We start from the raw sequence: 72,089 nt of genomic DNA on the forward strand, positions 1-72,089 counted from the left end.
TATTCTGGATACCACAGTACTGTACTGCCCATGAAAACACAAGGTATTCTGGATAACGCAGTACTGTACTGCCCATGAAAACACAAGGTATTCTGGACAACACAGTACTGTACTGCCCATGAAAAACACACTCTATTCTGGATAACACAGTACTGTACTGCCCAAGAAAAACACACTGCATTCTGGATAACACAGTACTGTACTGCCCATGAAAAACACACTGTATTCTGGATAACACAGTACTGTACTGCCCATGAAAAACACACTGTATACTAGATAACACAGTACTGTACTGCCCATGAAAAACACACTGTATTCCGGATAACACATTACTTTACTGCCCATGAAAAACACACTGTATTCTGGATAACACAGTACTGTACTGCCCATGCAAACACAAGGTATTCTGGATAACACAGTACTGTACTGCCCATGAAAAACACACTGTATTCTGGATAACACAGTACTGTACTGCCCATGAAAAACATGCTGTATACTAGATAACACACTACAGTACTGCCCATGAAAAACACACTGTATTCTGGATACCACAGTACTGTACTGCCCATGAAAACACAAGGTATTCTGGATAACGCAGTACTGTACTGCCCATGAAAACACAAGGTATTCTGGACAACACAGTACTGTACTGCCCATGAAAAGCACACTGTATACTAGATAACACAGTACTGTACTGCCCATGAAAAACACACTGTATACTAGATAACACAGTACTCTGTACTGCCCATGAAAAACACACTGTATACTAGATAACACAGTACTGTACTGCCCATGAAAACACAAGGTATTCTGGATAACACAGTACTGTACTGCCCATGAAAAACACACTATATTCTGGATAACACAGTACTGTACTGCCCATGAAAAACACACTGTATTCTGGATAACACAGTACTGTACTGCCCAAGAAAAACACACTGTATACTAGATAACACAGTACAGTACTGCCCATGAAAAACACACTGTATACTAGATAACACAGTACTGTACTGCCCATGAAAAACATACTGTATTCTGGATAACACAGTACTGTACTGCCCAAGAAAAACACAACTGTATACTAGATAACACACTACAGTACTGCCCATGAAAAACATACTGTATTCTGGATAACACAGTACTGTACTGCCCATGAAAAACACACAGTATTCTGGATAACACAGAACTGTACTGCCCAAGTAAAACAAACTGTATTCTGGATAACACAGTACTGTACTGCCCATGAAAAACACACTGTATTCTGGATAACAGAGAACTGTACTGCCCATGAAAAACACAAATGTATTCTGGATAACACAGTACAGTACTGCCCATGAAAAACATACTGTATTCTGGATAACAGTACTGTACTGCCCATGAAACCACAAGGTATTCTGGATAACACAGTACTGTACTGCCCATGAAAAACACACTGTATACTAGATAATACAGTACTCTGTACTGCCCATGAAAAACACACTGTATACTAGATAACACAGTACTCTGTACTGCCCATGAAAAACACACTGTATACTAGATAACACAGTACTGTACTGCCCATGAAAACACAAGGTATTCTGGATAACACAGTACTGTACTGCCCATGAAAAACACACTATATTCTGGATAACACAGTACTGTACTGCCCATGAAAAACACACTGTATTCTGGATAACACAGTACTGTACTGCCCAAGAAAAACACACTGTATACTAGATAACACAGTACAGTACTGCCCATGAAAAACACACTGTATACTAGATAACACAGTACTGTACTGCCCATGAAAAACATACTGTATTCTGGATAACACAGTACTGTACTGCCCAAGAAAAACACAACTGTATACTAGATAACACACTACAGTACTGCCCATGAAAAACATACTGTATTCTGGATAACACAGTACTGTACTGCCCATGAAAAACACACAGTATTCTGGATAACACAGAACTGTACTGCCCAAGTAAAACAAACTGTATTCTGGATAACACAGTACTGTACTGCCCAAGAAAAACACACTGTATTCTGGATAACACAGTACTGTACTGCCCATAGAAAACACACTGTATACTAGATAACAGTACTGTACTGCCTATGAAAAACACACTGTATTCTGGATAACACAGTACTGTACTGCCCATGAAAACACAAGGTATTCTGGATAACACAGTACTGTACTGCCCAGGAAAAACACACTGTATACTAGATAACACAGTACTGTACTGCCCATGAAAACACAAGGTATTCTGGATAACACAGTACTGTACTGCCCATGAAAAACACACTGTATACTAGATAACACAGTACTGTACTGCCCATGAAAACACAAGGTATTCTGGATAACACAGTACTGTACTGCCCATGAAAAACACACTGTATTCTGGATAACACAGTACTGTACTGCCCATGAAATACACAACTGTATTCTGGATAACACAGTACTGTACTGCCCATGAAAAACACAACTGTATTCTGGATAACACAGTACTGTCCTGCCCAAGGAAAACACACTGTATACTAGATAACACACTACAGTACTGCCCATGAAAAACATACTGTATTCTGGATAACACAGTACTGTACTGCCCATGAAAAACATACTGTATTCTGGATAACACAGTACTGTACTGCCCATGAAAAACACACTGTATTCTGGATAACACAGTACTGTACTGCCCATGAAAAACATGCTGTATTCTGGATAACACAGTACTGTACTGCCCATGAAAAACATGCTGTATTCTGGATAACACAGTACTGTACTGCCCATGAAAAACATGCTGTATACTAGATAACACACTACAGTACTGCCCATGAAAAACATACTGTATTCTGGATAACACAGTACTGTACTGCCCATGAAAAACATGCTGTATACTAGATAACACACTACAGTACTGCCCATGAAAAACACACTGTATTCTGGATACCACAGTACTGTACTGCCCATGAAAACACAAGGTATTCTGGATAACGCAGTACTGTACTGCCCATGAAAACACAAGGTATTCTGGACAACACAGTACTGTACTGCCCATGAAAAACACACTCTATTCTGGATAACACAGTACTGTACTGCCCAAGAAAAACACACTGCATTCTGGATAACACAGTACTGTACTGCCCATGAAAAACACACTGTATTCTGGATAACACAGTACTGTACTGCCCATGAAAAACACACTGTATACTAGATAACACAGTACTGTACTGCCCATGAAAAACACACTGTATTCCGGATAACACATTACTTTACTGCCCATGAAAAACACACTGTATTCTGGATAACACAGTACTGTACTGCCCATGCAAACACAAGGTATTCTGGATAACACAGTACTGTACTGCCCATGAAAAACACACTGTATTCTGGATAACACAGTACTGTACTGCCCATGAAAAACATGCTGTATACTAGATAACACACTACAGTACTGCCCATGAAAAACACACTGTATTCTGGATACCACAGTACTGTACTGCCCATGAAAACACAAGGTATTCTGGATAACGCAGTACTGTACTGCCCATGAAAACACAAGGTATTCTGGACAACACAGTACTGTACTGCCCATGAAAAACACACTCTATTCTGGATAACACAGTACTGTACTGCCCAAGAAAAACACACTGCATTCTGGATAACACAGTACTGTACTGCCCATGAAAAACACACTGTATTCTGGATAACACAGTACTGTACTGCCCATGAAAAACACACTGTATACTAGATAACACAGTACTGTACTGCCCATGAAAAACACACTGTATTCCGGATAACACATTACTTTACTGCCCATGAAAAACACACTGTATTCTGGATAACACAGTACTGTACTGCCCATGCAAACACAAGGTATTCTGGATAACACAGTACTGTACTGCCCATGAAAAACACACTGTATTCTGGATAACACAGTACTGTACTGCCCATGAAAAACACAACTGTATTCTGGATAACACAGTACTGTACTGCCCATGAAAAACACAACTGTATTCTGGATAACACAGTACTGTCCTGCCCAAGGAAAACACACTGTATACTAGATAACACACTACAGTACTGCCCATGAAAAACATACTGTATTCTGGATAACACAGTACTGTACTGCCCATGAAAAACACACTGGATTACTGTCCTGCCCAAGGAAAACCCACTGTATACTAGATAACACACTACAGTACTGCCCATGAAAAACACACTGTATTCTGGATAACACAGTACTGTAATGCCCATGAAAAACACACTGTATTCTGGATAACACAGTACTCTACTGCCCATGAAGAACACAACTGTATTCTGGATAACACAGTACTGTCCTGCCCAAGGAAAACACACTGTATACTAGATAACACACTACAGTACTGCCCATGAAAAACATACTGTATTCTGGATAACACAGTACTGTACTGCCCATGAAAAACACACTGGATTACTGTCCTGCCCAAGGAAAACCCACTGTATACTAGATAACACACTACAGTACTGCCCATGAAAAACACACTGTATTCTGGATAACACAGTACTGTACTGCCCATGAAAAACACACTGTATACTAGATAACACACTACAGTACTGCCCATGAAAACATAATGTATTCTGGATTACACAGTACTGTACTGCCCATGAAAAACACAACTGTATTCTGGATAACACAGTACTGTACTGCCCATGAAAAACACAACTGTATTCTGGATAACACAGTACTGTACTGCCCATGAAAAACATGCTGTATTCTGGATAACACAGTACTGTACTGCCCAAGAAAAACAAACTGTATTCTGGATAACACAGTACTGTACTGCCCAAGAAAAACACACTGTATTCTGGATAACACAGTACTGTACTGCCCATAGAAAACACACTGTATACTAGATAACAGTACTGTACTGCCTATGAAAAACACACTGTATTCTGGATAACACAGTACTGTACTGCCCATGAAAAACACACTGTATTCTGGATACCACAGTACTGTACTGCCCATGAAAACACAAGGTATTCTGGATAACACAGTACTGTACTGCCCATGAAAACACAAGGTATTCTGGACAACACAGTACTGTACTGCCCATGAAAAACACACTGCATTCTGGATAACACAGTACTGTACTGCCCATGAAAAACACACTGTATTCTGGATAACACAGTACTGTACTGCCCATGAAAAACACACTGTATACTAGATAACACAGTACTGTACTGCCCATGAAAAACACACTGTATTCCGGATAACACATTACTTTACTGCCCATGAAAAACACACTGTATTCTGGATAACACAGTACTGTACTGCCCATGCAAACACAAGGTATTCTGGATAACACAGTACTGTACTGCCCATGAAAAACACACTGTATTCTGGATAACACAGTACTGTACTGCCCATGAAAAACACAACTGTATTCTGGATAACACAGTACTGTCCTGCCCAAGGAAAACACACTGTATACTAGATAACACACTACAGTACTGCCCATGAAAAACATACTGTATTCTGGATAACACAGTACTGTACTGCCCATGAAAAACACACTGGATTACTGTCCTGCCCAAGGAAAACCCACTGTATACTAGATAACACACTACAGTACTGCCCATGAAAAACACACTGTATTCTGGATAACACAGTACTGTACTGCCCAAGAAAAACACACTGTATTCTGGATAACACAGTACTGTACTGCCCATAGAAAACACACTGTATACTAGATAACAGTACTGTACTGCCTATGAAAAACACACTGTATTCTGGATAACACAGTACTGTACTGCCCATGAAAAACACACTGTATTCTGGATACCACAGTACTGTACTGCCCATGAAAACACAAGGTATTCTGGATAACACAGTACTGTACTGCCCATGAAAACACAAGGTATTCTGGACAACACAGTACTGTACTGCCCATGAAAAACACACTGCATTCTGGATAACACAGTACTGTACTGCCCATGAAAAACACACTGTATTCTGGATAACACAGTACTGTACTGCCCATGAAAAACACACTGTATACTAGATAACACAGTACTGTACTGCCCATGAAAAACACACTGTATTCCGGATAACACATTACTTTACTGCCCATGAAAAACACACTGTATTCTGGATAACACAGTACTGTACTGCCCATGCAAACACAAGGTATTCTGGATAACACAGTACTGTACTGCCCATGAAAAACACACTGTATTCTGGATAACACAGTACTGTACTGCCCATGAAAAACACAACTGTATTCTGGATAACACAGTACTGTCCTGCCCAAGGAAAACACACTGTATACTAGATAACACACTACAGTACTGCCCATGAAAAACATACTGTATTCTGGATAACACAGTACTGTACTGCCCATGAAAAACACACTGGATTACTGTCCTGCCCAAGGAAAACCCACTGTATACTAGATAACACACTACAGTACTGCCCATGAAAAACACACTGTATTCTGGATAACACAGTACTGTACTGCCCAAGAAAAACACACTGTATTCTGGATAACACAGTACTGTACTGCCCATAGAAAACACACTGTATACTAGATAACAGTACTGTACTGCCTATGAAAAACACACTGTATTCTGGATAACACAGTACTGTACTGCCCATGAAAAACACACTGTATTCTGGATACCACAGTACTGTACTGCCCATGAAAACACAAGGTATTCTGGATAACACAGTACTGTACTGCCCATGAAAACACAAGGTATTCTGGATAACACAGTACTGTACTGCCCATGAAAACACAAGGTATTCTGGATAACACAGTACTGTACTGCCCATGAAAACACAAGGTATTCTGGATAACACAGTACTGTACTGCCCATGAAAACACAAGGTATTCTGGATAACACAGTACTGTACCGCCCATGTTTTTCTCATAACTTAGTATGTTTGTGGAGACAAACTGTGATTGCCGTTTGTTGTCGTCGCTTAGTCAAATGTTGCAGTTAAAAATCTTGTACAAAAATACATATCTGGTGCATAATATTTTCACAAAAGTGGATCACAGTAATAAAATTTGATGTGAAAACATGATTTCTCTGTCTGTTGCGTTTTGAGATGGAATACGTTTTAATATTGTGTCGTAGAGTGATTGTTGCCTTCTAATCCCAGTACAGGCAATACATAATACACAATACCAAGAAATACAATATCTCACACATTTACTGGAAATGGCACTACAGTAAAACATGCACACAATAACAGAATTTGACAAATTACTCAATATCAGGGTTAGTATAAACAAAAAGGTATTTAATACAATTTTTTTTTTATTTACACCGAAAAAAAAGAAGGATATACTATTCTATAAAGTTCATGGAATTTTTCTAAGACAAGAACACTCTACAAGAAAGCTTTTCTCAAGCATCCTCATCACATCTCGCCTCCCTCAGGCGGGGGATATGGAAATAAGGCAAAAATATTCTCTCATATTAAAGGGGACAAACAACATTAAAAACATCATTCCTACACGCCTACAAAACACTGTCCCTCAAAACACTGAACATTGAGAAATATATCTGTATATAATCCGTCATAAATGAACTGTAACAGCACTAATGTCCTAAATCTCGGGGTGTCACCATCTTCCCTCCTTCGTAGTCCAGCACCGGTAGCCTCTCAAGGGTTTAAAACATCCAGGAGATCATTGTCCTCAGTCTCAGGGAGTAGAACACAGCTCCAGGTCTTCTGCTGCCAGGTGACCGTTTCCATGCAGGGACATTATGTAACCAGGATATGCATGGTGATGTAATACCAAGGGGGAGGAGTCAGAGGGTTCTTCCTCCAGCGTGTTTATTGACCCAATGAAGATGGATAGAGGAGGACATCACGGGAAACAAAGGGAAGGTTCCAGAAGAGAACAGGAAACACAACACAGCGTAGTAAGGACCCAAAGAGTGAGGGACATGACATTAATGAGAGAGAGGAAAGAGTGAGAGATATGAAATGAATGAGATAGAGAGGGGAAAGAGTGAGAGATATGAAATGAATAAGATAGAGAGGGGAAAGAGTGAGAGATATGAAATTAATGAGCTAGAGAGGGGAAAGAGTGAGAGATATGAAATTAATGAGATAGAGAGAGGAAAGAGTGAGAGATATGAAATTAATGAGATAGAGAGGGGAAAGAGTGAGAGATATGAAATTAATGAGATAGAGAGAGGAAAGAGTGAGAGATATGAAAATAATGAGAGAGAGAGGAAAGAGTGAGAGATATGAAATTAGTGAGATATAGAGAGAGGAAAGAGTGAGAGATATGAAATTAGTGAGATAGAGAGGGGAAAGAGTGAGAGATATGAAATTAATGAGATAGAGAGAGGGAAAAGTGAGGGACATGAAATTAATGAGAGAGAGAGAGGAAAGAGTGAGGGACAGGAAATTAATGAGAGAGAGAGAGGAAATAGTGAGGGACATGAACTTAATGAGTGAGAGGAAAGAGTGAGGGACATGAAATTAATGAGAGAGAGAGAGGAAAAAGTGAGAGATATGAAAATAATGAGGGAGAGGAAAGAGTGAGGGACATGAAATTAATGATAGAGAGGAAAGAGTGAGGGACATGAAATTAATGAGAGAGAGAGAGGAAAGAGTGAGGGACATGAAATTAATGAGAGAGAGAGAGGAAAGAGTGAGGGACATGAAATTAATGAGAGAGAGAGAGGAAAAAGTGAGGGACATGAAAATAATGAGAGAGAGAGAGGAAAGAGTGAGGGACATGAAAATAATGAGAGAGAGAGAGGAAAGAGTGAGGAACATGGAAATAATGATAGAGAGGAAAGAGTGAGGGACATGAAAATAATGGGAGAGAGGAAAGAGAGAGAGAGATATGAAAATAATGATAGAGAGGAAAGAGAGAGATATGAAAATAATGATAGAGAGAGGAAAGAGTGAGGGACATGAAAATAATGATAGAGAGAGGAAAGAGTGAGAGACATGAAAATAATGACAGAGAGAGGAAAGAGTGAGAGACATGAAAATAACGAGAGTGAGGAAAGAGTGAGAGACATGAAAATAACGAGAGTGAGGAAAGAGTGAGAGATATGAAAATAACGAGAGTGATGAAAGAGTGAGAGATATGAAAATAACGAGAGTGAGGAAAGAGTGAGAGATATGAAAATAATGATAGAGAGAGGAAAGAGTGAGAGACATGAAAATAATGAGGGGATAGATATAAATATGGGGGGGAGAGAGAGAGAGAGAGAGGAAAGAGTGAGTCAAGTAATTACATTTTCATTCAATTCTCCCAAATTCAATATCCAAACAACTTCAAATGTAGAAAGCCAAATAAAAAGCTGAGCAGACTGGAGGGCTATCTTAGTAAGTGACTGAGAAGCCTCACCTATATATATATATAACACAGAATGGGGACCAGCCAGTCTAAGCAGACAGCAGAAACCCTGTCACTGTAGAGGGAAGACAAGAAACACAAAGTGTTGTTACAGTCTGAAGGGACAGGTGTCTGTTCATTATCATTAGTAACCAACATTAGATAAGGAGTAGCCTAGGCTACTACGCCAGTGTAGAGTAAAATAATTCATTACTAGGCTACTACGCGGGTGAAGAGCAAAATAATTAATTACTAGGCTACTACGCGGGTGAAGAGCAAAATAATTAATTAATAGGCTACTACGCCAGTGTAGAGTAAAATAATTCATTACTAGGCTACTACCCGAGTGAAGAGCAAAATAATTAATTACTAGGCTACTACACGAGTGAAGGGAAAAATAATTAATTACTAGGCTACGTAACATCCTAGAAAAATGTTCTGATCAGTTTGGTGGACAAAGCTCCACCGTGAAGGAAGTTTCTGATGAGCGTCATCAACGTCGTTGAACCGAGACCAGGCATTGTGGAATGTAGCTCCAACTACATCGATTCACCAAATACACCCCCAAAAAATGTCATTTATGAAACGCACACCTTGTACCTGTTTGGCCCCTGTAGTTGGGTGCCTTTCCTTGTTTCCTGAAATCCATACTTTTGCAATAAACGTTAATCAAATACAACTTCATTATGAAAAGGGGAGACTTTCACAAGCATCACGGTGTTCTCGAATTTGCTCTACGTCCCCCACAAGTGTTACGGGACTCATATGAAGGTAACCCATACAAATGAATGGTAGTATGGACATATATATAGATATTAAACCTTCATCTGAAGGTAACCCATACAAATTAATGGAAGTATGGAGGTAGTTTAGTGTCAACTAAAATAAGGGGTTAAATATGTAAAAAAAGAAAGAAAAAGAAATCCTGATCTTTCTTATACCTCCTAGATATATGTCAGACACTTCAACCCCCCCCCCCCACCCCATGAAAATGGAAGTCGATTTTGACTACATATTTTTGACTTATTCCACATTTTGTTATTTTACAGCTTGATTTCAAAATGGAATAAATCGTTTTTTTCCCCCTCTCACTCATCTACACACAATGTTTGCAAATGTATTGAAGATGAAATACAGATCTATCAAATTTATAAAAAATATTACATTTACATTACATTTACATTTAAGTCATTTAGCAGACGCTCTTATCCAGAGCGACTTACAAATTGGTGAATTCACCTTCTGACATCCAGTGGAACAGCCACTTACAATAGTGCATCTAAATCATTAAGGGGGGGTGAGAAGGATTACTTATCCTATCCTAGGTATTCCTTGAAGAGGTGGGGTTTCAGGTGTCTCCGGAAGGTGGTGATTGACTCCCGAGTGGCGATTTCAACTGTGAGTCTGTCTGGGAATGTCTCGAAGACCTGGATTGTAAAATATTTTCCCATGGTTCTTTCAAAAATTCTTCAAGCACTGTCAAATTTCTTGTTGATCATTGCTAGAAAGTCATTTTTCAAGTCTTGCCGTAGATTTTAAAGACGATTTAAGTCAAAACTGTAACTAGGCCACTCAGGAACATTTAGTGTTTGTCTTGGTAAGAAACTCCAGTGTAGATTCAGTGGTGTAAAGTACTTAAGTAAAAATACTTTAAAGTACTACTTCAGTCATTTTTTGGGGGGTATCTATACTTTACTATTTATATTTTTGACAACTTTTACTTCCATATCTTACTAAAGAAAATTATGTACTCCTTACATTTTCTCCTGACACCCAAAAGTACTTATAATATTTTGAATGCTTAGCAGGACAGGAAAATAGTCAAATTCACACACTTATCAAGAGAATATCTCTGTTCATCTCTGCTGACTCATTAAACACACATGCTTTGTTTGTAAATGATGTCTGAGTGTTGGAGTGTTCCCCTGTCTATCTGTAATGATGTCTGAGTTTTGGAGTGTTCCCCTGTCTATCTGTAATGATGTCTGAGTGTTGGAGTGTTCCCCTGGCTATCTGTAAATGATGTCTGAGTGTTGGAGTGTTCCCCTGGACATCTGGATATCAATAAATAAATAAAAACATAAGATAATGATGCCTAGTTTGCCTAATATAAGAAATTAATGCCTAATATAAGAAATTTGAAATGATTTGTACTTTTACATTTGATAATTAAGTATATTTTATATTTTAGCAATTACATTCAAGGGGTGTGAATACTTTCTGAAGGCACTATTATCACCGTCTCTGAAATGTGATGTGTTTGACGTCACAACGTCCTTGCTATCGAGACACATGAGTAGGATTTTTTTTTAAATACATTTTTTATTTATTTCACCTTTATTTATCCAGGTAAGCTAGTTGTGTCTCATTTACGACTGTGAACTTGGTCAAGATAAAGCAAAGCAGTGTGACACAAACAAACAACAACACAAGTTACACATGGAAATAAACAAGCGTACAGTCAATAACAATAACAGAATATGTTACACAAGGCATTATGGGTGTTGTAGTATATTGTGCTTTTCTCACCATCCTTGGTGTCCTCTGGTAGCAGAGCGTCCTGTCGGTTGCCCAGTACAAAGGCCAGAGTGGCAAGAATGGCAGCATCCAGGACCCCCAACAAGGCCAGGACAAAGGCCCAGTGGACAGAGCAGTTTCCGGAGGAGAAACTGGTTACCCCATCACCACACAGGTCCCGCATGTCCGCACAATCCCACGAGTCAGGGAACAGCACGCAGGCGAGAGCCAGGCAGAACCCTTAGAGGACGAAAACACAGTGTAGTCAGGATCCAGGCTATAGCCAGGTAGAACCCCTAGAGGACAAAAACACATGTGTAGTCAGGATCCAGGCTATAACCAGGCAGAACCCTTAGAGGACGAAAACACAGTGTAGTCAGGATCCAGGCTATAGCCAGGTAGAACCCTTAGAGGACGAAAACACAGTGTAGTCAGGATCCAGGCCATAGCCAGGTAGAACCCCTAGAGGACGAAAAACACATGTGTAGTCAGGATCCAGGCTATAGCCAGGTAGAACCCTTAGAGGACAGAAGCACAGTGTAGTCAGGATCCAGGCTATAGCCAGGGAGAAACATGCACAGAAATAAAACTTTATTATCCATTTCCACAAAGAAAATATGTATTTAAAATTATCATGTAATAAATACACATCAGAATACAACACTGGGTGGTCAAAATCAGGATTTGTTCAGCTATTTAAAGGGCCAATCTCAAGGTCAATCTCAAGGTCAATCTCAAGGCCAATCTCAAGGCCGATCTCAAGGCCAATCTCAAGGCCAATCTCAAAGCCAATCTCAAAGCCGATCTCAAGGCCAATCTCAAGGTCAAACTCTTTATAGAGATATAATGTGTACCTGCAGTAAGCTGCAGCCAAGCGCATATCTTGTAGACGGTGGCGGCGTTGCAGAATCTGAAGAGGGAGAGGCAGCCGACACTGCTCCAGACCATGGTCAGGGACATGCAAACCAGCACAGCAGGGGACTGGAAGGCTGGGAGAGGGGTCAGAGTGCTCAGTGAGCCACGACACTCTGGAACCGGCCAATCAGACTCCACACACACCTACAAACACAGTGGCATTACATCAGGGTTGGGTGGGTGTGGAGGGGGGGGTCCATGCCGTTTTCAGTAAAAATACGTGCTACTGTAACACTTTACTTAAAGTAGGCTTTATTACCTGTTAAAAGCAGACGTATGAGTCTTAAAGGGATAGCGCAACATTTATAGTTAAAAGTAGACGTTTGAGTCTTAAAGGGATAGCGCGACATTTACAGTTAAAAGCAGACGTTTGAGTCTTAAAGGGATAGCGCGACATTTACAGTTAAAAGCAGACGTTTGAGTCTTAAAGGGATAGCGCGACATTTACAGTTAAAAGCAGACGTAAGAGTCTTAAAGGGATAGCGCGACATTTACAGTTAAAAGCAGACGTATGAGTCTTAAAGGGATAGCGCGACATTTACAGTTAAAAGCAGACGTTTGAGTCTTAAAGGGATAGCGCGACATTTACAGTTAAAAGCAGACGTAAGAGTCTTAAAGGGATAGCGCAACATTTATAGTTAAAAGCAGACAATTTGTAAGTCGCTCTGGATAAGAGCGTCTGCCAAATGACTTAAATGTAAATGTAAATGTAAAGACATATGAGTCTTAAAGGGATAGCACGATATTTACAGTTAAACACAGATGTATGAGTCTTAAAGGGATAGCGCCACATTTTGGCAATGAAGCCCTTTTTCTACCTACCCTGAGTCAGATGAAAATCAAATCAAATCAAATCAAATTTTTATTTGTCACATACACATGGTTGGCAGATGTTAATGCGAATGTAGCGAAATGCTTGTGCTTCCAGTTCCGACAATGCAGTAATAACCAACAAGTAATCTAACTGACAATTCCAAAACTAATTTCTTATACACAATGTAAGGGGATAAAGAATATGTACATAAAGATATATGAATGAGTGATGGTGCAGAGCAGCATAGGCAAGATACAGTAGATGGTATCGAGTACAGTATATACATATGAGATGAGTATGTAAACAAAGTGGCATAGTTAAAGTGGCTAGTGATACATGTCTTACATAAGGATGCAGTAGATGATAGAGTACAGTATATACGTGAACATATGAGATGAATAATGTAGGGTATGTAAACATTATATTAGGTAGCATTGTTTAAAGTGGCTAGTGATATATTTTACATCATTTCCCATCAATTCCCATTATTAAAGTGGCTGGAGTTGAGTCAGTGTGTTGGCAGCAGCCACTCAATGTTAGTGGTTGCTGTTTAACAGTCTGATGGCCTTGAGATAGAAGCTGTTTTTCAGTCTCTCGGTCCCAGCTTTGATGCACCTGTACTGACCTCGCCTTCTGGATGATAATGGGGTGAACAGGCAGTGGCTCGGGTGGGTGTTGTCCTTGATGATCTTTATGGCCTTCCTGTAACATCGGGTGGTGTAGGTGTCCTGGAGGGCAGGTAGTTTGCCCCCGGATGGATACCATGCCAGCAGTTTGAAGGAAGTTGAAGGTTGTCTCCGCAGCCATTGCTAACTAGCGTTAGTGTAATGACTGGGAGTCTACAGGAACTTTCCCTTTAATGTCTTATTATAAAGGTTTTTAATACTGTATGTCTCTATGTAAGACACTATCAACTGATGTTGTTTTGTCAGGACCATAGTAAATTTAAACTCACTTCCTCAGTTGAGGACTTAAAACCTTTTTAAATAAGACACACCTACCTCGAACAGTCCCAGGGTACCAGTCTTTGGCACGGGGCCCCCTCCCTGGTAGTGAACCTCTCTGGTGCCCACCCAAGAGGGCTGTATTAGAATGACAACCTCGATGATGGCGAAGCAGAGGGTACACACAGCCCAGAGAACGCCCACCGCCCGGGCGCTACGGATAAACTCTGTCTGGTAGAGACGAGCTACCTCAGCGGTGTGGGGGGTCATCGCCATAAGTACTGAGGGGGTGAACGGGAAAAGGGGGAGTGGTCAGGGAGGAGAAACAATATCAACAACAGTAATAACAACAACAACAATAGCAACAACAACAATAGCAACAACAGTAATAACAACAATAGCAACAACGGTAATAACAACAACAACAATATCAACAACAGTGATAACAACAATAGCAACAACAACAACAATATCAACAACAGTAATAACAACAACAACAATAGCAACAACAACAATATCAACAACAGTAATAACAACAACAACAATAGCAACAACAACAATAGCAACAACAACAATATCAACAACAGTAATAACAACAACAACAATAGCAACAGCAGTAATAACAACAACAACAATAGCAACAACAACAATAGCAACAACAGTAATAACAACAACAACAATAGCAACAACAACAATAGCAACAACAGTAATAACAACAATAGCAACAACGGTAATAACAACAACAACAATATCAACAACAGTGATAACAACAATAGCAACAACAACAACAATATCAACAACAGTAATAACAACAACAACAATAGCAACAACAACAATATCAACAACAGTAATAACAACAACAACAATAGCAACAACAACAATAGCAACAACAACAATATCAACAACAGTAATAACAACAACAACAATAGCAACAGCAGTAATAACAACAACAACAATAGCAACAACAACAATAGCAACAACAGTAATAACAACAACAACAATAGCAACAACAACAATATCAACAACAGTAATAACAACAACAACAATATCAACCACAGTAATAACAACAACAACAATATCAACAACAGTGATAACAACAATAGCAACAACAACAATATAAACAACAGTAATAACAACAACAACAATAGCAACACCGGTAATAACAACAACAACAACATCAACAACAGTAATATCAACAACAACAATAGCAACAACGGTAATAACAACAATAACAACAACAACAATATCAACAACAATAACAACAACAGTAATAACAACAACAACAATAGCAACAACAACAATATCAACAACAGTAATAATAACAACAACAATAACAACAACAACAATATCAACAACATGGCAGGGAAAGGCGAGATTCGTGACAGTCCTGCTGAAAGGTGAATTAATCTCCCAGTGTCTGGTGGGAAGCAGACTGAACCAGGTTTTCCCTCTAGGATTTTGCCTGTGTTTGACTCCATTCCATTTCATTATTATCCTGAAAAACTCCCCAGTCCTTAATGATTACAAGAATACCCATAACATTATGCAGCCACCACAACGCTTGAAAATAAAGAGAGTGTGTCACGAGTCCGACTGAGGGTGGTTCCCTTTCCCGGGCGGGTGGCGCTCGGCGGTCGTCGTCACCGGCCTATTAGCTGCCACTGATTGTCTTTCCTCCTCCTCCTTGTATGTTTAGTGGTAGCACCTGTTTATGTTTAATTAGTTTGTCTTTATTAGACAGCCTGTCACAACTTCTGCCGAAGTCGTTGCCTCTCCTTGTTCGGGCGGTGCTCGGCGTTCGACGTCATCGGTCTTCTAGCCATCATTGATCCTTTTTTCATTTTCCTTTGGTTTTGTCTTGTCTTCCCACACACCTGTTTTCAATCCCATTCATTACCTGTTGTGTATTTAACCCTCTGTTTCCCCTCATGTCTTTGTCAGAGATTGTTTTATTGTCAGTATAGTGTGATTGTTGTATAGGTGCGCGTCGGGTCCTCGTACCCATGTTTGGTTTGTTTGTACATTTAGTGTTATGGAGCAGACTCTTGGAACTTTATTAAAAGACTCCATTTTACACTCAGTTTGACTCTCCTGCGCCTGACTTCCCTGCCACCTATTACACCTATGCATGACACAGCCGGCCCGGCTGGTTGTTGTGCGGGATTATTTCAGTGTAACCTTCGGCTCTGTTGTAGAGGTACGTGTTAGTGCCTGGTCGTGATTTTTTCCGTTGTACATTTTGATTCCCTGTGTTTGGGAACGTAATTATTGTGGGCACCCTGTGGTGCGTTGGTGCTATTAAAGACGCACAGCATTGAACTCTCTGTCTCCTGCATTTGACTCCACACCCACGACACCCGGAGCGTTTCAGTGTGGTACTAAGTAAAGTGTTGTAATTGATTTGCCCCAAACATAATACTTTGTATTCAGGACAAAAAGTGATTTGCTTTTCCACATTTGTTGCAGTATTACTTTAGTGCCTTGTTGCAAACAGGATGCATGTTTTGGAATATGTTTATTTTGCACAGGCTTCCTTCTTTTGTCATGTAGATTAGTATTGTGGATTAACTATAACGTTGTTGATCCATCCTCAGTTTTCTCCTATCACAGCCATTCAACAAAAACATCTCTGAAGCTGGAGACTCTTACCTCCCTCACTAGCTTTAAGCACCAGCTGTCAGAGCAGCTCACAGCTCACTGCACCTGTAAATAGCTCATCTGTAAATAGCCCATCCAATCTACCTCATCCCCATACTGAATTTATTTATTTATCTTGCTCCTTTGCACCACAGTATCTCTACTTGCACATCATCTTCTGCACATCTATCCCTCCAGTGTTTAATTGCTATATTGTAATTACTTCTCCACTATGGCCTATGTATTGCCTTACCTCTCTTATCCTACCTCATTTGCACATGCTGTATATAGAATGTTCTACTGTATTATTGTATGTTTGTTTGTTTATTACATGTGTAACTCTGCTTAGCTTTTTCTTGTCCAGGTCGCAGTTGTAAATGAGAACTTGTTCTCAACTAGCCTACATGGTTAAATAAAGGTGTTCTCAACTGGCCTACCTGGTTAAATAAAGGTGTTCTCAACTGGCCTACCTGGTTAAATAAAGGTGTTCTCAACTAGCCTACCTGGTTAAATAAAGGTGTTCTCAACTAGCCTACCTGGTTAAATAAAGGTGTTCTCAACTAGCCTTACCTGGTAAAATAAAGGTGTTCTCAACTAGCCTTACCTGGTTAAATAAAGGTGTTCTCAACTAGCCTGGTTAAATAAAGGTGTTCTCAACTAGTCTACCTGGTTAAATAAAGGTGTTCTCAACTAGCCTGCCTGGTTAAATAAAGGTGTTCTCAACTAGCCTACCTGGTTTAATAAAGGTGTTCTCAACTAGCCTACCTGTTTAAATAAAGGTGTTCTCAACTAGCCTACCTGGTTAAATAAAGGTATTCTCAACTAGCCTACCTGGTTAAATAAAGGTGTTCTCAACTAGCCTGGTTAAATAAAGGTGTTCTCAACTAGCCTACCTGGTTAAATAAAGGTGTTCTCAACTAGCCTACCTGGTTTAATAAAGGTGTTCTCAACTAGCCTACCTGTTTAAATAAAGGTGTTCTCAACTAGCCTACCTGGTTAAATAAAGGTATTCTCAACTAGCCTACCTGGTTAAATAAAGGTGTTCTCAACTAGCCTGGATAAATAAAGGTGTTCTCAACTAGCCTACCTGGTTAAATAAAGGTGTTCTCAACTAGCCTACCTGGTTAAATAAAGGTGTTCTCAACTAGCCTACCTGGTTAAATAAAGGTGTTCTCAACTAGCCTACCTGGTTAAATAAAGAAATTAAAAAAAACTCCATAACAGTTTTAAAGTCAACATTGGTCTCATGGTGAAATCCCTGAGCAGTTTCCTTCCTCTCTGGCAAATGAGTTAGGAAGGACACCTGTATCTTTATAGTGACTGGTTGTGTTGATATCCCATCCAAAGTGTAATTAATAATTTCACCATGCTCAACGGGGATATTCAATGTCTGTTTTTGTTTTTACCCATCTACCAATAGGTGCCCTTCTTAGCGAGACATTGGAAAACCTCCCTGGTCTTTGTGGTTGAATTTGTGTTTGAAATTCACTGCTTCGACTGAGGGATCCTACAGATAATTGTATGTGTGGGGGTACAGAGATGAGGTAGTCATTTAAAAATCATGTTAAACACTATTATTACACACAGAGTGAATGAGACTTATTATGTGACTTGTTAAGCACATTTTTACTCCTGAACTTATTTAGACTTATTTCCTTTAGTATGTTCCTCCTAACCCTACCACCCTTCCTCGAATTAGAGTAAACTAATGGACACTTAGGCTTCTACTTCCTGTTTGTGCATTCTGAAAGAATTCAGATCCTCCTGGTTTTAACCATATTTTGTTATGTTACATCCTTACTCTAAAACGGATTACAAAAACTGTTTCTAAATCAATCGACACACAATACCCCATAAATGACAAAGCACATTTTTTAAATATATATTTTTAATGGTTGTAAAAATGTACTCAAAATAAAATAACTTTAACATCACATTTATAGTACATACTATATACATTTTAACAGACAATGTATTTCCAATATTTATCTTTTGTTTGTTTTTAATCCCATCCTTCAGCTCCCCTCAACCCCTCCCATCTATCTCTGACCACCATCCAGTCCCATCCTTCAGCTCCCCTCAACCCCTCCCATCTGTCTCTGATCACCATCCAGTCCCATCCTTCAGCTCCCCTCAACCCCTCCCATCTGTCTCTGATCACCATCCAGTCCCATCCTTCAGCTCCCCTCAACCCCTCCCATCTGTCTCTGATCACCATCCAGTCCCATCCTTCAGCTCCCCTCAACCCCTCCCATCTATCTCTGACCAACATCCAGTCCCATCCTTCAGCTCCCCTCAACCCCTCCCATCTATCTCTGACCACCATCCAGTCCCATCCTTCAGCTCCCCTCAACCCCTCCCATCTGTCTCTGATCACCATCCAGTCCCATCCTTCAGCTCCCCTCAACCCCTCCCATCTGTCTCTGATCACCATCCAGTCCCATCCTTCAGCTCCCCTCAACCCCTCCCATCTGTCTCTGACCACCATCCAGTCCCATCCTTCAGCTCCCCTCAACCCCCCCATCTGTCTCTGACCACCATCCAGTCCCATTCTTCAGCTCCCCTCAACCCCTCCCATCTATCTCTGACCACCATCCAGTCCCATCCTTCAGCTCCCCTCAACCCCTCCCATCTGTCTCTGACCACCATCCAGTCCCATCATTCAGCTCCCCTCAACCCCTCCCATCTATCTCTGACCACCATCCAGTCCCATCCTTCAGCTCCCCTCAACCCCTCCCATCTATCTCTGACCACCATCCAGTCCCATCCTTCAGCTCCCCTCAACCCCTCCCATCTATCTCTGACCACCATCCAGTCCCATCCTTCAGCTCCCCTCAACCCCTCCCATCTATCTCTGACCACCATCCAGTCCCATTCTTCAGCTCCCCTCAACCCCTCCCATCTATCTCTGACCACCATCCAGTCCCATCCTTCAGCTCCCCTCAACCCCTCCCATCTATCTCTGACCACCATCCAGTCCCATCCTTCAGCTCCCCTCAACCCCTCCCATCTATCTCTGACCAACATCCAGTCCCATCCTTCAGCTCCCCTCAACCCCTCCCATCTATCTCTGACCACCATCCAGTGCCATCCTTCAGCTACCCTCAACCCCTCCCATCTATCTCTGACCACCATCCAGTGCCATCCTTCAGCTCCCCTCAACCCCTCCCATCTATCTCTGACCACCATCCAGTCCCATCCTTCAGCTACCCTCAACCCCTCCCATCTATCTCTGACCACCATCCAGCTCCCCTCAACCCCTCCCATCTGTCTCTTAACACCATCCAGTCCCATCCTTCAGCTCCCCTCAACCCCTCCCATCTATCTCTGACCACCATCCAGTCCCATCCTTCAGCTCCCCTCAACCCCTCCCATCTGTCTCAGATCACCATCCAGTCCCATCCTTCAGCTCCCCTCAACCCCTCCCATCTATCTCTGACCACCATCCAGCTCCCCTCAACCCCTCCCATCTATCTCTGACCACCATCCAGTCCCATCCTTCAGCTCCCCTCAACCTCTCCCATCTATCTCTGACCACCATCCAGCTCCCCTCAACCCCTCCCATCTATCTCTGACCACCATCCAGCTCCCCTCAACCCCTCCCATCTATCTCTGACCACCATCCAGTCCCATCCTTCAGCTCCCCTCAACCCCTCCCATCTATCTCTGACCACCATCCAGTCCCATTCTTCAGCTACCCTCAACCCCTCCCATCTGTCTCTGACCATCATCCAGTCCCATCCTTCAGCTCCCCTCAACCCCTCCCATCTATCTCTGACCACCATCCAGTCCCATCCTTCAGCTCCCCTCAACCCCTCCCATCTATCTCTGACCACCATCCAGTCCCATCCTTCAGCTACCCTCAACCCCTCCCATCTATCTCTGACCACCATCCAGCTCCCCTCAACCCCTCCCATCTATCTCTGACCACCATCCAGTCCCATCCTTCAGCTACCCTCAACCCCTCCCATCTGTCTCTGAACACCATCCAGTCCATTCCTTCAGCTCCCCTCAACCTCTCCCATCTATCTCTGACCACCATCCAGTCCCATCCTTCAGCTACCCTTAACCCCTCCCATCTGTCTCTGACCACCATCCAGTCCCATCCTTCAGCTCCCCTCAACCCCTCCCATCTATCTCTGAACACCATCCAGTCCCATCCTTCAGCTCCCCTCAACCCCTCCCATCTGTCTCTGACCACCATCCAGTCCCATCCTTCAGCTCCCCTCAACCCCTCCCATCTATCTCTGACCACCATCCAGTCCCATCCTTAAGCTACCCTCAACCCCTCCCATCTATCTCTTAACACCATCCAGTCCCATCCTTCAGCTCCCCTCAACCCCTCCCATCTATCTCTTAACACCATCCAGTCCCATCCTTCAGCTACCCTCAACCCCCCCATCTGTCTCTGACAACCATCCAGTCCCATCCTTCAGCTCCCCTCAACCCCTCCCATCTCTCTCTTAACACCCTCCAGTCCCATCCTTCAGCTACACTCAAACCCTCCCATCTATCTCTTAACACCATCCAGTCCCATCCTTCAGCTCCCCTCAACCCCTTCCATCTATCTCTGACCACCATCCAGTCCCATTCTTCAGCTACCCTCAACCCCCCCCATCTGTCTCTGACCACCATCCAGTCCCATCCTTCAGCTCCCCTCAACCCCTCCCATCTATCTCTGACCACCATCCAGTCCCATCCTTCAGCTACCCTCAACCCCTCCCATCTATCTCTGACCACCATCCAGTCCCATCCTTCAGCTCCCCTCAACCCCTCCCATCTATCTCTGACCACCATCCAGTCCCATCCTTCAGCTACCCTCAACCCCTCCCATCTATCTCTGACCACCATCCATTCCCATCCTTCAGCTCCCCTCAACCCCTCCCATCTATCTCTGACCACCATCCAGTCCCAGCTCCCCTCAACCCCTCCCATCTATCTCTGACCACCATCCAGTCCCATCCTTCAGCTCCCCTCAACCCCTCCCATCTATCTCTGACCACCATCCAGTCCCATCCTTCAGCTACCCTCAACCCCTCACATCTATCTCTGACCACCATCCAGTCCCATCCTTCAGCTACCCTCAACCCCTCCCATCTATCTCTGACCACCATCCATTCCCATCCTTCAGCTCCCCTCAACCCCTCCCATCTATCTCAGATCACCATCCAGTCCCATCCTTCAGCTCCCCTCAACCCCTCCCATCTGTCTCTGACCACCATCCAGTCCCATCCTTCAGCTACCCTCAACCCCTCCCATCTATCTCTGACCACCATCCAGCTCCCCTCAACCCCTCCCATCTATCTCTGACCACCATCCAGTCCCATCCTTCAGCTACCCTCAACCTCTCCCATCTATCTCTGACCACCATCCAGTCCCATCCTTCAGCTACCCTCAACCCCTCCCATCTATCTCTGACCACCATCCATTCCCATCCTTCAGCTCCCCTCAACCCCTCCCATCTGTCTCTGACCACCATCCATTCCCATCCTTCAGCTCCCCTCAACCTCTCCCATCTATCTCAGATCACCATCCATTCCCATCCTTCAGCTCCCCTCAACCCCTCCCATCTATCTCTGACCACCATCCAGCTCCCCTCAACCCCTCCCATCTATCTCTGACCACCATCCAGCTCCCCTCAACCCCTCCCATCTATCTCAGATCACCATCCAGTCCCATCCTTCAGCTCCCCTCAACCCCTCCCATCTATCTCTGACCACCATCCAGTCCCATCCTTCAGCTATCCTCAACCCCTCCCATCTATCTCTGACCACCATTCAGTCCCATCCTTCAGCTCCCCTCAAACCCTTCCATCTATCTCTGACCACCATCCATTCCCATCCTTCAGCTCCCCTCAACCCCTCCCATCTATCTCTGACCACCATCCAGCTCCCCTCAACCCCTCCCATCTATCTCAGATCACCATCCAGTCCCATCCTTCAGCTCCCCTCAACCCCTCCCATCTATCTCTGACCACCATCCAGTCCCATCCTTCAGCTATCCTCAACCCCTCCCATCTATCTCTGACCACCATTCAGTCCCATCCTTCAGCTCCCCTCAACCCCTCCCATCTATCTCTTAACACCATCCAGTCCCAACTCTATTCAACCCCTCCCATCTATCTCTTAACACCATCCAGTCCCAGCTCTATTCAACCCCTCCCATCTCTTAACATCCCTATTGGACTTCTATTTGCCATATACTTTTCAACTGTGCTGGGATGTTTCACAAAAGTTCCGAACCTTTCTATACTCATAGTTTCTACAGGTTGTAAATGAATGATAAACATTTTTGCTGCAATTATTATTATATTATTGATCGATTTGACTATGACTTTTCACATCACCAAGCAGTGCTATTTGCTGAGTTTTCCCCAGGTAAATGTTGCCATAGCAAAGGAGTTGAATACTTATTGACAAGACATTTCAGTTTTTAATTCATTTGTAAACATTTCGAAAAACATCATTCCAATTTCACATTATGGGGTATTGTGTGAAGGAGGCCAGTGACAAAACAATTCTAAATCGAAACAATTTTAAATTCAAGATCAAACAACAAAATGTGGAAAAAATCCAAGGGTCTGAATACTTTCTGAAGGTTCTGTATGTATCTGATATATATATGACATAATGTACAGAGAGAGACAGACAGACAGTACAGAGGCACACAGAAACACACAGACAGACAGACAGACAGACAGACAGTACATAGACACACAGAGACACAGAGACACAGACACACAGAGAAACAGAGACACACAGACACAGAGAAACAGAGACACAGAGACACAGAGAAACACACAAAGACACAGAGACACACAGAGACACACAGTACAGACAGACAGACAGTACAGAGACACACAGAGACACAGAGACACAGAGACACAGAGACACACAGTACAGACAGACAGTACAGAGACACACAGAGACACAGAGACACACAGTACAGACAGACAGACAGACAGACAGACAGACAGACAGTACATAGACACACAGAGACACAGAGACACAGACACACAGAGAAACAGAGACACACAGACACAGAGAAACAGAGACACAGAGACACAGAGAAACACACAAAGACACAGAGACACACAGTACAGACAGACAGACAGTACAGAGACACACAGAGACACACAGAGACACAGAGACACAGACACACAGAGACACAGAGACACAGAGACACACAGTACAGACAGACAGTACAGAGACACACAGAGACACAGAGACACACAGTACAGACAGACAGACAGACAGACAGACAGACAGACAGACAGACAGACAGACAGACAGACAGACAGACAGACAGACAGACAGTACATAGACACACAGAGACACAGAGACACAGACACACAGAGAAACAGAGACACAGAGACACAGAGAAACACACAAAGACACAGAGACACACAGAGACACACAGTACAGACAGACAGACAGTACAGAGACACACAGAGACACACAGAGACACAGAGACACAGACACACAGAGACACAGAGACACAGAGACACACAGTACAGAGACACACAGAGACACAGAGACACAGAGACACACAGTACAGACAGACAGACAGACAGACAGACAGACAGACAGACAGACAGACAGACAGACAGACAGTAAATAGACACACAGAGACACAGAGACAGACACACTGAGAAACAGAGACACAGAGATACAGAGAAACACACAGAGACACAGAGACACACAGTACAGACAGACAGACAGTACAGAGACACACAGAGACACAGAGACACAGAGACACAGACACACAGTACAGACAGACAGACAGACAGACAGTACAGAGACACACAGAGACACTGAGACACACAGTACAGACAGACAGACAGACAGACAGACAGACAGACAGTACATAGACACACAGAGACACAGAGACACAGAGACACAGAGACACAGAGAAACAGAGACACAGAGACACAGAGAAACACACAGAGACAGACAGACAGACAGACAGAGACACAGAGACACACAGAGACAGACAGACAGACAGACAGACAGACAGACAGACAGACAGACAGACAGACAGACAGACAGACAGACAGTACAGAGACACACAGAGACACAGAGACACAGACACACAGAGAAACAGAGACACAGAGAAACACACAGAGACAGACAGACAGACAGACAGACAGACAGACAGACAGACAGACAGACAGACAGACACAGAGACACACAGAGACAGACAGACAGACAGACAGACAGACAGACAGACAGACAGACAGACAGACAGACCAGAGACACACACACACAGTACAGAGACACAAAGACAGACAGACAGTACAGAGACAGACAGTACAGAGACAGACAGTACAGAGACAGACAGACAGACATACAGACAGACAGACAGACAGACAGACAGACAGACAGACATGAATCATACAGACAGACAGATGGACCACAGCGGTGTATGAAGGGTTTCTACACAAAGATACAATGCATAATCTCATGTTCAAAAAATTACCTCTATCTAACGGAAAGAAAATATTAAAAGCATCTATCAATGGTTTGAAAAAAGCTATGCAACGCAAACAATGTCACAGCATGCAAACATATGTAAGAATCTATAGATGGTTCACCTTTCCGCTGCTAGCAGCAGACTGCTGTGGTTCCGTCCCCTTAATGTAGATCGACCAACCAGAAATCAGACCAGATTTAGATTACGAATGCCGAGAGGATCTGGTCCCGAACGAACGAGGGAGTGATGGAGAAATAGACCATTTGAAAAGCGAGACTCTCTGTTTCTCTCCGTGGAATGATGGAGGCTGGATGAACAACATCATGCACAGGCCCAAACCATCAGCATCACGGAGAGATTATCTCCGTCACAAACGGAAAGAGGAGAGCAGGGAGGGGAGGGGGGTTAGACACAGACTGGAAAGGAGGGAGAGCTAGAGAGGCTGAGAGAGGCAGGACAGGATGGAAGGTTGGGAAGGGGGGGGGGGGTGGGTAAAAGTGAGTGGGAGGGAGAGGCATTGAGAGTGTGTCATAGTGGTTCTGTTGGGGGATGGGTTTCCTCTATTACAGAATGCTGCAGCAATGAGCACTGAAACAGAATGACCACAGAGAGACAGAGGAGAGGCAGAGAGACAGACAGAGGAGGCAGACAGAGGAGACAGTCAGAGGAGAGACATAGAGACAGACAGAGGAGGCAGACAGAGGAGAGAGACAGAGGAGAGAGACAGAGGAGAGGCAGAGAGACAGACAGAGGAGGCAGACAGAGGATACAGTCAGAGGAGAGACAGATAGACAGACAGAGGAGGCAGACAGAGGAGAGAGACAGAGGAGAGAGACAGAGGAGAGAGACAGAGGAGAGGCAGAGCGACAGACAGAGGAGGCAGACAGAGGAGACAGTCAGAGGAGAGTCAGAGAGACAGACAGAAGAGGCAGACAGAGGAGAGACAGATAGACAGACAGAGGAGGCAGACAGAGGAGACAGTCAGAGGAGAGACAGATAGACAGACAGAGGAGGCAGACAGAGGAGAGAGACATAGCAGAGAGACATAGGAGAGAGACAGAGGAGAGAGGCAGAGGAGAGAGGCAGAGGAGAGAGGCAGAGGGAGCTAGAAGTAGAAAATGTGATTTTTCCCTGTCTTCTTAGATACAGAACCAGGAGAAAGGAAGGGAGACATTAGATTTGAAAAAAAAGATGAGCGATTTATGTGTGTAAATCACTGTGTTGAGAGTATACAACACTCCTTAATTTCTTCATTATTCTGTCCATCTTTTGGCTGAAGAGCGAGAGTGGTTAACTGTCCTGTGATGGATCATCGATCACACACTGTGATGACACACACGCACTGCTGTGACCTTGGATGAGCCGGCCCTGAGGACAGAATTCTGATTAGGATTCAGGTCTGTCCCTGGTTACCACACAGGGAGAAGTAGCACAGACTGTCTCCTCTTTACCTTGATATATGTTGTCAAAAATGACAACTTCGTCAACCTTGAACCAGCACTGTGAGTGGGTGTGTGATGTGTGTGTGTGGGGGGGGGGGAGGAGAGATGAGATGGTGGGAGAAGGAAGCAGAGATGAGATGGAGGGAGGAGGAAGCAGAGATGAGATGGAGGGAGGAAAGATGAGATGGAGGGAGGGAGGAGCGATGAGATGGTGGGAGGGAGGAGAGATGAGATGGAGGGAGGGAGGAGAGATGAGATGGAGGGAGGGAGGAGAGATGAGATTGAGGAGAGATGAGAAGGAGGGAGGGAGGAGAGATGAGAAGGAGGGAGGGAGGAGAGATGAGATGGAGGGAGGGAGGGAGGAGCGATGAGATGGAGGGAGGGGAGATGAGATGGAGGGAGGGAGGAGTGATGAGATGGAGGGAGGGAGGAGAGATGAGATGGAGGGAGGGAGGAGAGATGAGATGGAGGAGAGATGAGAAGGAGGGAGGGAGGGAGGAGAGATGAGATGGAGGGAGGGAGGAGAGATAAGATGGAGGAGAGATGAGATGGAGGAGAGATGAGAAGGAGGGAGGGAGGAGAGATGAGATGGAGGGAGGGAGGAGAGATGAGATGGAGGAGAGATGAGAAGGAGGGAGGGAGGAGAGATGAGATGGAGGGAGGAGAGATGAGATGGAGGAGAGATGAGAAGGAGGGAGGGAGGAGAGATGAGATGGAGGGAGGGAGGAGGAGAGATAAGATGGAGGGAGGAGTGATGAGATGGAGGGAGGAGAGATGAGATGGAGGGAGGGAGGAGCGATGAGATAGAGGGAGGGAGGAGAGATTAGATGGAGGGAGGGAGGAGAGATGAGATAGAGGGAGAAGGAAGCATAGATGAGATGGAGGGAGAAGGAAGGAAAGGGTACCGAGTCAGTTGTACAGCTGAATGCATGCAACCAAATTGTGTACTCCACAATTAACTCAACCCTTCTGAATCAGAGAGGTGGATGCAGGATTAGCCTGATTGCTGGAGGGCACAGAGTTACATAACCACATTGAGATCTAAGGAGGGAGATGCATCAATGGTCAGTTTGTGTCACGAGGGAGGAGAGTAACTACAATGTTCCCAGCTTTCCTCCTCTAATACTCTCCACCTCCTCTAATACTCTCCGCCTCCTCTAATACTCTCCATCTCCTCTAATAATACTCTCCATCTCCTCTAATAATACTCTCCATCTCCTCTAATACTCTCCGCCTCCTCTAATACTCTCCACCTCCACTAACAATACTCTCCATCTCCTCCGACCATACTCTCCATCTCGTCCGACAATACTCTCCAACTCCTCCGACAATACTTTCCACCACCTCCGACAATACTCTCCACCTCCTCCGACAATACTCTCCACCTCCTCCGACAATACTCTCCACCTCCTCCGACAATACTCCCCGCCTCCTCCGACAATACTCCCCGCCTCCTCTAATAATATGCTCCACCTCCTCTAATAATACTCTCCATCGTTCCTCTAACAATACTGTCCATCTCCTTTAAAGAAGCAATAATACTAGCCTTCTTTAGACTAGTTGAGTATCTGGAGTATCAGCATTTGTGGGTTCAATTACAGGCTCAGAATGGCCAGAAACAATGAACTTTCTTCTGAAACTCGTCAGTCTATTCTTGTTCTGAGAAATGAAGGCTATTCCATGCGAGAAATTGGCAACTAAAGATCTTGTACAACGCTGTGCACTACACCCTTCACAGAACAGCACAACCTGGCTCTAACCAGAACAGAAAGAGGCCAAGTACATTAGAGTGTCTAGTTTGAGAAACAGATGCCTCAACTGGCAAATTCATTAAACAGTACCCGCAAAACTCCAGTCTCAACGTCAACAGCGAAGAAGCGACTCTGGGATGCTGCCCTTCTAGGCAAAGTTCCTCTGTCCAGTGTCTGTGTTCTTTTGCCCATCTTAATATTTTCTTTTTATTGGCCAGTATGAGATATGACCTTTTCTTAGCAACTCTGCCTAGAAGGCCAACATCCTGCAGTCACCTCTTCACTGTTGATGTTGAGACTGGTGTTTTGCAGGTACTATTTAATGAAGCTGCCAGTTGAGGACTTGTGAGGCGTCTGTTTCTCAAACTAGACACTCTAATGTACTTGTCCTCTTGCTCAGTGGTGCACCGAGGCCTCCCACTCCTCGTAATTCTGGTTAGAGCCAGTTTGCGCTGTTCTGTGAATCCGGCCGGTCAAACCCTCCCCTAACCTGAATGACGCCGGGCCAAACCCTTCCCTCTCCTGGACGACACTGGGCCAAACCCTTCCCTAACCTGGATGACACTGGGCCAAACCCTCCCCTAACCTGGACGACACTGGGCCAAACCCTCCCCTAACCTGGACGACACTGGGCCAAACCCTCCCCTAACCTGGACGACGCTGGGCCAAATCCTCCCCTAACCTGGACAACTCTGGGCCAAACCCTCCCCTAACCCGGACGATGCTGGGACATTTGTGCGCCGCCTCATGGGTCTTCTAGTCGCGGCCGTATGTGACACAGCCTTGGATTGAACCCGAGTCTGTAGTGACACCTCACTGCGCCACTCGGGAGGCCCCACCATGTTTCACTTTAATATCCGTTGTTGTAAATTGGAAATCAAATTATATACTTCTGGATTGCACGCCCACCATAAAAATATGAAATAGAACATTGTTCAGGCTCGACTTAGATTCAGGTGAATACTTTTGGAACGCTGAGTCATTGACTGCCTGGCTGAACCAGATGGGTTTCTTTTGACAATGAAGCAGTGGACTACAGACATATCGTCCCAGATTTTCTTTGATATCGTTTTGAACCTAGAAGAACTATAGACGGGAAAAGGCGAGAAGGAGTCCCCCGAGATTGGCTAAAATAATGTCTAGTTGGTCCGAAAAGTATGGCAAGTTACCTTGTGAGTGTCTTTTAATAACTGCCTAGTTGGTTAGCTAGTTAGCGGCGTTTTACACAGCCGCTAAACTGCAATTGTCAGAAACCATCATTATCTAGCTAGCTAGCTAATGGCATTTTTTTTAAATCAACTTTATCAATCAGATGGATAGCTAACGTTATTCATGTTCAACTTTCATCTAAAACCGCCTGATCTAGCTAGCTAGCTAATTGCATTTTTTTTAAATCAACTTTATCAATCAGATGGATAGCTAACGTTATTCACGTTCAACTTTCATCTAAAACCGCCTGATCTAGCTAGCTAGTTAATTGCATTTTTTTTAAATCAACTTTATCAATCAGATGGATAGCTAACGTTATTCATGTTCAACTTTCATCTAAAACCGCCTGATCAAGCTAGCTAGCTAATTACATTTTTTTTAAATAAACTTTATCAATCAGATGGATAGCTAACGTTATTCATGTTGCGACGTTGCCTGGGCGCCCATCTGCGGCCTGCTAGCCATTTTTTTTTATTTTTATTTTTTTTTATTTTTTTTACCTTTATTTAACCAGGCAAGTCAGTTAAGAACAGGCTACCCTGCCGCCCCATTAGCTGTCTTATCGGCTGCTATCTGAATAGATAATCGGACAATTTATTTATTTATTTTTATTGTTATTGTTATTTTTTTCTTCTTCTGGGCCTCTAGCAATATCTATTGTTTTCCATTTTTGTTGTTGTTGTGTGATTTGGATTGGTCCCCTCTATCACAAGGAACCCCACTAATCTACTGACGGAGCGCAAGAGGTGGCTAATAACAGACTTGCTATCGATGGCCTGGCTGGCTGTCTGGATCGCCGTGACCCCCAACCAACCTCTCCACTCTCCGGACCCTTTTGATCACTCGACTAAACATGCCTCTCCTTAATGTCAATATGCCTTGTCCATTGCTGTTCTGGTTAGTGCTTATTGGCTTATTTCACTGTAGAGCCTCTAGTCCTGCTCACCATACTTTATCCAACCTATTAGTTCCACCACCCACACATGCAATGACATCTCCTGGTTTCAATGATGTTTCTAGAGACAATATCTCTCTCTTCATCACTCAATACCTAGGTTTACCTCCACTGTATTCACATCCTACCATACCTTTGTCTGTACATTATACCTTGATGCTATTTTATCGCACCCAGAAACCTTCTTTTACTCTCTGTTCCAGACGTTCTAGACGACCAATTCTTATTGCTTTCAGCCGCACCCTTATTCTACTCCTCCTCTGTTCCTCTGGCGATGTAGAGGTGAATCCAGGCCCTACAGTGCCTTGCTCCACTCCTATTCCCCAGGCGCTCTCTTTTGACGACTTCTGTAACCGTAATAGCCTTGGTTTCATGCATGTTAACATTAGAAGCCTCCTCCCTAAGTTTGTTCTATTCACTGCTTTAGCACACTCTGCCAACCCGGATGTTCTAGCTGTGTCTGAATCTTGGCTTAGGAAGACTACCAAAAATTCTGAAATTTTAATTCCAAACTATAAACTTTTCAGACAAGATAGAACTGCCAAAGATAGCCTGCAGAGTTCTGTCCTACTATCCAGGTCTGTACCCAAACAATTTGAACTTCTACTTTTAAAAATCCACCTCTCTAAAAACAAGTCTCTCACCGTTGCAGTCTGCTATAGACCACCCTCTGCCCCCAGTTGTGCTCTGGACACCATATGTGAACTGATTGCCCCCCATTTATCTTCAGAACTCGTGCTGCTAGGCGACCTAAACTGGAACATGCTTAACACCCCAGCCATCCTACAATCTAAACTTGATGCCCTCAATCTCACACAAATTATCAATGAACCTACCAGGTACCTCCCCAAAGCCTTAAACACGGGCACCCTCATAGATATCATCCTAACCAACTTGCCCTCTAAATACATCTCTGCTGTCTTCAACCAAGATCTCAGCGATCACTGCCTCATTGCCTGCATCCGTAATGGGTCAGCGGTCAAACGACCCCCACTCATCACTGTAAAACGCTCCCTGAAACACTTCAGCGAGCAGGCCTTTCTAATCGACCTGGCCGGGGTATCCTGGAAGGATATTGATCTCATCCCGTCAGTAGAGGATGCCTGGATATTTAAAAAAAATGCCTTCCTAACCATCTTAAATAAACATGCCCCATTCAAGAAATTTAGAACCAGGAACAGATATAGCCCTTGGTTCTCCCCAGACCTGACTGCCCTTAACCAACACAAAAACATCCTATGGCGTTCTGCATTAGCATCGAACAGCCCCCGTGATATGCAGCTGTTCAGGGAAGCTAGAAACCATTATACACAGGCAGTTAGAAAAGCCAAGGCTTGCTTTTTCAAGCAGAAATTTGCTTCCTGCAACACTAACTCAAAAACGTTCTGGGACACTGTAAAGTCCATGGAGAATAAGAACACCTCCTCCCAGCTGCCCACTGCACTGAAGATAGGAAACACTGTCACCACTGATAAATCCACCATAATTGAGAATTTCAATAAGCATTTTTCTACGGCTGGCCATGCTTTCCACCTGGCTACTCCTACCCCGGTCAACAGCACTGCACCCCCCACAGCAACTCGCCCAAGCCTTCCCCATTTCTCCTTCTCCCAAATCCGTTCAGCTGATGTTCTGAAAGAGCTGCAAAATCTGGACCCCTACAAATCAGCCGGGCTAGACAATCTGGACCCTTTCTTTCTAAAATTATCTGCCGAAATTGTTGCCACCCCTATTACTAGCCTGTTCAACCTCTCTTTCGTGTCGTCTGAGATCCCCAAGGATTGGAAGGCAGCTGCGGTCATCCCCCTCTTCAAAGGGGGGGGGACACTCTTGACCCAAACTGCTACAGACCTATATCTATCCTACCATGACTTTCTAGGGTCTTCGAAAGCCAAGTCAACAATCAGATTACCGACCATTTCGAATCTCACCGTACCTTCTCTGCTGTGCAATCTGGTTTCAGAGCTGGTCATGGGTGGACCTCAGCCACACTCAAGGTCCTAAACGATATCTTAACCGCCATCGATAAGAAACATTACTGTGCAGCCGTCTTCATTGATCTGGCCAAGGCTTTCGACTCTGTCAATCACCACATCCTCATCGGCAGACTCGACAGCCTTGGTTTCTCAAATGATTGCCTCGCCTGGTTCACCAACTACTTCTCTGATAGAGTTCAGTGTGTCAAATCGGAGGGTCTGCTGTCCGGACCTCTGGCAGTCTCTATGGGGGTGCCACAGGGTTCAATTCTTGGACCGACTCTCTTCTCTGTATACATCAATGAGGTCGCTCTTGCTGCTGGTGAGTCTCTGATCCACCTCTACGCAGACGACACCATTCTGTATACTTCTGGCCCTTCTTTGGACACTGTGTTAACAACCCTCTTAATAACACTTAATGATCTGTTTATGTTTCCAGAATCACTTTTGGTAAGCCATAAATGTAACAGCAAAACTTCTCCCACCCAACGACTAACCCTATGCTCTTCTTTTCTATTGAACACAACAGTCATAAAGCCACAGGCTTCTACATACTTACATACTTTCTACATACCTACATACCTACATACCTTCTACATACCTACATGCCTTCTACATACCTACATACCTTCTACATACCTTCTACATACCTACATACCTTCTACATACCTACATACCTTCTACATACCTACATACCTACATACCTTCTACATACCTACATACCTTCTACATACCTACATACCATCTACATACCTACATACCTACATACCTTCTACATACCTTCTACATACCTACATACCTTCTACATACCTACATACCTACATACCTTCTACATACCTACATACCTTCTACATACCTACATACCTACATACCTTCTACATACCTACATACCTTCTACATACCTACATACCTTCTACATACCTACATACCTACATACCTTCTACATACCTACATACCTACATACCTTCTACATACCTACACACCTTCTACATACCTACATACCTACATACCTTCTACATACCTACATACCTTCTACATACCTACATACCTACATACCTTCTACATACCTACATACCTTCTACATACCTACATACCTTCTACATACCTACATACCTACATACCTTCTACATACCTACATACCTACATACCTTCTACATACCTACATACCTTCTACATACCTACATACCTACATACCTTCTACATACCTACATACCTTCTACATACCTACATGCCTTCTACATACCTACATACCTTCTACATACCTTCTACATACCTACATACTTTCTACATACCTACATACCTTCTACATACCTACATGCCTTCTACATACCTACATACCTTCTACATACCTACATACCTACATACCTTCTACATACCTTCTACATACCTACATACCTTCTACATACCTACATACCTACATACCTTCTACATACCTACATACCTTCTACATACCTTCTACATACCTACATGCCTTCTACATACCTACATACCTTCTACATACCTACATACCTTCTACATACCTACATACCTACATACCTTCTACATACCTATGTACTTTGATGCTCCTGAAGCAGCTTGGAGGCATCCTTAGTTCAAGTTGAGCTCTTTTTTCCCTGCTTTTTCTCTGTTCCATGAAAACTCTGTCTTGTCCTGAAGGAGTGTCCTTAAATTCATTGTTGTAGCTGACAGGTTTGTTTTGTTTTAATTAAATAGTTGCATGTCTCCTCCACATTGCCCACAAAACAAATCACTTTGTTCGTCCTCCTCCATTTCAATGGTGGGAACATTTTGTCTCCTAACACATTTTTCCCCCCCAAAAAATGTCCTTTGCACTTGTTGCGTAATTTTCCAAAGGCAGGCACTTCCTGTCCTGGTAAATAAATAAAGTCATATTGTTTGTTGATCCTTTGGGAAAAGTCATATTGTTTGTTGATCGTTTGGGAAAAGTCATTTTGCGGCCCCTTGTGTCCTTGTCCACGAAATCCACTGCTGTGCGTTCCACCTCCATTGCAGTGTTTGCTGGGGTGAAACGAAAGGTTTTAATATGCAACTGTGTCAGCGGATTAGCCTGACATACACTACAAAACTATGTGGACATCTGCTCGTCCATCTCATTATAAAATCTTGGGTATTAATATGGAGTTGGGCCTGTTTGAGGTTGTTTGGGGTACCTTGGGGTTGTTTGGGGTACTTGTTTGAGGTTGTTTGGGGTACTTGTTTGAGGTTGTTTGGGGTTCCTGTTTGGCGTTGTTTGGGGTACCTGTTTGGTGTTGTTTGGGGTACTTGTTTGAGGTTGTTTCAGTTGCACTACATGACCAAAAGTATGTGGACACCTGCTCCTTGAACATTCCAAAGTCATGGGTATTAATATGGAGTTGGTCCCCCCATTTGCTGCTAAAACAGCCTCCACTCTTCTGGGAAGGCTTTCCACTAGATGTTGGAACATTGCTGCGGGGACTTGCTTCCATTCAGCCACAAGAGCATTAGTGAGGTCGGCCACAGCTGTTGGGTGATTAGGCCTGGCTCGCAGTCTGCATTCCAATTCATCCCAAAGGTGTTCGATGAGGTTGAGATTAGGGCTCTGTGCAGGCAAGTCAAGTTCTTCCACACAGATCTCAATGAAACATTTATGTATGGACCTTGCTTTGTGCACGGGGTCATTGTCATTCTGAAACAGGAAAGGGCCTTCCCAAAGCTGTTGCCACAAAGTTGGAGGCACAGAATTATCTAGAATGCCATTGCATGCTGTAGCATTAAGATTTCCCATCACTGGAACTAAGGGGCCTAGCCCGAACATCGAAAAACAGCCCATGACCATTATTCCTCCACCACCAAACTTTAGAGTTGGCACTATGCATTGGGGCAGGTAGTGTTCTCATGGCATCCGCCAAACCCAGATTAGTCTGTCGGACTGCCAGATGGTGAAGCGTGATTCATCACTCCAGAGAATACATTTCCACTGCTCCAGAGTCCAATGGCGGTGAGCTTTACAGCACTCCAGCCGATGCTTGACATTGCGCAAGGCTTGTGTGCGGCTGCTCGGCCATGGAAACCCATTCATGAAGTGTCCAACGAACAGTTCTTGTGCTGACGTTACGTTTTGGAACTCGGTAGTGAGTGTTGCAACCGAAAACAGATGATTTTTACGTGCTTCAACACTCGGCGGTTCCTAGCTTTTGTGGACTGAGCCGTTGTTGCTCTTAGACGTTTCCACTTCACAATAAACAGCACTTACAGTTGACCCTCTAAGCTCTTGCAGGGCAGACATTTGACGAACTGACTTGTCGGAAAGGATGGTGCCACGTTTTTCACACCTGTCAGCAACGGGTGTGACTGAAATAAACAAATCCACAAATTTGATTGGGTGTGTAGTGTATATTTACTGCAGTGTCCAAATCAGTGGAGGCTCCTCAGAGGAGGAAGGGGAGGACCATTCTTCTCAGTGAATTTCAGAAAAAGATATATAGTGAAACATTAAAATAAAAAGCTATCCTATTTAGATAAAACTATAGTAGATATATTCATGTCACCAAATAATTGATTAAAACACACTGTTTTGCAATGAAGGTCTACAGTAGCCTCAACCGCACTCTGTAGGGTAGCACCATGGTGTAGCAGGACAGCTAGCTTCCGTCCTCCTCTGGGTACATTGACTTCAATACAAAACCTAGAAGGCTCTTGGTTCTCACCCCCTTCCATAGTCTTACACAGTAATTATGACAACTTCCGGAGGACGTCCTCTGACCTATCAGAGCTCTTGCAGCATGAACTGGCATGTCGTCCACCCAATCAAAGAATCAGAGGATTAATTTAGTACTGTAAGGATAAGCAACAGCTAGCTAGCAGTGCATAAAATGTGGTGAGTTGTTGACTCAAAGAGAAAGACAATAGTTGAACAGTTTTGAACAGCTTAATTTCGACAAAAATCATTGAGAACCAAGAGAGAGAGAGAGAGATGTTGTTAAAAAAATGTTCACTTAGCTAGCAAACACCCAGGTCAAACAGAGAGGGATGCTATGTTAGCTAGCTGGCTATGGCTATACAAAACTGGAACTCTTCCAAGTCAAGGTAACCTTTAACTTTTATTAATTTATTGCAACCGGGGCCCACTGGTGTAACTGCTAAACTGCTAGCTGCTGACTGTACACTGTACTGCAGGATTGTAGCAGGTTTACTAACTCGTTAGTTCTAGTAGCTATAACATTAATATGGTGACAACGATATGGGCAATGTGTAGCGGTTAACAGTTATGATATGAAGGTTTGCCTTTTTCGTCAGGTCACAGACAGCTGATGTTTAGTGCACTGAATTCCACAAATGAAGGGAAAAGGTGAGACGAGGAGAGCATGTAGATGCGAGAAGGAATTGTACAAGGATCAAAAGGGATCACATGTTTTATATGTGGCTGCTATGAAAGCAAAATGTGTTTTTATACATTTATTATATCATTTGTGTGAGCTTGAGGGCATCTAGTTTTTATATTATCAGGGGTGTATTCATTCTGCCAATTCTGTTGAAAAATGTTTCTTAAATGGAAGCAAACAGAACGAAACGGGAATAGACATACCAGAATTTGTCCAATAGAAACTCTCATTTGCAACTGTTGGACTAATGATTACACCCTACATCAACTAGATGCAGGCAAGAGTGTGCAAGGCGCTATTGAATGTGTCAATGTCTGTTACCTTGATTACTGTCACGCCTTCTCCTGCTCCCTCCCTTCGGTGCTCAATGTCACCGTCTACTAACCACCACACCTGGCAACCATCATTGCATACACCTGGCAACCATCATTGCATACACCTGGCAACCATCATTGCATACACCTGGCAACCATCATTGCATACACCTGGCAACCATCATTGCATACACCTGGCAACCATCATTGCATACACCTGGCAACCATCATTGCATACACCTGGCAACCATCATTGCATACACCGTGCAACCATCATTGCATACACCTGGCAACCATCATTGCATACACCTGGCAACCATCATTGCATACACCTGGCAACCATCATTGCATACACCTGGCAACCATCATTACATACACCTGGCAACCATCATTACATACACCTGGCAACCATCATTGCATACACCATGCAACCATCATTGCATACACCTGGCAACCATCATTGCGCACACCTGGCAACCATCATTACATACACCTGCTCCCCATCGTTAAGCACACCACCCTGATTACTCTCCTTTCATATAGCTCTCACCAACCTCAGGCAGTATTGGTTCTGTTTTCATGTCCAGACGCTTCTCTTGTTTTTTGTAACTCTCCATCTTCTTTGTTATTAAACTCATCATCTGCACTTACTCCCGGCTTCTTTGCTGCCCTTCTTGACACCAGGCCATCCTCCAAAAGTCTTCGCCTCACTGTGTGTGCAGATGCACTCACGCCTGCCTGCTGCCATTCCTGAGCAAGCTCTGTACGTGTGGTGCCCCGATCCCGCAGCTGAATCAACTTCAGGAGACGGTCCTGGCGCTTGCTGGACTTTCTTGGGCTCCCTGAAGCCTTCTTCACAACAATTGAACCGCTTTCCTTGAAGTTCTTGATGATCCGATAAATGGTTGATTTAGGTGCAATCTTACTGGCAGCAATATCCTTGCCTGTGAAGCCCTTTTTGTGCAAAGCAATGATGACGGCACGTGTTTCCTTGCAGGTAACCATGGTTGACAGAGGAAGAACAATGATTCCAAGCACCACCCTCCTTTTGTAGCTTCCAGTCTATTATTCGAACTCAATCAGCATGACAGAGTGATCTCCAGCCTTGTCCTCGTCAACACTCACACCTGTGTCAACGAGAGAATCGCTGACATGATGTCAGCTGGTCCTTTTGTGGCAGGGCTGAAATACAGTGGAAATGTTTTTGGGGGGATTCAGTTCATTTGCAAAAAGAGGGACTTTGCAATTAATTGCAATTCATCTGATCACTCTTCATATCAACCTGGACAATATGCAATTTGCAATCATACAAACGGAGGCAGCAGACTTTGTGAAAATGTATATTTGTGTCATTCTCAAAACTTTTGGCCACGACTGTACACCACAGGTGTTGTAAAAGGGTGCCGTGAAACATTGCTCAAAACCACATCGATACTTGTTTTCTAAATATCCTGGAGAATTTGGCTACAATAGCAGTACAAAAGTATGAATTTAATTGCGGTAGATTTTGAGTACCTGCCGCGCACGGTGCGGGCCACGGTCCTGCCAAGGAGGCTCAGAAGAAGAAGTGAAATTAGAAAACCATGACAACCGTGCCCATGATAACATCCTCTTTATTGACAGTTTTCCCACACATGGATTCCATAGAAGAAGACAACAGATTTCATGGTCATTTTGGTCAACCTGTTGTTTAGCCATAAGTAACCATTGTTGTCAACATCATCATCAATGCTAAATATATATATCATACACAATAAATACAGCACAACCCAGGCATTGAGACAAGACACATCAAACACCACCAACAACAGAGTATCTGAATAGCATATTTATAAAAGAGAAACTTAACCTAGTACGTGGTGCAGTGTGAGAGAGAGAGAGAGAGAGAGAGAGAGAGAGAGAGAGAGAGAGAGAGAGAAAGAGAGAGAGAAAAAGGTGGGAGAAGGGGAGAGAGAGGTGTGTGTTTTGGAATGTTTCGTTTCTATATCAAGAGTAAAACTTTGCACAAACTGAAACTAAACTTCGGAGTCAGTAAATGGTCTAGCATGGTGTCATGTTGCAGTTTCAGCGAGCTGGAGTCTTCAGGACATCTAAACAAGCAGTCTGATATGTAAAGGGTCACATCTGCCTCTCTCTAGTTGGAAGGATAAATACGACAGTAGATCATTACTGGGTTATAACAGAGTCAATACAGGAAGTCGATACAAGGAAGCGGGTTTGAAATACAAGATTTGAAATGTCTATTGGCTTGGGAATGTTTCCTTGTTTCAGTAATCAATATGTGTCAAAAACATTTTAAATTCAAAGTAAAGTCACAAATGATGAACCCTTTTCAATTGTTCAAGACCCCAAAAACGTTTTACCGTAAACTCTATTCTAAATGGTTTCTACTGTAAATGTGTGTGTGTGTGTGAGAAAGAGAGAGAGAGAGAGAGAGAGAGAGATGGATAAAGAGAGAGAGAGAGATGGATAAAGAGAGAGAGAGAGAGAGAGAGAGAGAGAGAGAAAGAGAGAGAGATGGATAAAGAGAGAGAGATGGATAAAGAGAGAGAGAGAGAGAGAGAGAGAGAGAGAGACGGATAAAGAGAGAGAGAGAGAGACGGATAAAGAGAGAGAGACGGATAAAGAGAGAGAGAGAGAGAGAGAGACGGATAAAGAGAGAGAGAGAGAGGGACGGATAAAGAGAGAGAGAAACGGATAAAGAGAGAGAGAGAGACGGATAAAGAGAGAGAGAGACGGATAGAGAGAGAGAGAGAGCGAGAGAGAGACGGTTAAAGAGAGAGAGAGAGACGGATAAAGAGAGAGAGAGAGAGAGAGAGAGAAACGGATAAAGAGAGGGAGAGAGACGGATAAAGAGAGAGAGAGAGACGGATAAAGAGAGAGAGACAGATAAAGAGAGAGAGAGACGGATAAAGAGAGAGAGAGAGAGAGAGAGAGAGAGAGAGAGACGGATAAAGAGAGAGAGAGAGAGAGAGAGAGAGAGACGGATAAGGAGGGCATTGTACTAGATGGAATATTCAATGGTACCATGCTCCTCTAGCAGTTCATAATGTATTCCTGCTGTAATGCATGGACTTTACTGTATTCCTACTGTAATGCATGGACTTTACTGTATTCCTACTGTAATGCATGGATACAAGTTCAACCAAAACAAGGTTCAGGAAGCTTAGACTGAGGGAAGAAAAATATCAATAAACCAATGATTAATTAATGACTCTTTTGATCGTGTTTGATTTGTTTCATGGCCAGTGTATATATAATGACACTGGTTTTAGTCCATCAACCTCTTCTCTATTCCTCTGTAATATATCTCAGCGATGTAGAAACACAACAAAACAAGCAGATTAATCAAATAAAACATTTGATCAAATTACAAAGAAGAATTTGTACCAAAATAAAAAATAAAAAGAGTGCAAACTGTTGTGAGGAGGAGCAATCATTGTTACGATTATTTATTTACTAAACTCAAAAACAAACATTTGAATAGTTCCATACATAGCATTACCAAATATTTGTCTATATATTTTGTTCATAGTGACATCTATAAAGCACAGACAAATACATTCTCTCAGATTTTAATATTAATATTATCAACATTGTAATCAATTTTTTATTTATTTTATTTTTAAAATCTTTTTTCCACATTTTGTGTTCAAGTTTTTCTTCATGTACTGTCTTTTTCCCCAGTTACAATAACTAACATCTAGTCCCTCCCCCCTCCCTGTTCCCTTCTGTTTTTGTGTTTAGGTAACTCTCTACCCCCCTCCCTCCCTCATTTACTCAGCACACAGACATATGCACGAACAAACACACAGGAAGGAGTGTGGCATTGTGGGTACTGTAGTTTTCAGGCACCACACTCTCGAGTCTCTCCCCGCTGACTCTGTGGAGAGAAAGAGAAGAAAGGAAACATTAACGAGTGGAAGGTAGCTGCACTCATGTTTTTTGAGTATCTGGGAACCCCTTTTCAGTCTCCTGAGGGGGAAAAGGTGTTGTCGTGTCCTCTTCACGACTGTCTTGGCGTGTTTGGACCATGATAGTTTGTTGGTGATGTGGGCACGAAGGAACTTGAAACTCTCGACCCGTTCCACTTCAACTCCGTCGATGTGAATGAGGCCTGTTCGGCCTGCCTTCTCCTGTAGTCCACGATCAGCTCCTTTGTCTTGATCACGTTGAGGGAAACGTTGTTGTCCTGGCACCACACTGCCAGGTCTCTGACCTCCTCCCTATAGGCTGTCTCATCGTGGTCAGTGATCAGGCCTACCACGGTTGTGTCATCAGCAAACTTAATGATGGTGTTGGAGTCATGCTTGGCCACGCAGTCGTGGATGAACAGGGAGTACAGGAGGGGACGCACGTACCCCCGAGGGCCCCAGTGTTGAAGATCAGCGTGTCAGACTCTTACCACCTGGGGGTCGGCCCGTCAGGAAGTCCAGGATCCAGTTGCAGAGGGAGGTGTTTAGTCCCAGGATCCTTAGCTTAGTGATGAGCTTGGAGGGCGCTAATGGTGTTGAACGCTGAGCTGTAGTCAATGTGGGTCTTTTTGTATTGTTTAATTGCTGCTAAAGCTTAAATTGAAACACAGAGTTTAAAGTTTTTTTTTGTAGAAATTTAAATAATATCATATAAAATCATTAAAATATTATTCATAATATTATTTATAATATTCATAACATCTCAAAATCAATACTTCATAATAACACTTCATAGGATCAATAATGTGACTCACCCATCGCCAGCTGCCTCCACACTTCCTCTTTCCTCCTCCCCCTCACATCTGATTGGCGAAGGAGGTGGGGGCCTGTCCGTACTCTCCGCCCTCCTGGTTGTAGCCCTGCTGCTGTTGGTTGTATTCTGGCTGGTAGCCCCCCTGGGAACCGGCGTAAGGGTCCTGCTCGTACCCCGCTTGCTGGCCGTACGAGTCTGGGGCGGGCTGCTTCTCCTGGGGAGGTGGGGCGCGCATGAAGGGGGCGATGATGCCGGTCTCCTTAAAGACGAACCACAGGTTTCCTCCCCACAGCACCAGGTTCATGAAGCCAAAACACTGGGAAGAAGAGAGAGAGAGAAATGCTGCGATTACTATGAAGTACTGTAGATACTGGGAGGGAAGAGAGGGGGGAGAGAGACAGAGAGGAGAGGGGAGAGAGAGATAGAGATAGAGAGGGGTAAGGGGAGAGAGAGAGGGGGGGAGAGAGAGCGATAGAGAGGGGGAAGGGGAGAGAGACAGCGAGAGAGAGAGAGAGAGAGAGAGAGAGAGAGAGAGAGAGAGAGAGGGAGGGGAGAGAGAGGGGGAGGGGAGAGAGAGAGCGATAGAGAGGGGGAAGGGGAGAGAGACAGCGAGAGAGAGAGAGAGAGAGAGAGAGAGAGAGAGAGAGAGAGAGAGAGAGGGGAGGAGGGGAGAGAGAGGGGGAGGGGAGAGAGAGAGCGATAGAGAGGGGTAAGGGGGTAGAGAGAGGGGAATGGGAGAGAGAGAGAGGGGGAGGGGAGAGAGAGAGAGGGGGGAGGGGAGAGAGACAGCGAGAGAGAGAGAGAGTGGGAGGGGAGAGAGAGAGGGGAGAGAGAGGGGGAAGGGGAAAGAGAGAGAGAGGGGGAAGAGTGCGATAGAGAGGGGGAAGTGGAGAGAGACAGCGAGAGAGAGAGAGAGAGAGAGAGAGAGAGAGAGAGAGTGGGAGGGGAGAGAGAGAGAGTGGGGGAGGGTAGAGAGAGCAATAGAGAGAGAAAGAGAGAGAGAGCGATAGAGAGAGAGAGAGAGAGAGAGAGCGATAGAGAGAGAGAGAGAGCGATAGAGAGAGAGAGAGAGCGATAGAGAGAGAGAGAGAGCGAGGGGAGGGAGAGAGAGAGTGAGGGGAGAGAGAGAGAGGGGAGGGAGAGAGAGAGTGAGGGGAGAGAGAGAGAGAGAGAGAGAGAGAGAGAGAGAGGGGAGAGAGAGAGAGAGAGAGAGAGAGAGCGATAGAGAGAGAGAGAGAGAGGGAGGGGAGAGAGAGAGAGAGAGAGAGAGGAGAGAGAGAGAGAGGGGAGAGAGAGAGTGAGGGGAGAGAGAGAGAGAGCGATAGAGAGAGAGAGAGAGAGGAGAGAGAGAGAGATAGAGAGGGGAGAGAGAGAGAGAGTGAGGGGAGAGAGAGAGAGAGCGATAGAGAGAGAGAGAGAGAGGGAGAGAGAGAGAGAGAGTGAGTGAAGAGAGAGAGAGATAGAGAGAGAGAGAGAGAGGGAGGGGGAGAGAGAGAGCGATAGAGAGAGAGAGAGAGAGAGAGAGAGAGAGAGTGAGGGGAGAGAGAGAGCGATAGAGAGAGAGAGAGAGTGAGGGGAGAGAGAGAGGGGAGAGAGAGAGCGATAGAGAGAGAGAGAGAGGGAGGGGGGGGAGAGAGAGAGAGATATCTAACACTATACTGTACAGTGCATTCTGAAAGTATTCAGACCCCTTGACTTTATCCACATTTTGACCTTATTCTAAAATTAAAAACAAAAATCCTCATTAATCTACACAAAATACATCATAATGACTAAGTGAAAACAGGTTTTAAGAAATGTTTCCAAATTAAAACAAAAATAAAAAGCAGAAATATTTTATTACCATTAGTATTCAGACCCTTTGCTATGAGACTCGAAATTGAGCTCAGGTGCTTCCTGCTTCCATTGATCATCCTTGCAATGTTTCTACAACTTGATTGGAGTCCACTGCTGTAAATTCAATTGATTGATATGATTTGAAAATGCACACAACTGTCTATATAGGATCCCACAGTTCACAGTGCATGTCAGAGCAAAAACCAAGCCATGAGGTCGAAGGAGTTGTCTGTAGAGCTCCGAGACAGGATTGTGTCGAGGCACAGATCTGGGGAAGGGTACCAAAACATTTCTGCAGCATTGAAGGTCCCCAAGAACACAGTGGCCTCCATCATTCTTAAATAGAAGAAGTTTGGAAACACAAAGATTCTCCCTAGAGCTGGCCGCCTGGCCAAACTGAGCAATCGGGCAGAAGGGCCTTGGTCAGGGAGGTAACCATGAACCAGATGGTCACTCTGACAGAGCTAGAGACTTCCTCTGTGGAGATGGCAGAACCTTCTAGAAGGACAACCATCTCTGCAGGACTCCACCAGACTCCAGATTGGCCAGATTGGAGACACTCACCTAAAGGACTCTCAGACCATGAGAGAAAAATATTTTCTCGTCTGATAAAACCAATATTAAACTCTTTGGCCTGAAAGACAAGGAAACCTGGCAACATCCCTACGGTGGTTGCAGTATCATGTGGGGATGTTTTTCAGTGGCAGGGACATTCGTCAGGATTGAGGGAAAGATGAACGGAGTAAAGTACAGAGTGCACCAACGCTCCCCATCTAACCCGACAGAGCTTGAGAGGATCTGCAGAGAAGAATGGGAGAAACTCCCCAAATTCAGGTGTGTCAAGCTTGTAGAGTCATACCCAAGAAGACATGAGGCTGTAATCGCTGCCAATGGTGCGTCAACAAAGTACAGAGGAAAGGGTTTGAATACTAAATATACTGTAAATGTAATATTTCCAGGTGGTTTATACATTATTTTCTTTTTTTTATACATTTTTTTTTGTTTTGTCATTATGGGGTATTGTGATGTCATTATGGGGTATTGTGATGTCATAATGGGGTATTGTGATGTCATTATGATGTATTGTGATGTATTATGGGGTATTGTGTGATGAGCGGGAAAAAACACAATTTGATCCATTGTAGAATAAGTCTGTCATGTAACAAAATTTGGAAAAAGCCCAGGGGGCTGAATGCCTTCCGAATGCACTGTATGTTGAAGTGGGTGGGGCTCAAGCTTCATCCCTGTCTCATCCCACAACCCTGTAGAAAGAAATGTGTATGCTTTTGCCAATTTTAACCGCACACTTGTTGTTTGTGTTGTTGTTTGTGTTCATGGATTTTATAACGTTGTATGTTTTTCTCCCAACACCACTTTCCATCAATTTGTCTAGCAGGCTCATGCCAAAATTATTCAAAATATTTGTTTAAAACAACAGAGCATGAGAAAACATAGCTTTTTTTGGTTTTGTTTGTCAATAAGGGTCTGCAGGGTGTACACATGGTCTGTTGTACGTTATTTTGGTGAGAAGAAAATTTGACATTTATTCAGGACATTTTGTCGATGCTGTTGATGATACCGCAGAGGATTTTTCAGGTATTCCTGCTGACAGATATTCCACGGTAATTGTTGTGGTCAAATTTGTCTCCACTTTTGTGGATTGGGGGGGGGGGGGGATCAAGCCTTGGTTTCAAATATTAGGGAAGATTCCAGAGCTGATCCATTGTAGAATAAGGCTGTAATGTATCAAAATGTGGAAAAAGGGGTCTGAATACTTTCCAAATTAACTGTATATACACAAGTATGTGTACAGCCCCAGAACATTATTCCTCCTCCACCAAACTTTACAGTTGGCCCTATGCATTCGGGCAGGTAGCGTTCTCCTTGCATCTGCCAAACCCACATTGGCGGATGCATGTGTGGCTATTTCAGCCACACCTGTTGTTGACCCGAGTATAAAATCGAGCACACAGCCATGCAATCTCCATAGACATTGGTAGTCGAATGGCCTTACTGAAGAGATCAGTGACTTTCAATGTTCCAACAAGTCAGTTTGTCAAATTTCTGCCCTGCTAGAGCTTCCCTGGTCAACTGTATGTGTTGTTATTGTGAAGTGGAAACGGCGAAGAGCAACAACGGCTCAGCCGCGAAGTGGTAGGCCACACAAACTCATAGAATGTGAGCGCTGAACGTGTAAGAAATCATCTGCCCTCGGTTGCAACACTGTCACGTTCTGACCTTAGTTCCTTTGTTATGTCTTTGTTTTAGTTTTTTCAGGGCGTGAGTTGGGGTGGGTTGTCTATGTTCTTTTTTTCTATGTTGTGTTTATGTGTTTGGCCGGTTGTGGTTCTCAATCAGAGGCAGGTGTCGTTCGTTGTCTCTGATTGAGAATCATACTTAGGCAGCCTTTTCCCAACTGTGTTTTGTGGGTAGTTAGTGTTTTACGCACCTTTCAGGACTGTTTCGGTTTTCGTTTATTTTGTATTTTCAGTGTTCAGTAAAATAAATCATCATGAACACTTTCCACGCTGCGCATTGGTCCGGCATTTCATGCTCCTCGTCGGAGGAGGACGAAGAACAACGTTAAAAAACACTCACTACTGAGTTCCAAACTGCCTCTGGAAGCAACGTCAACACAATAACTGTTTGTCACGAGGCTCGTGAAATGGGTTTACATGGCCGAGCAGCCGCACACAAGCCTAAGATTGTGTAAAGCTCGCCGCCATTGGACTCTAAGGCAGCGGAAAAGTGTTCTCTAGAGTGATGAATCACACTTCACCATCTGGCAGTCTGACGGACTAATCTGGGTTTGTCGGATGCCAACACTACCTGCCCCAATGCATAGTGCCAACTGTAAAGTTTGGTGGATGAGGAATAATGGTCTGGGACTGTTTTTCATGGTTCGGGCCCCTTAGTTCCAGTGACGGGAAATCTTAACGCTGCAGCATACAATGACATTGTAGACGATTCTATGCTTCCAACTTTGTGGCAACAGTTTGGGGAAGGCCCTTTCCTGTTTCAACATGACAATGCCCTCGTGCACAAAGCGAGGTCCATACAGAAATGGTTTGTCGAGATCGGTGTGGAAGATCTTGACTGGCCTGCACAGTGCCCTGACCTCAACTCCAACGAATGGCAAATTGGAACACCAACTGCGAGCCAGACCTCATCCCCCAGCATCACTAATGGTCCTGTGGCTGAATGGAAGCAAGTCCCTGCAGCAATGTTCCATCATCTAGTGGAAAGCCTTCCCTGAAGAGGGAGGCTGTTATAGCAGCAATGTTCCTACATCTAGTGGAAAGCCTTCCCTGAAGAGTGGAGGCTGTTATAGCAGCAATGTTCCAACATCTAGTGGAAAGCCTTCCCAGAAGAGTGGAGGCTGTTATAGCAGCAATGTTCCAACATCTTGTGGAAAGCCTTCCCAGAAGAGTGGAGGCTGTTATAGCAGCAATGTTCCATCATCTAGTGGAAAGCCTTCCCTGAAGAGGGAGGCTGTTATAGCAGCAATGTTCCAACACCTATTGGAAAGCCTTCCCAGAAGAGTGGAGGCTGTTATAACAGCAATGTTCCAGCATCTAGTGGAAAGCCTTGCCAGAAGAGTGGAGGCTGTTATAGCAGCAATGTTCCTACATCTAGTGGAAAGCCTTCCCAGAAGAATGGAGGCTTTATAGCAGCAATGTTCCAACATCTATTGGAAAGCCTTCCCAGAAGAGTGGAGGCTGTTATAGCAGCAATGTTCCATCATCTAGTGGAAAACCTTCCCAGAAGAGTGGAGGCTGTTATAGCAGCAATGTTCCAACATCTAGTGGAAAGCCTTCCCAGAAGAGTGGAGGCTGTTATAGCAGCAATGTTCCATCATCTAGTGGAAAACCTTCCCAGAGGAGTGGGGGCTGTTATAGCAGCAATGTTCCAACATTTAGTGGAAAGCCTTCCCAGAAGAGTGGAGGCTGTTATAGCAGCAATGTTCCATCATCTAGTGGAAAGCCTTCCCAGAAGAGTGGAGGCTGTTATAGCAGCAATGTTCCAACATCTAGTGGAAAGCCTTCCCAGAAGAGTGGAGGCTGTTATAGCAGCAATGTTCCAACATGTAGTGGAAAGCCTTCCCAGAAGAGTGGAGGCTGTTATAGCAGCAATGTTCCAACATCTAGTGGAAAGCCTTCCCAGAAGAGTGGAGGCTGGTATAGCAGCAATGTTCCAACATCTAGTGGAAAGCCTTCCCAGAAGAGTGGAGGCTGTTATAGCAGCAATGTTCCAACATCTAGTGGAAAGCCTTCCCAGAAGAGTGGAGGCTGGTATAGCAGCAATGTTCCAACATGTAGTGGAAAGCCTTCCCAGAAGAGTGGAGGCTGTTATAGCAGCAATGTTCCAACATCTAGTGGAAAGCCTTCCCAGAAGAATGGAGGCTGTTATAGCAGCAATGTTCCAACATCTAGTGGAAAGCCTTCCCAGAAGAGTGGAGGCTGTTATAGCAGCACTGTTCCAACATGTAGTGGAAAGCCTTCCCAGAAGAGTGGAGGCTGTTATAGCAGCAATGTTCCAACATCTAGTGGAAAGCCTTCCCAGAAGAGTGGAGGCTGTTATAGCAGCAATGTTCCAACATCTAGTGGAAAGCCTTCCCAGAAGAGTGGAGGCTGTTATAGCAGCAATGTTCCAACATGTAGTGGAAAGCCTTCCCAGAAGAGTGGAGGCTGTTATAGCAGCAATGTTCCAACATCTAGTGGAAAGCCTTCCCAGAAGAGTGGAGGCTGTTATAGCAGCAATGTTCCAACATCTAGTGGAAAGCCTTCCCAGAAGAGTGGAGGCTGGTATAACAACAAAGGGGGGACCAACTCCATTTTAATGCCCATGATGTTGGAATGAGATGTTTGATGAGCAGGTGTCCACATACTTTTGGTTTATGTAGTCTAATTACACTGCAAAAAAAATACTTGTTACTTTTATTTCCTATCCTTATTCGTATTTTTTTTGACAACGTTGTCATTTAGGGGCTCGTAAGTAAGCATTTCACTGTGAGGTCTACCGACACCTGTTGTATTCATCATTTCACTGTAAGGTCTACTATACCTGTTGTATTCATCATTTCACTGTAAGGTCTACTACACCTGTTGTATTCAGCATTTCACTGTGAGGTCTACTACACCTGTTGTATTCATCATTTCACTGTAAGGTCTACTACACCTGTTGTATTCAGCATTTCACTGTGAGGTCTACTACACCTGTTGTATTCATCATTTCACTGTAAGGTCTACTACACCTGTTGTATTCAGCATTTCACTGTGAGGTCTACTACACCTGTTGTATTCAGCATTTCACTGTAAGGTCTACTACACCTGTTGTATTCAGCATTTCACTGTGAGGTCTACTACACCTGTTGTATTCATCATTTCACTGTAAGGTCTACTACACCTGTTGTATTCAGCATTTCACTGTGAGGTCTACTACACCTGTTGTATTCATCATTTCACTGTAAGGTCTACTACACCTGTTGTATTCAGCATTTCACTGTAGGGTCTACTACACCTGTTGTATTCATCATTTCACTGTAGGGTCTACTACACCTGTTGTATTCAGCATTTCACTGTAGGGTCTACTACACCTGTTGTATTCATCATTTCACTATAAGGTCTACTACACCTGTTGTATTCAGCATTTCACTGTGAGGTCTACTACACCTGTTGTATTCATCATTTCACTGTAAGGTCTACTACACCTGTTGTATTCAGCATTTCACTGTAAGGTCTACTACACCTGTTGTATTCATCATTTCACTGTAGGGTCTACTACACCTGTTGTATTCAGCATTTCACTGTAGGGTCTACTACACCTGTTGTATTCATCATTTCACTATAAGGTCTACTACACCTGTTGTATTCAGCATTTCACTGTAGGGTTTACTACACCTGTTGTATTCAGCATTTCACTGTAAGGTCTACTACACCTGTTGTATTCAGCATTTCACTGTAGGGTCTACTACACCTGTTGTATTCAGCATTTCTCTGTAAGGTCTACTACACCTGTTGTATTCAGCATTTCACTGTAAGGTCTACTACACCTGTTGTATTCATCATTTCACTGTAGGATCTACTACACCTGTTGTATTCAGCATTTCACTGTGAGGTCTACTACACCTGTTGTATTCATCATTTCACTGTAAGGTCTACTACACCTGTTGTATTCAGCATTTCACTGTAAGGTCTACTACACCTGTTGTATTCATCATTTCACTGTAGGGTCTACTACACCTGTTGTATTCAGCATTTCACTGTAGGGTCTACTACACCTGTTGTATTCATCATTTCACTATAAGGTCTACTACACCTGTTGTATTCAGCATTTCACTGTAGGGTCTACTACACCTGTTGTATTCATCATTTCACTGTAAGGTCTACTACACCTGTTGTATTCAGCATTTCACTGTAAGGTCAACTAAACCTGTTGTATTCAGCATTTCACTGTAAGGTCTACTACGCCTGTTGTATTCAGCATTTCACTGTGAGGTCTACTACACCTGTTGTATTCATAATTTCACTGTAAGGTCTACTACACCTGTTGTATTCAGCATTTCACTGTAAGGTCTACTACACCTGTTGTATTCAGCATTTCACTGTAGGGTCTACTACACCTGTTGTATTCATCATTTCACTGTAAGGTCTACTACACCTGTTGTATTCATCATTTCACTGTAGGGTCTACTACACCTGTTGTATTCATCATTTCACTGTAAGGTCTACTACACCTGTTGTATTCATCATTTCACGGTAGGGTCTACTACACCTGTTGTATTCATCATTTCACTGTAAGGTCTACTACACCTGTTGTATTCAGCATTTCACTGTAAGGTCTACTACACCTGTTGTATTCAGCATTTCACTGTGAGGTCTACTACACCTGTTGTATTCAGCATTTCACTGTAAGGTCTACTACACCTGTTGTATTCAGCATTTCACTGTAAGGTCTACTACACCTGTTGTATTCAGCATTTCACTGTAAGGTCTACTACACCTGTTGTATTCAACATTTCACTGTAAGGTCTACTACACCTGTTGTATTCAGCATTTCACTGTAAGGTCTACTACACCTGTTGTATTCAACGCATGTGACTAATACAATTTGATTTGTATACAGACCTAGGGGGCCTATATACGCTACATTACATAGTTATGTCATAGCTACAGTATGCAATGGTTTCAAAATTGAGAACAAGCTGACTCGTGACATTACCACGGATCCAGGGAGATCTCTCAAGACATTAACAATGATCCAGGGAGATCTTTCATGACATTACCATTGATCCAGGGAGATCTCTCAGGACATTAACAATGATCCAGGGAGATCACTCAGGACATTACCAATGATCCAGGGAGATCTCTCAGGACATTACCAATGATCCAGGGAGATCTCTCAGGACATTAACAATGATCCAGGGAGATCACTCAGGACATTAACAATGATCCTGGGAGATCTCTCAGGACATTAACAATGATCCAGGGAGATCAAAAAGATGTGGGAGATGTCAACAACGAGGGTTATTATTAAACACATTGATTCTGCTGATTAATCAGTCATATCAAATTTCTCTTTTCAATATTTCAATGTTTCAATGATAATGTTTCAATGGTATTGTTTCTAATTTCAATGAATGTAATGTAACATCTCTGTTACAATGAATGTAATGTAACATCTCTGTTACAATGAATGTAATGTAACATCTCTGTTACAATGAATGTAATGTAACATCTCTGTTACAATGAATGTAATATAACATCTCTGTTACAATGAATGTAATGTAACATCTCTGTTATAATGAATGTAATACAACATCTCTGTTACAATGAATGTAATGTAACATCTCTGTTACAATGAATGTAATGTAACATCTCTGTTACAATGAATGTAATGAATGTAATACAACATCTCTTTTACAATGAATGTAAATGTAACATCTGTTACAATGAATGTAATGTAACATCTCTGTTACAATGAATGTAATACAACATCTCTGTTACAATGAATGTAATACAACATCTCTGTTACAATGAATGTAATGAATGTAATACAACATCTCTGTTACAATGAATGTAAATGTAACATCTGTTACAATGAATGTAAATGTAACATCTGTTACAATGAATGTAAATGTAACATCTCTGTTACAATGAATGTAATGTAACATATCTGTTACAATGAATGTAAATGTAACATCTCTGTTACAATGAATGTAATGTAACATCTCTGTTACAATGAATGTAAATGTAACATCTATGTTACAATGAATGTAATGTAACATCTCTGTTTCAATGAATGTAACATCTCTGTTACAATGAATGTAATGTAACATCTCTGTTACAATTAATGTAAATGTAACATCTATGTTACAATGAATGTAATGTAACATCTCTGTTTCAATGAATGTAACATCTCTGTTACAATGACTGTAATGAATGTAATGTAACATCTCTGTTACAATGAATGTAATACAATATTATTGTACTGCAACGGAACACAGCAGAGACAGCCACAAGGTAACATCACTGCTACAACAAACTGTTATAGCGTTGAAGCAGAACCTCGCTGTTAAAAGCAGACACTCACGACGGAGGTGTTGAGTCCAGACATGACGGGGTCGTGAACTTCGCGACAGTGGTTCCCTTCCTCGTCGCAGGCTGAGATCAGATCCACCACCTTCTCAGGGTCCGTGGACGCCTTGACATCCGACAGGCCCTTAGCCCACGCAGCGGAGCTGACCAACCACATGAAGGTGAACACACACGTCACGCCAAAATCCTGCGCCGGAAGGTGGAAACACGAAACACACACAGGAAACGAGGTCAAAACTCATACAATGACATATAGAACACCTGATCAAGATGGCCGCCATGATCCGCACATTCTGAAGCCATACAGGTCTGTGACATCCGGCGCTAGCAACGTATAGGATCTCTACGGTAAATACACACAGGAAGACGGGATGAAGTCAAATGTTCAAAATCGACGGCTACAAACGGTGAACATTAATGTGAGGAAATAAAGAAATTGCAAATATAAAAGTGCAAATATATTTTAATTTACCCTTTAACTGTAAATGCAACAACACACACACACATCCAACCCTCCCCCCAACCCCACTCACGATGAGTGGTCCCTTGTTGTTCTCTCGGTACTTCTCCAGGGCGAAGACGTAGACGCTGAGGGCAGCCATGGAGTAGAGGAAGGCAAACACACCGATGGTGACGAAGAACTCTGCCGAGGAAGAGTAGTTACCAACCAGGAAGAGACGCTCGGGGGGACCCCCTTTACAGGTTGGGGCGTCAAAGTATACTTGGTGAAGCCTGAAGATGGAGACAAGAGGAGCAGGAGATTCTCAATCAATCAATGAAAACACATATACACTACTTGACCAAAAGTATGTGGACACCTCTTCAAATGAGCGGATTTGGCTACTCCAGCCACAACCGTTGCTGTCAGATGTATAAAATCGAGCACACAGCCATGCAATCTCCATAGACAAACATTGGCAGTAGAATGGCCCGTACTGAAGAGCTCAGTGACTTTCAACGTGGCACCCGTCATAGGATGCCACCTTTCCAACAAGTCAGTTGGTAGCGCGTAACGCGTAAAAATCGTCTGTCCTCCACTCACTACCGAGTTCCAAACTGCCCCTGGAAGCAACGTCCGCTCAAGAATTGTTCATCAGGAGCTTCATGAAATGGGTTTCCGTGGCCGAGCAGCAGCACACGAAGATCCCCCAAGCCCATTTCCACATCAGCAGCTGTCACAAAGTGCTTTCATTCTGACATTCTGTATCACAACATTCTGTATCATGACATTCTGACATTCTGTATTATGACATTCTGTATCATGACATTCTGACATTCTGTATCACAACATTCTGTATAATGACATTCTGTATCATGACATTCTGACATTCTGTATCATGGCATTCTGTATCATGACATTCTGGCATTCTGTATCATGACATTCTGACATTCTGTATCATGACATTCTGTATCATGACATTCTGACATTCTGTATCATGACATTCTGTATCATGACATTCTGGCATTCTGTATCATGACATTCTGACATTCTGTATCATGACATTCTGGCATTCTGTATCATGACATTCTGTATCATGACATTCTGACATTCTGTATCATGACATTCTGGCATTCTGTATCATGACATTCTGAATCATGACATTCGGGCATTCTGTATCATGACATTCTGTATCATGACATTCTGACATTCTGTATCACAACATTCTGTATCATGACATTCTGACATTCTGTATCATGACATTCTGGCATTCTGTATCATGACATTCTGACATTCTGTATCATGACATTCTGACATTCTGTATCATGACATTCTGGCATTCTGTATCATGACATTCTGACATTCTGTATCATGACATTCTGGCATTCTGTATCATGACATTCTGTATCATGACATTCTGGCATTCTGACATTCTGAAATGGTTCATCCACACAGACAGCGTGGTGAAGAAGGCGCAACAGCGCCTCTTCAACCTCAGGAGGCTGGAGAAATTTGGTTTGTCACCCAAAAACTTTTACAGATGCACAATCAAGAGCATCCTATCAGGCTGTATCCCTGCCTGGTACGGCAACTGCTCTGCCCACAACCACAAGGCTTTCCAGAGGGTAGTGAGGTCTGCACAACGCATCATCGGGGGCAAACTACCTGCCCTCCAGGACACCTACACCACCCGATGCCACAGGAAGGCCAAAAAGATCATCAAGGACAACAACCACCCGAGCCATTGCCTGTTCAACCTGCTATCATCCAGAAGGTGAGGTCAGTACAGGTGCATCAAAGCAGGGACCGAGAGACTGAAAAACAGATTCTATTTCAAGGCCATCAGACTGTTAAACAGCCACCACTAACATTGAGTGGCTGCTGCCAACATACTGACTCAAATCTCTAGCCACTTTAATAATTAAAAATGTATGTAATAAATGTATCACTAGTCACTTTAAACAATGCCACATTATATAATGTTTACATACCCTACATTACTCATCTCAAATATATACTGTACTCTATACCATCTACTGCATCCTGCCTATGCCGCACGGCCATCACTCATCCATATATTTATATGTACATATTTGTATTCATTCCTTTACATTTGTGTGTATTTGAAATTGTTAGAATACTTGTTAGATATTACTGCATTGTCGGAACTAGAAGCACAAGCATTTCACTACACTCACATTAACATCTGCAAACCATGTGTATATGACCAATGAAATGTGATTTGATTTGATTTCTGTATCATGACATTCTGACATTCTGTATCATGACATTCTGACATTCTGTATCATGACATTCTGACATTCTGTATCATGACATTCTGACATTCTGTATCATGACATTCTGACATTCTGTATCATGACATTCTGACATTCTGTATCATGACATTCTGACATTCTGTATCATGACATTCTGTATCATGACATTCTGACATTCTGTATCATGACATTCTGACATTCTGTATCATGACATTCTGACATTCTGTATTATGACATTCTGACATTCTGTATCATGACATTCTGACATTCTGTATTATGACATTCTGACATTCTGTATCATGACATTCTGACATTCTGTATCATGACATTCTGACATTCTGTATCATGACATTCTGACATTCTGTATCATGACATTCTGACATTCTGTATCATGACATTCTGACATTCTGTATCATGACATTCTGACATTCTGTATCATGACATTCTGACATTCTGTATAATGACATTCTGACATTCTGTATAATGACATTCTGTATCATGAAAATTAATCCATGCTTTTGTCACTTCAAGATTAGACTACTGCAATGCTCTACTTTCCGGCTAACCGGATAATGCACTAAATAAACTTCAGTTAGTGCTAAATAGTGCTGCTAGAATCCTGACTAGAACCAAAAAATGTGATCATATTACTCCAGTGCTAGCCTCTCTACACTGGCTTCCTGTCAAAGCAAGGGCTGATTTCAAGGTTTTACTGCTAACCTACAAAGCATTACATGGGCTTGCTCCTACCTATCTCTCTGATTTGCTCCTGCCGTACATACCTACTCGTACGCTACGGTCACAAGACGCAGGCTTCCTAATTGTCCCTCGAATTTCCAAGCCATACAGCTGAAGGCAGGGCTTTCTCCTATAGAGCTCCATTTTTATGGAACGGTCTGCCTACCCATGTCAGAGACGCAAACTCGGTCTCAACCTTTAAGTCTTTACTGAAGACTCATCTCTTCAGTGGGTCATATGATTGAGTGTAGTCTGGCCCAGGAGTGGGAAGGTGAACGGAAAGGCTCTGGAGCAACGAACCACCCTTGCTGTCTCTGCCTGGCCAGTTCCCCTCTTTCCACTGGGATTCTCTGCCTCTAACCCTATTACAGGGGCTGAGTCACTGGCTTACTGGGGCTCTCTCATGCCGTCCCTGGAAGGGGTGCTTCACCTGAGTGGGTTGATTGACTGATGTGGTCATCCTGTCTGGGTTGGCGCCCCCCCTTGGGTTGTGCCGTGGCGGAGATCTTTGTGGGCTATACTCAACCTTCTCTCAGGATGGTAAGTTGGTGGTTGAAGATATCCCTCTAGTGGTGTGGGGGCTGTGCTTTGGCAAAGTGGGTGGGGTTATATCCTTCCTGTTTGGCCCTGTCCGGGGGTGTCCTCGGATGGGGCCACAGTGTCTCCTGACCCCTCCTGTCTCAGCCTCCAGTATTTATGCTGCAGTAGTTTATGTGTCGGGGGACTAGGGTCAGTTTGTTATATCTGGAGTACTTCTCCTGTCCTATTCGGTGTCCTGTGTGAATCTAAGTGTGCGTTCTCTAATTCTCTCCTTCTCTCTTTCTTTCTCTCTCTCGGAGGACCTGAGACCTAGGACCATGCCCAGGACTACCTGACATGATGACTCCTTGCCCTCCCCAGTCCACCTGGCCGTGCTGCTGCTCCAGTTTCAACAGTTCTGCCTTATTATTATTCGACCATGCTGGTCATTTATGAACATTTGAACATCTTGGCCATGTTCTGTTATAATCTCCACCCGGCAAGGCCAGAAGAGGACTGGCCACCCCACATAGCCTGGTTCCTCTCTAGGGTTCTTCCTAGGTTTTGGCCTTTCTAGGGAGTTTTTCCTAGCCACCGTGCTTCTACACCTGCATTGCTTGCTGTTTGGGGTTTTAGGCTGGGTTTCTGTACAGCACTTTGAGATATCAGCTGATGTATGAAGGGCTATATAAATAAATTTGATTCGATTTGATGACATTCTGTAACATGGCATTCTGTATCATGACATTCTGAAATTCTGTATCATGACATTCTGACATTCTGTATCATGACATTCTGACATTCTGTATCATGACATTCTGAAATTCTGTATCATGACATTCTGACATTCTGTATCATGACATTCTGAAATTCTGTATCATGACATTCTGACATTCTGTATCATGACATTCTGACATTCTGTATCATGACATTCTGACATTCTGTATCATGACATTCTGACATTCTGTATCATGACATTCTGACATTCTGTATCATGACATTCTGTATCATGCCATTTTGTAACATGACAGTGAAGGTAGTTTGGTGAACAACACTCACTGAGATCTGAAGACTTGCCTTAACTCCCTGACTTAATGCCTATGCTTTAGATCAGTGGGCTAACACAGTCTTGACGGTAAGGAGACAACCAGTCTGTCACATTAGCAGCAAAACACAGGATGTGTCTCAAATGGTACCCTATTCCCTACATAGTGCACTATTCTTTGAACAGGTCCCTATGGTGAACAGGTCCCTATGGTGAACAGGTCCCTATGGTGAACAGGTCCCTATGGTGAACAGGTCCCTATGGTCCCTATGGTGAACAGGTCCCTATGGTGAACAGGTCCCTATGGTGAACAAGTCCCTATGGTGAACAGGTCCCTATGGTGAACAGGTCCCTATGGTGAACAGGTCCCTATGGTCCCTATGGTGAACAGGTCCCTATGGTGAACAGGTCCCTATGGTCCCTATGGTGAACAGGTCCCTATGGTGAACAGGTCCCTATGGTGAACAGGTCCCTATGGTGAACAGGTCCCTATGGTGAACAGGTCCCTATGGTCCCTATGGTGAACAGGTCCCTATGGTCCCTATGGTGAACAGGTCCCTATGGTGAACAGGTCCCTATGGTGAACAGGTCGCTATGGTGAACAGGTCCCTATGGTCCCTATGGTGAACAGGTCCCTATGGTGAACAGGTCCCTATGGTGAACAGGTCCCTATGGTCCCTATGGTGAACAGGTCCCTATGGTGAACAGGTCCCTATGGTGAACAGGTCGCTATGGTGAACAGGTCCCTATGGTCCCTATGGTGAACAGGTCCCTATGGTGAACAGGTCCCTATGGTCCCTATGGTGAACAGGTCCCTATGGTGAACAGGTCCCTATGGTGAACAGGTCCCTATGGTGAACAGGTCCCTATGGTGAACAGGTCCCTATGGTGAACAGGTCCCTATGGTGAACAGGTCCCTATGGTCCCTATGGTGAACAGGTCTCTATGGTCCCTATGGTGAACAGGGTGCCATTCCGGACATAAAACATAGACACATTTAATGCTAGTCAACCTAAAACCCATAGAACTTGACTGACCTGAAAGGATACTCGAACTCCACTTTTATACTCAGGTCGCTCTCGGTCCTGTTTTTACACTCCACACTCATCTTGAACATCCCGGAGTAACTCCCACATGTTGAGAATGCAAAGATGGCGAAGATCTGCAGGGCAGACAATAGAAGGATAAAGACCAGAGTTAAAATGATAATATTTATAATTGTCTCACTGTACACTAGCCTGTGCATTTCAGTTACGTGATCAAGGGTCATATAACATAAAGTAAATCACAGTTTATGGTAAAAAAATTTTTTAAGTTTACTTAACCAGGCAAGTCAGTTAAGAACAAATTCTTATTTTCAATGACGGCCTGGGATCAGTGGGTTAACTGCCTGTTCAGGGGCAGAACGACAGATTTGTACCTTGTCAGTTTGGGGGTTTGAACTCGCAACTTTCCGGTTACTAGTCCAACGCTCTAACCACTAGGCTACCCTGCCACCTCTACACTCTAACCACTAGGCTACCCTGCCACCTCTACACTCTAACCACTAGGCTACCTGCCGCCCCTACACTCTAACCACTAGGCTACCCTGCCCCCTCCACACTCTAACCATTAGGCTACCTGCCGCCCCTACACTCTAACCACTAGGCTACCCTGCCACCTCTACACTCTAACCACTAGGCTACCCTGCCACCTCTACACTTTTTAACACTAGGCTACCCTGCCACCTCTACACTCTAACCACTAGGCTACCTGCTGCCCCTACACTCTAACCACTAGGCTACCCTGCCACCTCTACACTCTAACCACTAGGCTACCCTGCCGCCCCTACACTCTAACCACTAGGCTACCCTGCCACCCCTACACTCTAACCACTAGGCTACCCTGCCACCCCTACACTCTAACCACTAGGCTACCCTGCCGCCCCTACACTCTAACCACTAGGCTACCTGCCTCCCCTACACTCTAACCACTAGGCTACCCTGCCACCTCTACACTCTAACCACTAGACTACCTACCGCCTCTACGCTCTAACCACTAGGCTACCCTGCCACCTCTACACTCTAACCACTAGGCTACCCTGCCACCCCTACACTCTAACCACTAGGCTACCCTGCCTCCTCTACACTCTAACCACTAGGCTACCCTGCCACCTCTACACTCTAACCACTAGGCTACCCTGCCACCCCTACACTCTAACCACTAGGCTACCCTGCCTCCTCTACACTCTAACCACTAGGCTACCCTGCCACCTCTACACTCTAACCACTAGGCTACCTGCCACCTCTACACTCTAACCACTAGGCTACCTGCCACCTCTACACTCTAACCACTAGGCTACCTGCCACCTCTACACTCTAACCTCTAGGCTACCCTGCCACCCCTACACTCTAACCACTAGGCTACCCTGCCGCCCCTACACTCTAACCACTAGGCTACCTGCCTCCCCTACACTCTAACCACTAGGCTACCCTGCCACCTCTACACTCTAACCACTAGACTACCTACCGCCTCTACACTCTAACCACTAGGCTACCCTGCCGCCCCTACACTCTAACCACTAGGCTACCCTGCCACCTCTACACTCTAACCACTAGGCTACCCTGCCACCCCTACACTCTAACCACTAGGCTACCTGCCTCCTCTACACTCTAACCACTAGGCTACCCTGCCGCCTCTACACTCTAACCACTAGGCTACCCTGCCGCCCCTACACTCTAACCACTAGGCTACCCTGCCTCCCCTACACTCTAACCACTAGGCTACCCTGCCACCTCTACACTCTAACCACTAGGTTACCTGCCTCCTCTACACTCTAACCACTAGGCTACCCTGCCACCTCTACACTCTAACCACTAGGTTACCTGCCTCCTCTACACTCTAACCACTAGGCTACCCTGCCACCTCTACACTCTAACCACTAGGCTACCTGCCGCCCCTCCACTCTAACCACTAGGCTACCCTGCCGCCCCTCCACTCTAACCACTAGGCTACCCTGCCGCCCCTACACTCTAACCACTAGGCTACCCTGCCGCCCCTACACTCTAACCACTAGGCTACCCTGCCACCTCTACATTCTAACCACTAGGCTACCTGCCACCTCTACGCTCTAACCACTAGGCTACCTGCCACCTCTACACTCTAACCACTAGGCTACCCTGCCACCTCTACACTCTAACCACTAGGCTACCTGCCACCTCTACACTCTAACCACTAGGCTACCTGCCACCTTTACACTCTAACCACTAGGCTACCCTGCCGCCCCTAATAAGAGAAACACATATATCATAAAAATAATACGTGTCGTAAAATACTTATCATTTTCCCTACATAGTGCACTACTCTGAACCAGGGCCCTGGTAGAAAGTAGTGCACTATAAAAGGGAAACGTGTTCCATTTGAGGCCTACACCCGAGGCCTATGGCCAAGCAACCACTATCATTTCACAAACCCTCCAGTTGATGTATTAAATCCAGTATATCCACCCGCCCCCCCAGTAGATGTATTAAATCCAGTATATCCACCCGCCCCCCCAGTAGATGTATTAAATCCAGTAGATCCACCCCCCCCCCCAGTAGATGTATTAGATCAAGCAGATCCACCCCCCAACTAAGAGATGAGCTTAGTGTAGCATGTGATGTCGTAGGGCAGGCCAGATCGGATGGAGGAGAGTCTAGCTGCATTTACATCTCACTGCCATCTGTCTCATCCTCCTATTGGGGGGGGGGTGTGTGTGTGTGTGTGTGTGTGTGTGTGTGTGTGTGTGTGTGTGTGTGTGTGTGTGTGTGTAAGTCGCTCTGGATAAGAGCGTCTGCTAAATGACTTAAATGTAAATGTAAATGTAAATGTGTGTGTGTGTGTGTGTGTGTGTGTGTGTGTGTGTGTGTGTGTGTGTGTGTGTGTGTGTGTGTGTGTGTGTGTGTGTGTGTGTGTGTGCGTGGGAGGGAGGGAGGGAGGGAGGGCGTACGCGGCGCCCACTCATTCACGACTCCAAGTGACAATGTTCAGATAATCTCACCCGCTATCCTCCCTCCTCCTGAAGGACATAGGCTCTGGTAAAAATAAATAAATAAATAGTGTAACTAACAAGAGAACATTGGAGCCGTTTCAGAAGCAGACACTGTGATGTCATGGCGACTGGTCCAGGGTGTCGTGACTGCCGTCGGCCACCATACGGCGCTATTACTCTCTTCAATGTGTGGTTGTCATGGTTACTGAGTATAGGCCTGATGTGGTCAGCTTCTTGACTTCTATTCAGAAATTACATCTCAGAACATTTTATTTAACATTTATTTAAGTAGGCAAGTGAGTTATGAACCAATTCTCATTTTGGCCGGCCAAACCCAAACCCAGACAATCACGGTGGATTGGGATACAGCCTGGAATCGAACCAGGGTCTATAGTGATGCCTCTAGCACCGAGATGCAGTGCCTTAGACCGCTGCGCCAATCGGGAGACAGATATGAATCTCATATCAGATGTACTGATGTCGCCTTATAGGAGGAGAGGTCCCACAGCACAAACAGCAGTGGAATGGTGCTGCTTTTCAATAGCTGTTCCATTATTGATTTTCAAAAAGTCTCAGATTATGGACCTAGTGGTGTTCCTGGTCAGAGACTAACTCTGGACCTAATGTTGTTCCTAGTTAGAGATTAACTCTGGACCTAGTGGTGTTCCTGGTCAGAGACTAACTCTGGACCTAGTGTTGTTCCTAGTTAGAGACTAACTCTGGACCTAGTGGTGTTCCTAGTTAGAGACTAACTCTGGACCTAGTGTTGTTCCTAGTTAGAGACTAACTCTGGACCTAGTGGTGTTCCTAGTTAGAGACTAACTCTGGGCCTAGTGGTGTTCCTAGTTAGAGACTAACTCTGGACCTAGTGGTGTTCCTGGTCAGAGACTAACTCTGGGCCTAGTGGTGTTCCTAGTTAGAGACGAACTCTGGACCAAGTGGTGTTCCTGGTCAGAGACTAACTCTGGGCCTAGTGGTGTTCCTAGTTAGAGACTAACTCTGGACCTAGTGGTGTTCCTAGTTAGAGACTAACTCTGGACCTATTGTTGTTCCTGGTCAGAGACTAACTCTGGACCTAGTGGTGTTCCTGGTCAGAAACTAACTCTGGACCTAGTGGTGTTCCTGGTCAGAGACTAATTCTGGGCCTAGTGTTGTTCCTGGTCCGAGACTAACTCTGGACCTCGTGTTGTTGAGAGAGAGAGGGGAGAGAGAGACGGGCAACCAGTGAAGAACAAACACCATTGTAAATACAACCTAAATTTATGTTGATTTATTTTCCCTTTTGTAAGCTAACGATTTGCACATCGTCACAACACTGTATGTAGACATAATATGACATGTGTAATATCTTTATTATTTTGGAGTGTAATGTTTACTCTGTTTATTTCACTTTTGTTTATTATCTATTGCACTTGCTTTGGCAATGTAAACATATGTTTCCCATGTTAATAAAGCCCCTTAAATTGAAATGGAAATGTAATTGATGGGCCAGAGAGAAGGAGAGTGGGAGGACAAGAGAGAGGGGGAGATTAGAGTTAGAGGGGGGTCAGAGAGAGGAGGAGACAGAGAGAGAGAGAGAGAGAGAGAGAGGGAGATGACCTACCCATTCTAGAGCTTTGACAAAAGCTCAGGGGAACATTGATTTACCCATTATAGAGCTTTGATGAAGCCCAGGAGAACATTGACTTACCCATTATAGAGCTTTGATGAAGCCCAGGAGAACATTGACTTACCCATTATAGAGCTTTGATGAAGCCCAGGAGAACATTGACTTACCCATTCTAGAGCTTTGATAAAGGCCAGGAGAACGTTGACTTACCCATTCTAGAGCTTTGATGAAGCCCAGGAGAACATTGACTTACCCATTCTAGAGCTTTGATGAAGCCAAGGAGAACGTTGACTTACCCATTCTAGAGCTTTGATGAAGCCCAGGGGAACATTGACTTACCCATTCTAGAGCTTTGATGAAGCCCAGGAGAACGTTGACTTACCCATTCTAGAGCTTTGATGAAGCCCAGGAGAACATTGACTTACCCATTCTAGAGCTTTGATGAAGCCCAGGAGAACGTTGACTTACCCATTCTAGAGCTTTGATGAAGCCCAGGGGAACATTGACTTACCCATTCTAGAGCTTTGATGAAGCCCAGGAGAACGTTGACTTACCCATTCTAGAGCTTTGATGAAGCCCAGGAGAACATTGACTTACCCATTCTAGAGCTTTGATGAAGCCCAGGAGAACGTTGACTTACCCATTCTAGAGCTTTGATGAAGCCCAGGAGAACATTGACTTACCCATTCTAGAGCTTTGATGAAGCCCAGGAGAACATTGACTTACCCATTCTAGAGCTTTGATGAAGCCCAGGGGAACATTGACTTACCCATTCTAGAGCTTTGATGAAGCCCAGGGGAACGTTGACTTACCCATTCTAGAGCTTTGATGAAGCCCAGGGGAACATTGACTTACCCATTCTAGAGCTTTGATGAAGCCCAGGAGAACATTGACTTACCCATTCTAGAGCTTTGATGAAGCCCAGGGGAACTTTGAGGACTCTGAACTGTCCGCCTGCAACCAACTGGAGAAGAAAAAAAAATAACGATTAGTTCCAAATCATAACAAAACAGCCATTCATCATTGATCGGTGTAATATAATAACGAAGCATTACACAGACAGCAGAAGTAGAGAACAACTGTACTAATGTAGGCCTACTGAAATGATACAGATATAAGTGGGTCTAATCAAACGTCTATTAACATTGCAACCTGTTCATCAGGAAATGCCACTATATTCATTATCATCAGCACCACCCCAACATCAACATACAGTTGAAGTCGGAAGTTGGGCCAGTAACCAAAAGGTTGCTAGATCGAATCCCCATTGAAAATACAGTTGAAGTCGGAAGTTTACATACACCTTCGCCAAATACATTTAAACTCACTTTTTCACAATTCCTGACATTTAATCAGAGTAAAAATTCCCCGTCTTAGGTCAGTTAGGATCATCACTTTATTTTAAGAATGTGAAATGTCAGAATAATAGCATTTTTTATGGCGGTTTTGGGGCAGTGGCTTCTTCCTTGCTGAGTGGCCTTTCAGGTTATGTCAATATAGGACTCGTTTTACTGTGGATATAGATACTTTTGTACCTGTTTCCTCCAGCATCTTCACAAGGTCCTTTGCTGTTGTTCTGGGATTGATGTGCACTTTTTACACCAAAGTACGTTCATCTCTAGGAGACAGAACGTGTCTCCTTCCTGAGCGGTATGACGGCTGCGTGGTCCCATGGTGTTTATACTTGCGTACTATTGTTTGTACAGATGAATGTGGTACCTTCAGACGTTTGGAAATTGCTCCCAAGGATGAACCAGACTTGTGGAGGTCTACACATTTTTTTCCTGAGGTCTTGGCTGATTTCTTTTGATTTTCCCATGATGTCAAGCAAAGAGGCACTGAGTTTGAAGGAGGGCCTTGAAACACATCCACAGGTACACCTCCAATTGACTCAAATGATGTCAATTAGCCTTTCAGAAGCTTCTAAAGCCATGACATCATTTTCTGGAATTTTCCAAGCTGTTTAAAGGCACAGTCAACTTAGTGTGTAAACTTCTGATCCACTGGAATTGTGATACAGTGAATTATAAGTGAAATAATCTGTCTGTAAACAATTGTTGTAAAAATGACTTGTGTCATGCACAAAGTAGATGTCCTAACCGACTTGCCAAAATTATAGTTTGTTAACAAGACATTTGAGGAGTGGTTGAAAAATGAGTTTTAATGACTCCAACCTAAGTGTATGTAAACTTCTGACTTCAACTGTATGTGAAAATGGCGAGTTTCTATGTTTTGTAGTAAAATAAATAGAGTAAGATACATGTTTCCAATGACACTATCAACCAATTAGAGGACAATTAGTAGGCAGTTACTAGGCAATGCCTATTCACAATTGGTTAAAATCACACGATGCGCACTGATGACGTCATTGGAAAAACTTATCTTCCTCGTTTTTCCTCACATATGTGGATGTTGGGGGTGGTGCTGGACATGATTATTACGAAGCTGATATTCTAAATGTCCCTTGAAGAAGCGATCACAGAAGACACACAGGAAATGCATCATTTTGTTTTTGTCACCATCATCTCTATAGGCCTACAGCAGTAATATATGATTCTCAACAGAGAGTCTGTGTACCGATAGAGAGAACACAATGACTGATTATTAAACCCATATGATGTTTCTCAGGGCCATAACGGTGTGTCTATCTATATATCTTATGGGCCAAATGAAATGACGTCTCTCTACATGGCAGCCTACATACAACAGACACAAAGACACTCATTGTTTTCCTATGATGAGAGAATGATTCACCCACATCATCATCATCCAGAGTAAAGATGTGGGACTAATGAAGTGTCTATTATCATTACAACATTTTTATTTTTCCTTTATTTTACTAGGCAAGTCAGTTAAGAACAAATTCTTATTTTCAATGATGGCCTAGGAACAGTGGGTTAAGAACGACAGATTTGTACCTTGTCAGCTCGGGGATTCTAACTTTCAACCTTCCGGTTACTGGTCCAACGCTCTAACCACTAGGCTACCCTGCCGCCTACCCATAGGCCTATTAGCAACAGGTCCGAATGGGGATGAAGGCAATACACTGAGTTTACAAAACATTATGAACACCTGCTGTTTCCATGACAGCCTGACCAGGTGAATCCAGGTGAAAGCTCTGATCCCTTATTGATGTCACTTGTTAAATCCACTTCAATCAGTGTAGATGAATGGGAGGAGACAGGTTAAAGACAGATTTTTAAGGCTTGAGATAATTGAGACATGGATTGTGTATGTGTGCCATTCAGAGGGTGATTGGGCAAAACAAAAGATTTAAGTGCCCTTGAACGAGGTATGGTAGTAGTTGCCAGGCGCACTGGTTTGAGTGTGTCAAGAACTGCAACGCTGTCGGATTTTCCCACGTTCAACAGTTTCCCATGTTCATCAAGAATGGTCCACCACCCAAAGGACATCGAGCCAATTTGACATCAACTGTGGGTACGCAATGGAGTGAACATGGGCCAGCTTCCCCGTGGAAACGCTTTCAACTCAATATCAGGAATGTGTTCTTAATGTTTAGTGCATATTGCATTTTCATGCATTCTTTATTTTCACCATCATCTGCATATGTCTACAGCCTTTACATTATTTGTGTGTTATTCTCAATAGTAGGCCTATTCTGTCTCATCATGTGTTCAGATTACAATAAAATATATCGTATATTCGGCGAGGAGGCTGTGTGTATGTATGACATTGCACCTTTAATGAAATAGACAACATGATGATTGGATATTTGTTTTGCGTCTGTGGGTTTTAATATTTTATAACATGTTCACATATCGGCTATAAAACATGGTATGTAGCCTAAATATTTGAGCACAGATGGGCCAACTATCGAAATATTTGAGTACAGCGAGTGAGGTGTGAATACGCGAAGTCATGGCCTGCCGTTAACGTCGACCGGGGAGACTGGGCCTGGTAAAAGGTGCGGTTTGGATTGGACATGACACCATTACGCTTTAAGCTCCTGTGGTATAGCTAGTGATGCTCAGTCAGAAACCACGAGCATTATCATGCGAACAATTACCAATAATAACTACCGATTGTTACCCACTCAAACGTATCATTTAATTGCAACGTTCGTTTTAAATAATGATAGGATCCAACTAGAAGAAATACGGTGTTAATATGACGAAAATGCAGACACCCATTTCATGTTTTAACACTTGAGGGCATTGGACAGTCATTTTACTAAAACGATTTATTCAGTTCTTATATTCACCCAACGAATATCGAGAGAAATATCCCTGCTATAGGCCTACATGATGTATCAGATAGCATTCCAGGCATCCTAAAAGAAGAATCACTAGTCTACACAGCCATGTAGGGAATAAAGGTGAACTGCCATTTTACAACGCAATCTGAAATGAAATGACAGCTGCACATAGCCTTTACCAGGCCCGCTTTATAAGCGGATAATATAATGCCAGGATTGCAGAAAAAAATGTAGATTTTACTCATGAAAAAATACATATTTGGACAAAGATATTTCGTTCCATCATTTATCTGTGCGTACATGCATATGACGGGGATACCGTTATATCACCATCCATAGTCCAACAATGACTGTATCTGATATAATACTAAACAATAACATTACATTCTTATCATTTTACCCGGCATAGCCACAATATAGTGTGTTTAATTTCACACAAACGCATAAACACCCATTCCCTCAGTTATTATAAGGATGTGCTGTATTTCAGTCAACAAACAGCGTCTGCATCATAATGGGGGGGGGGGCTTTCCGCGGATTTACCTGATAATTCTAATATCCCAGATAACTACATAGCAACGCTCATAACCGGTTCGTACGTACAAGTTACAGTTGATATTTAAACAGCAGTAAATGTCCGTTATGTTTCTAGATGTTCAGAGCCCCTACCTGATTCACAATATCCATCCTGGCCGCCTTGCTCGTTGATAAGAGAAATTGCAGAGCAGGGGGAGGGAGCCGTAACAACCGGAAAAGCCCTCGGTAGGAGGAAGGAGACTGGAACAGCGCTATGCGTCACAGTGTAAGGTGTAATAGATGGCGTGTGATACGGAAAAAACAGAAGCGCAAACTGTCAACGACGGTCAAACAGGACCAGACACCCACTGGTAGAGAAATACTTAGATATAGGATCAAATAAATGTATTGTTTAAAAAAATATTAGATGTAAAGGAGAGCCAGACCATCCAAAGAAATAGACCTATTTAGTTTGTTTGGAAGCCTGCCATGGTCTGCCTTTATGACGCTGGTATTTTACCGCTATTTATTTTCCCAAAATGTAGAATTGTACCATTCACTTTCCATGCAGTAAACCAACGCGCTGCTTTGCCCGCGGTGCTTAACTAATTGTCTACGTGTGTGCCAATAGTGAGACGACATGTTAGTATTATTTACCCTTGGCTGTCTCACATCACTGGGATGTAACCAACTGGGCCTGAACCCACGTCTCTTTTCTTCCGCGGTGTGACACACGACTATAGGCATTCACTCGAAAAGCTCACACAAATCTTCAGGTTTCAGGCAATGTAATTTATCAAACCAGCAAGTGAGCTATCTGCAACGTAAAATGGTCATTTGGCTGTGCCCATTAGGAGAACCCTTTTAAATAACAATCTCTGGTTGCAGATCAAAACCCTTTTGGGTTCCATGTATGACCCTTTCAACAGAGGGTTCTAAATGGAACCCAAACGGGTTCTACATGGAACCCAAAAGGGTTCTACATGGAACCCAAAGGGGTTCTAAATGGAACCCAAAATGGTTCTACATGGAACCCAAAAGGATTCTAAATGGAACCCAAAATGGTTCTACATGGAACCCAAAATGGTTCTACATGGAACCCAAAAGGATTCTAAATGGAACCCAAAATGGTTCTACATGGAACCCAAAATGGTTCTACATGGAACCCAAAAGGATTCTCCTGGGAACCAAACATGGTTGTCTTATATGGACATCAGATGTGTGTACATCAGAAGATACAATTTAATACAATTACAATAGGTCTTTTACGATAACTTGATTGTCTATTTACATGCAGAGCTAGAGGCGTCACTACAGACACCCTGGTTTGAATCCAGGCTGCATCACATCCGGCTGTGATTGGGAGTCCCATTTAGTGCGTTTGGAAAGTATACAGACCCCTTGACTTTTTCCACAGTTTGATATGTTACTGCCTTGTTCTAAAATGTATTCAATCTACACACAATACAGCACAATGACAAAGCAAAAACTTTTTTTTTTGTTTTACAAAATGCATTACAACTTAAACAAATAAATACCTTATTTACATACAGTACCAGTCAGAAGTGGGACACACCAGAGATTTAATTTATTTGTTACTATTTTCTTTTATTTAACTAGGCAAGTCGGTTAAGAACAAATTATTATTTACAATGACGGCCTACATTGATGGTGGCTACTTTGAAGAATCTAAAATATATTTAGATTTGTTTAACCCTTTTTTTTTGGGTTACTACATGATTCCATATGTGTTATTTCATAGTTTTGATGTCTTCACTATTAATCTACAATGTAGAAAATAGCAAAAATAAAGAAAAACCCTTGAATGTGTTGGTGTGTCCAAAGTTATGACTGGTAGTGTAAGTATTCAGACCCTTCGCTATGAGACTCGAAATCGAGCTCCGGCGCATCCTGTTTCCATTGATCATCCTTGAGATGTTTTAGCAGGCATTAGTTTGCATCAAGCCTGTCTTGAGCATGTGGCCATAGATTATTGTCGAAATTGCTGCAAATATCCTCGTTGTTCATGCAACTGGGAAAAAACCTCATGGCATAGCGAATCCAAGCCTGACATAGGTCTGAATTTAAATTGTTGCCATTGGACTCTGAATCACGTTTCACCATCTGGCCGTCCGACCGACGAATCTGGGTTTGGCGAATTGCATGCATCATGCATGGTCTGAAGGAGGGTGGGACGTTCATGGGGATGGCAGTCATACATCTTCCACCTGTATTGTAATCGTGTATGGTCTTTTACAGCATTGTATTTTACTCCTGTATTGTAGTGGTCCTGTACGTGTCTCCGTTCCTAAGAGAATGGCACTGGCAACGCCAGAGTTGTGGGTTCGATTCCCGCTGGGGTCTCAAACCAAAATGTGTGGATTGTTGTCACTTTCGGGATTTTTTTATTTAACCGGGCATGTCAGTTAAGAACAATTTCTTAATTACAATGTCAGCCTACCCCGGCCAAACCCGGGCCAATTGTGTGCTGCCCTATGGGACTCCCAATCACAGCCAGATGTGATTCAACCTGGATTCGAACCAGGGACTGTAGTGTCACCTCTGGCACTGAAATGCAGTGCCTTAGACCGTTGAGTGCTGAAGCGCGTATCACGTTAAAATCATCTGTCCTCGGTTGCAACGCTCACTACCGTGTTCCAAACTGCCTCTGGAAGCAACGTCAGCACAAGAACTGTTCGTCGGGAGCTTCATGAAATGGGTTTCCATGGCCGAGCAGCTGCACACAAGCCTAAGATCACCATGAGCAATGCCAAGCGTCGGCTGGACTGGTGTAAAATTGGACTCTGAATCACGTTTCACCATCTGGCAGTCCGACAGACGAATCTGGGTTTGGCAAATATATAGCGGCAACTGTAAAGTTTGGTGGAGGAGGAATAATGGTCTGGGGCTGTTTTTCATGGTTCGGGCCCCTTAGTTCCAGTGAAATAACATCTTACTACAGCATGCAATGACATTGTAGACGATTCTGTGCTTCCAACTTTGTGGCAACAGTTTGGGGAAGGCCCTTTCCTGTTTCAGCATGACAATGCCACTGTGCACAAAGTGAGGTCCATAAAGAAATGGTTTGTCGAGATCGGTGTAGAAGAACTTGACTGGCCTGCACAGAGCCCTGACCTCAACCCCATCGAACAGCTTTGTAATGAATTGGAACTCCGACTGCGAGCCAGGCGTAACCGTCCAACAAGACTAGGCCTAATCATCCAACATCAGTGCCCAACCTCACTAATGCTCGTGGCTGAATGGAAGCAAGTCCCTGCAGCAATGTTCCAACATCGATTTAAAAAAAACACAACATGGTAGCAGCACAACATGGTAGCAACACAACATGGTAGCAGATCAACATGGTAGTAACACAACATGGTAGCAGAACAACATGGTAGCAACACAACATGGCAGCAACACAACATGGCAGCAACACAACATGGTAGCAACACAACATGGTAGCAGAACAACATGGTAGCAACACAACATGGCAGCAACACAACATGGCAGCAACACAACATGGTAGCAACACAACATGGTAGCAGAACAACATGGCAGCAACACAACATGGTAGCAACACAACATGGTAGCAACACAACATGGTAGTAGAACAACATGGTAGCAACACAACACGGTAGCAGCACAACATGGTAGCAACACAACATGGCAGCAACACAACATGGCAGCAGCACAACATGGCAGCAGCACAACATGGTAGCAGCACAACATGGTAGTAGAACAACATGGTAGCAACACAACACGGTAGCAGCACAACATGGTAGCAACACAACATGGCAGCAACACAACATGGCAGCAGCACAACATGGCAGCAGCACAACATGGTAGCAGCACAACATGGTAGCAACACAACATGGTAGCAACATTATTGGGCACAGACAACAGCACAAA

At 43.7% G+C, this 72,089-nt stretch overlaps 2 protein-coding genes across 4 annotated transcripts; both read right to left on the reverse strand.

Moving 5' to 3' along the window:
* Positions 1–7,064: 7,064 nt before the first annotated feature.
* lhfpl4b (LHFPL tetraspan subfamily member 4b) lies at positions 7,065–26,063 on the reverse strand. 3 transcript variants are annotated; one of them, XM_064922035.1, is made up of 6 exons: positions 25,760–26,063; positions 14,587–14,810; positions 12,711–12,915; positions 11,869–12,096; positions 9,352–9,415; positions 7,065–8,051 (listed from the first exon to the last, which is right to left on the reverse strand). In XM_064922035.1, the coding sequence occupies exons 2-5, from the start codon at positions 14,803–14,805 to the stop codon at positions 9,390–9,392; spliced, it is 678 nt and encodes a 225-aa protein (XP_064778107.1). In that variant the 5' UTR covers positions 14,806–14,810; positions 25,760–26,063; the 3' UTR covers positions 7,065–8,051; positions 9,352–9,389. The 3 variants fall into 3 exon arrangements, with proteins under 3 accessions (XP_064778107.1, XP_064778106.1, XP_064778105.1); XM_064922034.1 differs by having other exon boundaries at positions 7,065–8,324; XM_064922033.1 differs by having other exon boundaries at positions 7,065–8,432.
* A 13,181-nt stretch (positions 26,064–39,244) lies between these two features.
* On the reverse strand, positions 39,245–68,434 carry LOC135503862 (synaptophysin-like). The gene is made up of 7 exons (XM_064922032.1): positions 68,331–68,434; positions 64,344–64,409; positions 58,865–58,989; positions 53,344–53,542; positions 52,806–52,997; positions 42,379–42,693; positions 39,245–41,532 (listed from the first exon to the last, which is right to left on the reverse strand). Exons 1-6 carry the CDS (start codon positions 68,346–68,348, stop codon positions 42,421–42,423), a joined length of 873 nt encoding a protein of 290 aa, XP_064778104.1. The 5' UTR covers positions 68,349–68,434; the 3' UTR covers positions 39,245–41,532; positions 42,379–42,420.
* Positions 68,435–72,089: the final 3,655 nt, after the last annotated feature.

The sequence above is a fragment of the Oncorhynchus masou genome, chromosome 18 (assembly GCF_036934945.1).
Source record: "Oncorhynchus masou masou isolate Uvic2021 chromosome 18, UVic_Omas_1.1, whole genome shotgun sequence".
Classification (NCBI taxonomy): Eukaryota; Metazoa; Chordata; class Actinopteri; order Salmoniformes; family Salmonidae; genus Oncorhynchus; species Oncorhynchus masou.

Excerpts from the sequence above, each read along its gene's own strand:
- lhfpl4b (XM_064922035.1), bottom strand. The coding sequence starts at position 14,805 with ATGGCGATGACCCCCCACACCGCTGAGGTAGCTCGTCTCTACCAGACA. Across the intron at positions 12,916-14,586 it reads GTACCCTGGGACTGTTCGAG|GTGTGTGTGGAGTCTGATTG; the intron begins GTAGGTGTGTCT and ends CTGTGTTTGTAG. Across the intron at positions 12,097-12,710 it reads TTGGCTGCAGCTTACTGCAG|GGTTCTGCCTGGCTCTCGCC; the intron begins GTACACATTATA and ends TCGTCCTCTAAG.
- LOC135503862 (XM_064922032.1), bottom strand. Across the intron at positions 58,990-64,343 it reads TCATCAAAGCTCTAGAATGG|ATCTTCGCCATCTTTGCATT; the intron begins GTAAGTCAATGT and ends TCTGCCCTGCAG. Across the intron at positions 53,543-58,864 it reads GAGTTCGAGTATCCTTTCAG|GCTTCACCAAGTATACTTTG; the intron begins GTCAGTCAAGTT and ends CTCCATCTTCAG.